Source organism: Aulostomus chinensis, chromosome 18 (genome assembly GCF_037954235.1).
Source record: "Aulostomus chinensis isolate RoL2024-O1b breed Wild chromosome 18, RoL_Achi_v1.0, whole genome shotgun sequence".
Taxonomy (NCBI): domain Eukaryota; kingdom Metazoa; phylum Chordata; class Actinopteri; order Syngnathiformes; family Aulostomidae; genus Aulostomus; species Aulostomus chinensis.
In genome coordinates this window covers 9,613,551-9,685,639 of record NC_141337.1, presented here as the reverse complement: position 1 = coordinate 9,685,639, position 72,089 = coordinate 9,613,551, and the positions used below count along the sequence as shown (strand labels likewise).

At 41.9% G+C, this 72,089-nt stretch overlaps 3 protein-coding genes across 6 annotated transcripts in view; 2 read left to right on the top strand and 1 right to left on the bottom strand.

The window, feature by feature from the left end:
• The window catches only part of cyth1a (cytohesin 1a), a 38,585-nt gene extending 33,022 nt beyond the window's left edge, over positions 1 to 5,563 (top strand). The window contains exons 10-13 of one of the 2 annotated variants that reach the window (XM_086186002.1): positions 2,436 to 2,512; positions 2,601 to 2,669; positions 3,379 to 3,533; positions 3,749 to 5,563. In XM_086186002.1, the coding sequence (XP_086042128.1) occupies positions 2,436 to 2,512; positions 2,601 to 2,669; positions 3,379 to 3,533; positions 3,749 to 3,827 (380 nt within the window). In that variant the 3' untranslated portion in view covers positions 3,828 to 5,563. Of the gene's footprint in view, positions 1 to 2,433; positions 2,513 to 2,600; positions 2,670 to 3,378; positions 3,534 to 3,748 lie in introns of both variants that reach the window. The other variant, XM_086186003.1, reaches the window with a different exon arrangement.
• A 12,872-nt stretch (positions 5,564 to 18,435) lies between these two features.
• socs3a (suppressor of cytokine signaling 3a) lies at positions 18,436 to 20,848 on the top strand. 2 transcript variants are annotated; one of them, XM_086185376.1, is made up of 2 exons: positions 18,436 to 18,598; positions 19,022 to 20,848. In XM_086185376.1, the coding sequence occupies exon 2, from the start codon at positions 19,134 to 19,136 to the stop codon at positions 19,749 to 19,751; it is 618 nt and encodes a 205-aa protein (XP_086041502.1). In that variant the 5' UTR covers positions 18,436 to 18,598; positions 19,022 to 19,133; the 3' UTR covers positions 19,752 to 20,848. The 2 variants fall into 2 exon arrangements, with proteins under 2 accessions (XP_086041502.1, XP_086041501.1); XM_086185375.1 differs by having other exon boundaries at positions 19,018 to 20,848.
• Positions 20,849 to 28,686: 7,838 nt separating this feature from the next.
• On the bottom strand, positions 28,687 to 41,626 carry LOC147245056 (uncharacterized). Of its 2 annotated transcripts, none has more exons than XM_086184673.1 (11): positions 41,060 to 41,626; positions 39,696 to 40,152; positions 39,484 to 39,587; positions 39,126 to 39,398; positions 38,915 to 39,008; positions 38,736 to 38,803; positions 38,407 to 38,622; positions 38,163 to 38,297; positions 38,010 to 38,078; positions 37,833 to 37,898; positions 28,687 to 37,721 (listed from the first exon to the last, which is right to left on the bottom strand). In XM_086184673.1, the coding sequence occupies exons 2-11, from the start codon at positions 39,796 to 39,798 to the stop codon at positions 29,769 to 29,771; spliced, it is 9,081 nt and encodes a 3,026-aa protein (XP_086040799.1). In that variant the 5' UTR covers positions 39,799 to 40,152; positions 41,060 to 41,626; the 3' UTR covers positions 28,687 to 29,768. The 2 variants fall into 2 exon arrangements, with proteins under 2 accessions (XP_086040799.1, XP_086040800.1); XM_086184674.1 differs by lacking the exon at positions 41,060 to 41,626 and adding an exon at positions 40,806 to 40,944.
• Positions 41,627 to 72,089: the final 30,463 nt, after the last annotated feature.

The window sequence follows — 72,089 nt, the reverse complement described above, 5'->3', positions numbered from 1 at the left end:
AACAGTAGTAATCTGTTGACTCATTGAATAAAGCTGTTTTTCTCAACTTAAAATCGGAACTGTAAAGCGGTGCATCAAATCCTCCTTGGAACCAAAATTAACAGGACTGTGGTGCAATAATTTCTTATTATTTAATTTGATTTTTTTTTGTTTTCTTTTCCTCTCTGTTGTTCGTTTGTTCCCATGATTTTGGCTGTTGTCTTTCCTCAGGAGGTATGTACACCTGCTCTTCCCAACTGCTAGTCCATTTTCCAGGCTTTTCCAGGTGCTTTTTGGTGGTCCGCCATTGCTTCTGTTCTCTTCCTCATTTATTTTTTCTTCATTTAAACAGGATTTTTTTTCATGTCTGCAGTTATTGGATTGTTTGTCTCTGCATTGACTCATTTAAAACTTCAGATGTTTGTTTGTCTGAGCTGGTGTTTCCCATTCTCTTTTATCTCTGTGGGTGGTTGCCGGGCAGTCCCTGGGTGCATTTTCCACTCCGTGGGCTCGGCTCGGGAGCTGATGCTTTGTGACCACTCTACCGAGCAGGTTTTTTCTCTGTTCGCTGTGGTGGTCACTCTCTTTGATCTCTGTGTTCTAGGAAGCTGCATTATACCCTCGTTTCCAGACAGTGAGCACAACAAGGGGCTTTGCCTGACTCGGCAAATTGATCATGAATCAATTCAACCATTGGTTAACTGTTGTTAGCTGTCTGTTTATGGAACGGGAATACTGCACCTTTTGACAATGTGGCTCTGCTCTATTATCTCATGCTGTACACGGATCTGAAGGGTAACGGGGCAGCTTTGGCCCGGTGTGGTACTACGAGACCGGACTGGACCAAATTATGGGAGAGAAGCGTGGGCAGCAGAGTGTGACAAGAGGGTATAGTTGAAACGATTCATATACATAAAACATAAAAAGATTGATAAAGAATTTGATTTTTTTTTGCACAAAAAACCTCCACACTATTTTATCTTAACCCATCATGTGGAGATTAATCAGTTTCAAAGCGGTCATGGACCCGTCAACAACCTGTCCCCCGCTCACCTCCACCTGCCCACCCTCCTACAGCCCCGTCTTGCATGGGTGGCTCCCTCCACTCAGCTCAACTGCAGCCCAGCACCCTCCGCACCCCTGCAACAATCTACTGGGACGCATCCCGACGTGTCCCAGTTGTTCTTGCACGGGGCAAGGTCATCTCTTTTTCTCAGAGTGACAGGAACCGACATCAAACCCAATCAACTCTCTGTTTGTCAGCTGTGTGCCATCTGTGTTTTCTGTTGTTTGCAAGGGGGCTCTTCATCTCTGCCTGTCCGGTGAGACGTGTCGATGGCGTCTGTATGATAATGATTGTAGACTGAAGTGTTGCACCTATCATGATGCTTGTGATATGATGGGATATCATATACAGTTTTTTAATGCTGTTATATGATAATACAAGTGTGTTCTACCTGTCTTTATGTGTTACAAAGCCACATATTTCTGCTCTATCATGGTAGATGTGTTTCATAGCTTTCTACTAACATTGGTGGTGGGATAGCCTAGTCGAGACAAGTTTCTTGTGTCCTGATTAGAAAGAAATCCCCCGCCCCCTTCCCCTCTGGTCACTGTTCCTATATCACTGAGAAGTTACTTAACAAAGCCAAAGCAGGAAAGTCAAGTCTGAGATGCCTGTCGAACACATGAACATAGCTCCAGGCTCTGGGCTTCCTGACCCGCTCTGTTTGTTGGCATCCCATCCTCTTAGAGTGAAGCGGCTGCCATCTGCTACCCTGATCAGGTTTCCCCTCACAGGAAGTCTGGGTGACAAAGGGGGTTAGAGGTCAGTTGCAGATCATCAAGTGTAGAGTTAACCAGAGAGTTCCCACAGGGCATGAACGAGGTGAGAACTTAATCCAGGGCTGTAAAGAAGACCTCTCAGTCACTCCTCAGTTTCAAGGTTCAGCCTTTGCATAACTGTGATTGTTTTCCACTTTTACAACTACCCTCTCTCAGCTGTAAGTGGTAGTTCATTTAGGTCAGTGAGTGCGCAGTGTATTGATCAGTATCATCGGCTTTGCGACATATTCTCTGCTTCAGCAACTAAGAGAAGTGACGCAGGGCCAAAGGAAGAGAATTGCCCTTTTCCTCAGGCATCATTTAGATATATTCCCTCACTGATCCTCCAAAATGAGCCTTGGTGTAAGGTTTATCAATTTAATTAGTACTTAAGAAGCCAGGAACAACTGTAGAAATACCCAACTAGCTTTTGCTAGTGAGTGCATGGTTGTGAGTGGTGGATCAGTGAAAGTGGTGGGATACTGTGGGAACAGGACTCGTCGAGAGCCGTCATCTATCTGTCTGCTCATACGTCTGTCTGCCTGTCTGTTGCTCGACCCGGTGCTTCGGTGCTCATTTCTCGCTTGCCTCCTCCCGCTGAGCCTCTCTGACGCTGGCTGTTTGCTCCACAGGAGGACGAGTAAAGACCTGGAAGAGGAGATGGTTCATCCTCACAGACAACTGTCTGTACTACTTTGAGTACACCACAGTGAGTACAGCTCAGTATCACAGTCGCAGCGTTGACTGTTAATTCTTTATGTGTCCCAACTGTCATTTTGTCCTTTTTTTTTGCGCAGGACAAAGAGCCCAGAGGAATCATCCCACTGGAGAACCTGAGCATCAGGGAGGTGGAGGATAAGAAGCCAGTAAGCACAGCTCCCTCTACTGGTTCAGTGTGTGATTGCACACAGTCTTATCTGTTTTTAGTGCAATGTCTTCATTAAAGGTTCAGTTGACAGCTGAATGTCCACAGTATTGATGTGTAATATGTTTAAGTGTATTACAAATTCAAAACACGTCCTTGCAAAATGTCATCATGATCAGATCAGTGGCGCTCCCCTGCAGTCATTGTCCGGTGAGCTTAGTTCATTTCACCTCAGCAGCAGGACTCAGACTCCTGCAGCGTGCTGTCAGAGTGACCTCCAGGATGCAGGGGGACAAACGCCGCCGCACCTCAGCACCATATGTCTTAAGCATCAGTTGACACAGAGCCCGAGATCTCTTAGCTGTTGGATAGATGTCTGCTGCCAGCCGTAGACGCGCTGATCAATATGGAATAGATAGTAATATAATGGAAATATTAATGGTGTCTTGCCTGAATATATTAAAACCAAAGAAAATTCAAACTCATATGGCGTAAGTTACGTCAGCTTTGTCTCGGTCGGTGTGATTAATGAGGCTGTGAGTGAACGCAGCGATGTACAGTCAGATGGTCGCTCAGGATCCAGGAACGGATTATTGATATGACAGCAGAGGTTAAAACACTCCTGGGTATTTACAAAATCAGTATTCCTTCATTCCCGTTTGGTTGTTTATGTTTAACTTGAGACATCACTCCCCTCTCTCTTCTTCTAGAACTGTTTTGAGCTTTTCATTCCTGACAACAAGGACCAGGTGATAAAGGCGTGCAAGACGGAGGCTGACGGACGCGTCGTGGAGGGAAATCACACCTTCTACCGCATCTCGGCCCCCACTGCTGAGGAGAAAGACGAGTGGATGAACAGCATCAAGTAAATCTTTTACCTCCTCTTCTGAAATGGTAGCCAACTGGAAATTGCACATTTTTGCAGGGGTTTTTTTTGTGTTCACCACAAAATATGCAAATTCTCAGTGGTCAGAGATTGCAACCCTCTTTTTGATGTTCAGACAGCACAGATAAATGATGTCTATAAAAGCAGAGCAACACGATGTACAAGTGCAGTAATTCACACCCTTTTGCTCACAGAGCTGCCATCAGCAGGGACCCCTTTTATGAGATGCTGGCAGCCCGGAAGAAGAAGGTGTCGTCCATGAAGAGGCACTAGAACTACTCATGTCTCTGGATGTTGCACTTGAAAGAGGTGGGGGAGGGGAAAGAAAGGGGTGGGGTGGATTGGGCCGTCTGCTGTCCCTGTCTGGGCCAGCACAGAGGCCATCGCTGGGATCTTCAGGGGATTTCTCACAAGCTAGGCCCGCTTTGGGACTCTTACTGGCCAGAAAAACAAGAGTCTTACTGGGGGTTTCTAGATAAGCATCATGGCCGAAACCTCCTCTCAACTCCTGTCTGAATGTCTCTGTGTCTCGCTCAGCTTTGTTGTCCTCCTCTCCGTCTACCAAAAGGAAATCTTTGTCACTCTGTCAAATCCCCTTCGAAGAGATGCAGTTTCTTCATGCTTTAAAAGAAAACACAGAAAAAAACAACAACAACGCAATTCCCATTTTACATTGCACAAACACACTCTTGCAGCCCCCACCCTCAGCGTTTCAATCTCAGCAGGTCTGACCGAGTGTGGCGCTCCAACCAAAACACGTCTCGCTCGACGAAAGAAAGGCAAAGACATTTTTTAGAAATGCTTTAATATGTTTGGGTATTACATGTCTCTTTTTACTGCTTTTACTGTCAGTTCCTCTTTTTGTTCGCTTTTGTAAAAAAATAAAAACAAAAATATCTTGCAACAGAATCTTCAGGGAGGTGGGAAAGAATGGGGGGGGGGTTTGTCAACATTTTTTATAGAAAAAAAATCATTAAAAAAAAAAAAGTTGCCTCTCAGGAGATTGTTGTGAAAACTGTCCATGTCTGAGCGGATATGGATTCTGCAGCTTCCCAGACTTTTGTAAATATGAAGCTGCAGTCTGGTGCACTGCAACAGTAGGGGGCGGGGGAGGGGTCTCTCGTCTGGACAGGGTCTCAGAGGTGGATTGGGTTCATTTCCCAAAGATCCTCGAGGTGCATCTTGGGGATAAACGTCTCTCTGAATGACAAGTGTCCATCACTCCCTGGCTGCTGCTGCTTTTTTTGTGGGGACTTAATTTGTCTGGAAAGCAGAACTTTTTCTTTTTTTTTGCCCCTCTTTAATTTTTCTTCCTCTGTTTTCTTTCCCCCTCATGTAGAACACTTCCTGTTACTGTATCACACAAAAGAGCAATTGAATTGTCTGATATCTTCCTGCTGCACGGTGCCTGGCGCTCTAGGGGAAATGTAATGCTGCTGGTTAGCAACGGTCTTTGTCGAGGGTTACCTTTCATCAAGGTAAAACCAATCACGTCCTTCTCTGCCCACAACCTCATACTTACAACTGTACTTACTACTTCTGTGCGCTCCAGGTTGTTTCAACTTACTATTACAAGTTATTGTAAAAAGCTGTTGCCTGGAATAGTTCTTAAACGCCATGTGAAATGATCTAATTATACCTGGAATATGCTGTTTTGAACCACATGACGGAGGCAGTGTCACGTGACTTGTCTTTTTTTTTCCCGTTCTTCCCTTGGTCTCTCATCGGTGCCTGCTGTCGTCACTCCTCTCCGCTCCTCCCAGCGTGCTAATCCTAGTGAAATAAGGAAGCAAAACAATCACAATTCTTGACAGTATTGGTTTTTATTTATCAAAAGTTGTACATACTTAAATGTATAGTAGGTTTTTTTTCTTTTTGTCTTCATCATGTTTCTCATTAGTTGTGCCATCGTTTAATTTTTTTGTTCTCGTTGTTACAAAAATGTTTGATTTGAGGTTTCTATTGTTGCCATTTAATCAAGCTGAAATAAAGACAGATCTGTCGCATCACTGCATGGTTGTTTTTCCAGGATTATTTTTGCAGTTTTTAAATATTCCAGCAGGTGGCAGTGTTGGCTAAGAACTGTTGAAGCGTTCCAGTCAAGCTGAATTCTGCCAAATCAATTACTAATCGAATACATGAAGCCAAATTACTGTGTGACCATGAATATTAAATATTACTTCCACTTGAGAGCAGCCTTGAAAATGAATCGAATTTGGACACAAATCGGAACATACTCCAATATTTAATCTCCTGTTTGAAAAAAAAAAAAATAGAATGTTGCTGTCTAAATCCGGCCTTTAATTACAGCTTCATATCGTTTTGCCAGCTTGCTTTTAAAGTATTTATGGCGCAAATGTTACAGCAGCAGGGAAATGCGAATATGTATCATATTAAATGATTCCTGGAAAGGCAATCAATAGAAAAGCCCTTTTCTCAATGGAAGAGTCACGCAGGGAACATCGGGCTAGAAATCCTATGATACACACGGATGCTGGATCAGTGTCCTCATCAACACCAGGAAGAGCGCAAGCGTCCTTGAGTTTCCGCTCAATGTCACGAGCTTCTCTCAGAGATCATATGGATTATGTTCGTTTAAGAAAAAAGTTCATTATTCTGGAAAAGACATGAGAGAAACAGAATCAACCTGAACACTTTTCTATCAATAAAAACTACTTTTGTCCAAACTCAACCCTCATAATTGCTGAAATGTTCTCCAGAGTTATAAACACTACTCAGTGGGGAGGTGTCCTAAAATAAAAGCTGCGGTCGATTCTGTGGTTTTTTTTAATACTCCTGAGTTCAAAAGATGATTCATGTACGGATGCATTTATCTGACAAAATAAGGAAAGTCATTTCAGAAAAATTTAACCTGCAAAAGATTAAAATCTTTTTTTTCTTTCTTTTTAACCTCAGCAAAACTAAAATCATATTTTACAACAATCAGATAATAAACAGCTTGTATTGTATTTTCCTCTGGGGCCGTGTCATGAGATGTTAAACAAATAGTTCCAGATGTGTGTTTAAAAAGTCATATGGACACGACGTGCAAATATGTGCAACCTGCTGTTAAATAAAACAAGATTTGATTTGTGATGTGGGAAAAAAAACAAAACAAAACAAAATGAGACCCGCCGAATTGTCTGTAATCATCTTTACACAATTCAAGTCAAATATTTTGCAGAACTGCTGTTAAACAGGATGATAACAAGGCTTTTTTTTTCTTTCTTTGAGAATTACAGAGCAGGGCCAAGGAGGTGACCATGACTGATGGGAAATGAGAGGCATGTTGCCACGGCAATAAAGAAAAAGACGAAAAAAAAAAAGTTTGAGGATGTGTGGTGTAGCAGCAGGGAAGTCTTTGTTTTTACCCTGTACGCTGTTTTGCGCGTCTCGTGTTTCTCTACTGCAGCTGAGTCGCCAGGAACATGAAAACACTGGTGTGATGTGAGGTTTGATGAGACGGAGAACAATAGGAGGAGGGTGTCCATCCTACACAGAAAGGGGGTCCTTGGAACACGCTGTACTGTATCGGGGTCAAGCATTGAGACTATTAAAAGTGCAGTGTAAAGTAACACACACACACCTGACCTCAGTGCAGTTCTGCTGTCATGTCAGGACTACGTGGTGAGCTGCCTCCTCTGTGGTTATGCTGATGGAGGGGAAAGGCCTGAGCTCCCATAGGCCAGCCAGTGGGATCCTCCGTCTCCCTCGGTAAGTGGAGACATGTGAGACCAGTCAGGCTCCAATTAGGCCCAGACTGTTTCCCAGAAGTGCTGGAAGGCCTCCCCCTGCCTCCCGGCCCACCGCGGCGCAGGAGAAGGTTGCACCCCACCGTGTCCGGACCTGACCTCAACTGGCATGAGAAGAACCTTTTCTCGCATGGAACGAGGTTCACGAAGAATGTTACACACAGACAGGCATGCTTACACAAATACTGTCACGCAAACATTAATGCAACACAGCCTGGTGGGTATTTTCACACAAACCAACTCACAGCTGCCTTCACTTTTACAGGTTTCTGGCTTCAATTTGAAGTGGGCATTTTTAGGTTTGAAGCTGTCAATAATGTGACTCAAAATTGTTCTTGGACGATAACTAAAAGACCAGCTGTCAAGGCTAATTTGGAAAAACCTGTATCCCAACAGATCTCCTAGCACTTTTGTGTCCTTGCAAATAATATGAATCATAACAAAGGCAGGTCCGACTGAAAAAAGATATCTAACACGCAAATACACTTCAGGTGTTGCAGCGTTTGACAGGTCTTTTGTTTTGTTTTGTTTTTGTTTTTTTTTTACTGGAAGAAGAAATCCTCCTAAAATCCCTCCAGGAATGAATCTTCTCATCTGGTGAGGGACACTTAAATTCATCCTCAAGGGAGGATTTCTGAGAAACAGTGTGCAAAAAAAAAAAAAAAAAACATTCACAAGAAGTCCCAACCCCTCCCCCCTCCCTTTCCTCCTCACTCTATCTCTTACTGTATATCTCTTTGCCTGTCACCATCATAAAAACAGGTAAAAGCTCCATTTCCAACATTCCACTGCATCTCAGCATGTGGGATAACAACAATAAGTTACGGCTGCATAGTGGCGTGTCACAAAATACCAGGATGTGGAATATATGATTTACTGATTTGTTTGTTGTTTAGTACAAATTTGTTGAAAAAAAAAAAATCCTCGCTGCAAAAATCGTGCCAAAGTAAAAAAAAAAAAAAAAAAATCAAACATCTGATTTAATCTTTCAGTTGCAGCTCACGGCGTCATTTTAACATGCGTGGCTTCACTTTTCATGTTTAAAAGGATGCCACATCACAAAAAGCAAAAAAAAAAAAAAAAACCCACCCAAAAACAGAGCTGCTCGAAAAAACATTTAGTTAACTAATAACTTCAAGGATATGTTTGAAATGATATTTTTTATGATGGATGCGATAAGTTTCCGCAAGTTTTTTTTTCCGGTAAAAATATAAGGACGTCCTGTTAACGGCTGACACAGTGACCCACATGTCAGAATGTCGAGGAAACAAAAGGTGAATGGTGACAAACAGGTTACACCACACCTTCTATGTAATTGACGCAACATGTCCTTTCACCTAAAAGGAAAAAAACAACAACTTGCCAGTAATTCCTGTAACATGAGTTTCCCGAGCTGATAATGCTACAATGTGGGGTTTTTTTTTTCTTTCTGAGATTAATTAATTTGCATTAAAGCGAGCCGAATGGAGTTGAGAGGTGAAAGACAGCCTGGATTCCAACATCAAATGTAGTTACTGGAAAGAAGAATGTTTTTTTTCTTTTGTGTATTCTAAGCAGAGGAACTGGCTGATGCAGAGCTGCAGAACCTGAACAAGGCAGAGGCTTGTTTGTCCCGGCGACAAAATAAATGTCAATGTGGGATTTTTTTGCGCATTCATTGAAACGTGGGTGGCTCTCATTCTGGGAAACACAGTTGTTGTTTTTTTTTCCTTTTTTTTTTTTTTTTTAAATGTGTTGTGAACAAAAGCACTGGGATTTTTTTTATTATTATTATTTCTTTATCTATCATTTTAATCCAGTATCTCTTGTTCATTGCAGCTTATTGTTTGGTTTGATGACGTCGGATGTGGAGAATCAGATGAGAACTGCTAAAAACTGCAGCGGTTCCTGAAAATGGCTGATTGTTTATTTGCAGGTCCTGTTTGGACACATTGTACCCTCTGCCAAAGATTTCTAGTAAAGAACAGGAATAGTTGGGGGGAAAAAAAGGCGGGGGGGGGGGGGGGGGCTTGGTTTGGAATGACTCCAGAAGAATTTCCTGTCTGCAGGGAGTGACCATTTAGAGGGGGACAGAAGGAAATGCCTTCAAGAGAAAGACAGAAGAAGGTCTTTGATCTACAGCCTGCTTATGTATTAAATCCTTTCAAAAAATTGTTTTTGGAAAATAATAGAAACCTCCTTCATAAAGTTTACAGCCTGCAATACATATCTGGACAAGTTTGGGAGGAAATGCCAAGCACTGAGGGGCCTTTGTCAGAGATCTTAAAGAGTAGGAGTTAAAGATTTACAAAGCAGAGCCCAGAGAGGAGATCTTGATGGCTGCAGCTGCAATTTCACAAAAAAAAAACAACCCAACAACCACACAATATAAAGAAAAGACACACTCATCGATGATGACTAGGATGATGAAAGCTTGGGCTTGGAGGCACCTGCACTGGCAACAATGGCTCCATTCAACACAGCCACTGGCTTGTAGTTAGTTTAAAGTTCCCCTGATGTTTCTTCATTGTGTCTCCTATAAACACTCCAATGCAAGGCGCTCAGTCCACACACCCATAAGGAAAACGTTTCCAGCCAGGATCAAAGATTTTGGAGGCTGCAAACATCTGTGACTGACTCATCCGCTTGAGATAATGTGCTGCATGAAGGGGAAGGTGTTTTATCGATGCTTCTGTCAGGTAGATCCTATCTGAGCTACAAGAATCTACCTAGCACGTATCACAAACACACACACACACACACACACACACACACACACACACACACACTGCTATCAGAAGTTTCAGAATGGTAGCCTCAAATCTGGTGTGTGAACTTTGATGCACACACTAAATCTCCCTGGAAGCGTCCGCTTACTGGCACAGCACAGGATCAGATGTCATAGAGGAAGTGTGTGTTTGCATAGCTTCACGAGCGCATGGATAACTATTATAACAATCAATTTGCATATGAATACTGCATGCATGCCTGTGTGTGTGTGTGTGTGAGTTTGTGCATGCTTCCGTGTGTTCTGGGTATTTTTGCATCCTGGCTTGAGTGCTTGAGGTGTTCTCAGTTACCAGCATCTTTCAGTCAACCTGCTATTACAGTGCAGACAGATTTATTACCATCGGCCCAATGACATCAGCCAGCTATTTCGAGGGTTTGTGGGAATCAAAGTCCATTTTGAAGATCCTGATTATGTCATTGGCTCCTTTGTCTCCAAGCAATTGATACTGATAAACGGACGGTGGCGGCAGTGGCGGTCGAGCCGAGATAGCCGGGCAGCGTCAGATCAATCATGTTATCTGCCGTGATGGAGTCTGATAGTTCGGGGCTGTAGTTCTGGAAATTGCTGTTTCTATTTTCTCTATTTTCCAGATGTACTGTGTGTATGGCGTGACCTCATGGGCAGTATTTCACTTCACATTTCACCGACATTAAAGAAAGGGATGACTGTAATCCTGAACATCACAGTTTGCTTTTTCTTTAATATTTTTCCTTTTACTTTGCTCGTGACTCAGTAGTTCTGGGAAATTTGCTGATAAGTTTCTTTCTGATATGGCTTTTATGCTACTAAATGTCATGCAGCCAGCAGGCTTAGAGGCAAAGGAAAACTGCATATCCTTATTTGCTGTTTAAACAGAAGCGAGGCAACTCATTACATAATATAGTGTTTTTACACTTAGATTGTTCTGGCTTTGTACCAGCCATACAGTAAGTACAGTAAAAATATAAGGGATATCAACTTTACCTTATCTTATCTTATCTTATATTGTCTTGTCTTATGTTGTCTTATCTTATCTTGTCTTATCTTATCTTATCTTGTCTTGTTTTATTTTGTCTTATCTTGTCTTGTCTTGTCTTATCTTGTCTTATCTTATCTTGTCTTGTTTTATCTTGTCTTGTTTTATCTTGTCTTATCTTGTTTTGTCTTATTTTGTCTTATCTTGCGTTATCTTATCTTATCTTATCTTGTCTTGTCTTATCTTGTCTTGTCTTATCTTACCTTGTCTTGTCTTATCTTATCTTGTCTTATCTTATCTTGTCTTGTTTTATCTTGTCTTATCTTACCTCGTCTTGTCTTATCTTATCTTATCTTGTCTTATCTTATCTTGTCTTATTTTATCTTGTCTTGTTTTATCTTGTCTTATCTTACTTCGTCTTGTCTTGTCTTATCTTATCTTGTCTTGTCTTATCTTATATTGTCTTATCTTATCTTGTCTTATCTTATCTTGTCTTATTTTGTCTTATCTTGTCATGTCTTATTTTATCTTATCTTGTCTTATCTTATCTTGTCTTATCTTGTCTTGTCTTATCTTAGCTTGTCTTGTCTTATCTTATCTTATCTTGTCTTGTTTTGTCTTGTCTTATCTTACCTTGTCTTATCTTGTCTTATCTTACCTTGTCTTGTCTTGTCTTATCTTATCTTGTCTTATCTTGTCTTATCTTATCTTGTCTTGTCTTGTCTTATCTTATCTTGTCTTATCTTGTCTTATCTTATCTTGTCTTATCTTGTCTTATCTTATCTTGTCTTATCTTGTCTTTTCATGTCTTGTCTTATTGTACATGAGCAAATAAATGTATTTTGTGCAAGCACCTTGATTTACATGTTGTACAATAACTTCTCAAAATTGGAATTAATTTCAAAAAGTCTTTTTTTTTTTTTTTTTGCATTTTGTGTTATTGCTCATGTTAAACTGTTCAAAAATCTATTCAGCCTTCAGTTGACTCCAGTGATGCTAATTCTGTAGACTGTTGCAGTTGGGTAAAAGTGTCACGGCAACAGGACGGAGTGAAAATCTTTGGACACAACTGAAACATTTTCAGCTGATTCATGAGAATATATATCTTGTGTCTGCAGTATAAATATGAGTCATACAATAATATAACTCTTTTATGGTGAAATGTAGTATTTTAGAGTAGGGACCTTGATAAAATTGTCCTTTTTTCAGAATCAGAAATCATCTAGAAACTATTAGATTGCAGTGTTCCGTTCAAAGTATAAAAAAAAAACACTACATAATAAAGAAAAAAAATATTTTTTGGTGTTCTAAGCAGGTTTAAAGTGTCTTAAACATGTTGTTATTAGGAAAAAGCGCATTCTATGTGATGATATAATATATATTACAGGTTTTAAATCCTATTTGTGCATGCAGGACATTGCATGTAATGACCCGTCTCTGAAAATGTCAGATAATTCCTGTAAAATGGTTTAAACTTTTGGGCCTCACTCAAGAAATGTGCAAATTTTTTCTAATGGAGTACAGAAGGACTTTAAAGCCGCCATTTTTGTTAAGACAGGAAGCCAGATGACTATTTCTGACCAGTTGCTCCAGACATCCATTGTCTACCTCCTGTCACATTAAAGTCTTAGCAGGGCAGGAAGAGTTCCAGCTACAAGAGGTACACAATAGATGTCAGGAGCAAGGGGTTAAAACGGGCCATCAGACTTTACTTCCTGTCTGTAAGACAAAAGGCAGGGCTAAAATAAAGTTCTAACGTGTCTAAGAACAAATTTGTGCATAGGAACATTTCATGAATGAGGCCGGCAGAACCCCTTTCTACTTTTCTCACATTATCAGGGCGTTTCTCATGTGCCCTGTGAATGAAGAATAGGATACGCTGCAACTATAATCTCAAATGTTTGAACTTCTACTTTCCAGTAAACGCTGAGGTGCCATGTGATTAGCAACCACATCTAACACAATATGGCTGGTGGTGGGAAATAATGACACACGGGAAGCCAGGCTCTGATGACGCTTGTGACATTAGCTTCTTTCTTTAACTTCTTCCTCAATTCGATTGACTGCGGACATTCCTGTATTCATTTTCACAAGTTGTAAGTGAGCAAGTAAATGTCAAAATAGTCCTTGCCACATTGGGTCAGCTTTGTCTGATTTGGCAAAAGAGAGTTTTGAAATTTGAGTCAAGGGGTTGGATCTATTCTCGGTTTCAGTGATAGCCAAGCGGAACACCCACCTGACAATCATGAGGTTACACTATAAGTGCTCACATGTTCTTCCATTTGCAGCAGATCTCAAAAGCACTGGATATTCCACTTATTGTCTCACTGGTGAATGCCAGAACATTAAAAAAAAAAAAAAAAAAAAAAAAAAAAGGTCTGGAAAATCACCTATGAAAGAGCATCTAAACTCTCTGGGGCGTCACATCAGAACAAGCGTTTCCCCCTCACACACTCCTCTTGTTAACCTTGGGGAGAGCAGAGTTGGCCCAGTTACAGCGCTGGTGTGATAAAACACTGGAACCGTGCCTAGAGTTGAAAAGCCTGCTGGTCAAATGCTTGCAAGGCCAAAGTCGAGTAAAATCAAGAAATGACGTCATAAAATGAGTGAGTGCAGAATCGCTACTGTTTATCCAGTTAAAAGTCACTGAACAGACATATTCTGAAGGTAGAATATTGCAAGCAGAGAGATTTTTACTTAAAGAGCTGCCCCTTTTGTCAAAAATCATGCAGTATAATGTGGTAGTGAAAGATGCAAGTTAATGGTCCTGTGTTCTGCTTTTAGCTCTTCCCAGAAGACAGCTGTGACAGTAATGATCCTCACTGCCATAAATAGACTTCATGTGATACGCAGTGAAGTGGAGCACACGCTTACGCTGAATCTCAACTACTGCCACCTATTTGAATCATTACGTGCCAGTCGTTCAAGGACAAGCAGCCGTCCGATTTTAAATAAGTCCCATCTGTTGTCTTTGCACTGAAGAAGAGTAGAGATGAATATAATCTGTGTCAAAACAGATGAACGCGCATCTGTGAAATAAGAGAAACTAGACCTCATTGTTTCTTGCAGATTGTAGAACTCAAACGTGTGTGTGTGTGTGTGTGTGTGTGTGTGTGTGTGTGTGTGTGTGTGTGTGTGAGTGTCAAAGGGCAGTTATTCTCTCTTCCCTGTCAATGTACACTCATCCAGTATGCTAGAGTTTCACAATCATGGACAAAATGTTCTGTGGAGAATTCCAGATTCCACATTCAATGAAAGACCCAGTCAACACAACACACCACGTGGCTCTATGTGTTATGTCAACTCTTGGAATTGCAGAGATGATTGATATTTTTTTAAGCTTGTTTTTATCTGTGGTGTTCATACATGAGGAACTTCTCATAATTCGCTCAAAGCACATTTGACAGCGTAAGTGCACGTGCGCACACGCACGAACGCAAGCACACACACACACACACACACACACACACACACACACACACACACACAGGCACGCATGAGTGAGTTACCAGGAAATGATCACTTGATGATTTGTAATCGCAAAGAAGCAGTCTGGCTTGAGCAACAGGGAAGTTTCAGTTGTACAGCTGTGAATGACAACGCTCTTTAGGTGACGTTGTAACATTCAAATGAGGAGGGATGTGCAGGTAGAGTAGGTGTCAAGGTTGAAGCGAATCCAGTGATACTGATACATGGTTAACAGGAAGAAGATCGTCTGAGGATTATCACTGATCCTCCCTCCCACATGTGCGATTTGAACCAGTTCAGTCCATTTTCTCACACACTTCTGCACGTAGCAACACTTCCTCTTCCTCTTACAAACCTTCACTTGAGCAGGATTATTTAAATAAATGTTACATGTTCTTTAGATGGAACCTCCAACAATAGAAGGGGACGTATTTGCTGACTTGCTACTGACTCACTAATTCAGGGTTCCCTGCATGTTGCTGTTCAAACAATATGCCCGACACTGCTTTTCATTTTTCACCAAACTGGCAAACGCAGAGCTTTCAAAATTCTCTTTCACCAACCAGCTCAAAAATATTTTGTCAAATAACATTTTTTCTGCTTCCCCTCCCCAATCTTTCCAGTAGAGAGTTTCCGCAATTTTCCCCCCTCAAACCCAGCGGGATTACGGGAACCATGAGCTAGAGTAAATTTCTGAGTCAGTGTGGGAAAAACTAAACAGATGCTTTCGCAGCTAAACAGTGGTCAACAGCGACAAGTTGTCACAGCCACTAAACTCAGAGAGGAATTTGTTGACTTTGCATGTGAAAGGAGCAGCAGGTTTAATACGGGTCACTTTTTAGATGTCATATCGGGGTTAAAGTGTGTATAACTCATCTTGTAAAGCCCGGACAGTAGATTCTGCGACCAAAATTCAACACACACTCACACACAACCAAATTATGTTTGGCCACCGACTGTGGCAGCATCAGAGTCCGAGTCTGTCTCGGCTCCAGGTCACTTCAACCTTGACTGACCTGCCGTTTAAAGGTCAACTTCCCGTTAAATAAACGCTTTTATTAATGGACCAACTGCTTTAATTAAGGATTCAAACCCAGTGCCGGTGTTGGGCGTGTTCGTTTAATAAGAGCACAAATGTCACTGAGAATAAAAAAACAAACAGGAATGAAAATAAAAACACAAGGAATAAGAGGACAATGACCAATCGAAAAAGATTTTGAATAATAAGTAGAGTCCAAAGAGCATGAAGAGTAAGAACATGAAAGAATATGAAGAGTACAGGAAATAAAAAGGATTTAAAGAATTAGAAGAATACGTAGAATATGAGGAACACAAAGGAAGATATGGAGAGTACAAAAGTATCCGATTATGAAGACGATGACAAAGATGCGAAGAATACGCAGAATGAAAATCGAATGATACTGGGAATGCAATGAGGACCACAAAGAACTCATGGCAGTTAGAATCTGAGCACAAAGAAAGAATTCAAAGAATGTGAATAATCTGACGAAAAGGAATACAAAGAGCACAAAGACGAAGGATTGATGAGTTACTGTATTTTGCAATCTTCTCTTTTCTCCTTCCTCTGTCTATCTTTCTCAACACATCTTTTCGAGGCAGATGGCCGCCCACACTGAGCCCAGTTCAGCGGCAAAGTTTTTGTTTTTTTAAATTTATTCTTCCTCATCATTAAGCGCTTCCTCATTGTAAATTTTTGAATTCATAAAGTTCTCTACCCTGCTGAGGTAGCTTCTGTAAAAACACCCGCCCCACCTCCCTGTTCTACATAAAGGTCATTCAATCATATGAAAGAGATGAAATTGTGAAATTGCAGTTTGCAGAACATCCTGCAATGATGTGCGTTGTGGTTTCCATGGAGATGTGTTGAGTTGAAACAAGCTCGGGGGTGGCGAGTATCTCCTTCCCAGCTTGACCCAATTTGCTGCTCTTTTCCTCCCATTGACTCCATCATGGCCCCGGGGGAGACTCTGGATGCTAAATACATGCCTCACAATGATGACACAATGGATTTTCTGGAAACATGCGAAGTGTTACGAGGCTATCCTTGCCGATTCCCTCCCCCCCTTCTTATCCTGCTGGTGGTCTGAATCAGACAACACCTGACTCCTCAGTGGACACAGCTGGCATTTACCAAAACCCATCAGGCTCTATGGCGTCAATCTGTTACTCACAAGCCCCTCCCTTTGGTGCCAGCAGAGCTTTGGTAAAAACAGACACCAAAATAGGCGCCTTTGTATCTTTCTTAGCATCAGAGGAAGTCAAAAGGATAGTTTCTTTTTTCAAGACTTCCAGTCTTAAGTGTAATAAAATAATAAAATACAGTTTTGTGCTGATGAGTCAAAGAGTCAGTTAGTTAGAAGGAAGGCTCAGCCTAACATGACACCACAATAACTACCTGAGGCTAACAGTGGTCATCGCTGAGTCAGCAGGGACGGAAAGGATTAGTACAGCGTGAGCACGCCATCAGTCACACTCATGTTACTAAAGATTAGAATGTCTTGGCGTGGATCTGAAGTCACCATCCTTCTTGAAATTGATGATATACAAATTTTATAAAGCTCTGATAAAGAGTATTGGGACGGGGACGGGGGGGGGAGGGGGTGAATTATGAGGCCACCAGAGTAACAGTAAATATACTTAGTGTAAAATCCCAAAACAGGATTAGGCCTACCCAAATTAAAAACCCTTTCGGAATGATGGGGCAACTGGGATTAGCATGTACACAAACATTTATTTAGTAGTTTATCAGACAAAATCGAAGTGAAAAGATCACGTTTACATCTATACTCATATTTTTTGTCTAATTTACGCAGATATGTTTTACATTAGCCAGTATAAACAGTATCATTAATCCTGCAGTATCATTAATCACACATTTGTACTCCAAACAATCGGTCAACCTCTACTACTACGACAAAATTCAAATCAAATAAATTGCAATTCAGAGTATTTTGACAAAAGGTAGGGTGGTCATAAAAAAGATGTCAACATACCCTATCTAAAGAAAGACAGCAAAGAAAAAAGAATGGAATATGACAAAAAAAATAAGAGACATTGTTAAGAATTAAGATAGAAACTTAAAAGACATTAACGCTGTAAAATAATAATAAAGAGTAAAAATTATTAGATTACTGCAATGCGGAAATAATGATAAAATGATATCAACTTAATAGAATGAATCAAAAATGATAACAGAGTATCTGCAAACAGTGACATGATGAACTAAGAAATACTTTTTGTACTGATCATCAATACTAACATGCTGTTAAAGTGAAGGAAACTTTGTGGCAGTGGCGTTTGAACCAGATGTCATATAAAAGAGAAATATTTCTCATCTGCAAAAGGTTTCACCACAGCAATTAGCATGTTGTTGTGGGTGCATGATGCGGCCATTTTTGTATGATAGTAAATCCTAAAATATGACTGTGCAACCCTGGCAAGTTTTCTTGTGCGCCCCAAGTCTGGCGCCCTCTATGGGCCGACTTCTGCTCAGCAGGAGCGCTTCTTCACTCACCGAGGCTTTCTCAGAAACTGGTTTCACAAACAGGTTCAGCAAAAACTGAATGATTACCTCACACTTAACGAGAAATTCTACAAGATAAAACTAAACCAAACAAACTCTTACAATCTACAAGTGTTTTATGTAGTTCTTAAAAAAAAACAGATTTAAATAATTACTTTTTCTTTGAAGAAAGAGAGAGGGAGAGAGAGGGAGAGAGAGACAGTTGTCAGTGAGAACTGTGGAAGAACAGGAGAGGGAAGGGGGCTTTTCATAGCAGGAATCCTTGAAAAAAAAAAAAGAAAACAAAATAGAGGCTTCCTGTCAATCTGCCAGGAGAGAGGCTTTACTGGAAGGAGGCGGAGCTTCCTCTCCCCGCCCACCTACTGCCCGGTTTATAACTCACCGAGGCTGCACACAGGCTGCAACACGGTGAGACAATTACTTTATAAGTCTGAACTTTGCCGACTGAGAACTTATAGGACATTTCAGCCATCCGGACAGACGCTGGACAACTGTGAACTGCCTTTTATATCCAGCGCAACATTTAGGATTTTATGTAACAGAGCGAGTTGGAAGGTGAGGATCTTTTATTTCTTTCTTTTTTCATTTTCCAAAGAAATTAATAGACGAGGTACTGGTTTATTTATGCGAGGTAGTTTGAGGTTGAATTACGCAAACGGGATTACGCTTTCTTTACTGGAACTGACCGTGGTGCCCGACTCCCCAGGGCAGAAAACACACACTGAAAACATATAAATAAATTAATAAAAAGTTGAACAGATATTTAAATGTTAGTTAAACATGAAGTCAGACTTATTTATACAATAGAACATTTCACTTATAAAAAGTTAGGGAACTTTTGATTAATGATGCACATCTGGAAAAATAATGTTTCCAAAAAGGTTGCTGTAGTGTTTTTGTTGGTTGTGAATCTGAATACTGCAGTAAAACAGATATTTCTAGTATTGTGATCTAATCATCTCTCTCATTTCCAGACAGACTGACCTCCTTCTCAACCCTGAGAACCTCTGTCTTCTTACCCCACCTCTTCTCCTTTTGCGTGTGTGGTGCCCAGTGCTCCCAGTACTGCCTAGAGAGTGGGCACAGCGCCATGGTAACTCACAGCAAGTTTGACTCCGCAATGAGCAGCAGTCTCTTGGACTCCAACATGCGGCTGCCTCACCGTTACAAGACGTTCACCTCCAAAACTCAGTACCAGATGGTTCTCACCACGCTCCACAAACTCCAGGAGAGTGGTTTCTACTGGGGCGCCATCACCGGGAAAGAGGCGAACGCAATGTTGGTGTCCGAGACCACCGGCACCTTCCTCATAAGGGACAGCTCAGACAACCGACACCTGTTCACCCTCAGTGTCAAGACGGCGTCGGGCACCAAAAACCTGCGTATCCAATGTGATACAGCATCTTTTTACCTGCAAACAGACCCCAAGAACATTCAGTCTGTCCCTCACTTTGACTGCATCCTCAAGCTGGTCCAGTACTACATGCCTCAAAGCAAAGGGAACACCCGGAGTGGGAATATTTACTACATTTACTCCGGAGGAGAGAAAATCCCTCTGGAGCTCATCAAACCTCTCTCCTGTAGCCTGTCCACTTTGCAGCACCTTTGCAGGAAAACAGTTAACGGACATTTGGACATTTCTTCTAAAAGAGACCAACTTCCTCATCCTCTTAAGGAGTTCCTCCAGGAGTATGATGCTCCTATATAGCGTCATGGACCTAAGGGATTGTTTTAACTATGTACCAGACGAGGGGTGAAGCCTCCGTCTGAGGATGAGTCAAGGCCCCCGGGACTGAGATGGTCAAATGAAGCTGTGGTGGTTCTCAAAGCCAAAAAGAAAAAAAAGAAAAAAGAAAAAAAAAAGATCCACATTCCAGAAAGAGACACTGGATAGATGATCCACAAATAGGGCCAAGACAGAGAGATGGAGAGAGGGAGATAGAGAAAAGAGAGCACTGCTGTAATCTGGCATGAAAGACCGCTAACACCACAAATGACTGAAAACTGAAGGGAAGTCATCTGTCTGATGACGCACAGGTTCCCTCCGCTGCTGCTGCTGCTGCTGCTGCTAACCGATGTGCTGTGAGGCCGGCAGCTTCACACACATCAGCCACAGAAAACGATCCATCCATTAAAGCTGGACTGGCATTCATGAACAGACAGGCTTTTTTTTTTTTCTCTTTTTTTTTTGTGTGTGCTGATGATGATGATCTTGGATGTCAGTCCAGCATCCTGGGATCTCTGACCAAGTGTACGCAGGAAATGTAAATGGAAACTTAAATGAGTGGACACATTTGCACATCTGTACCAGCCATAATGGAAAAGGGCTGTGTTGTTAAGGAGGGAGGTTTATGCCAAACTTACCTTAATTTTGACAACAGTTAGTTGGAAGACCAACACGACTGAATCTTTTACCATATTACTTGAGTTAACAAGTACCACCCTTAAAAAAAGTCACACTCTGTGTGGCTTCAGTGGTGAAACGAACCAAAACATGTGGTAGTGTTTGTGGCGCAGACAGTCGCCACAGCTCGCAAATGAATGTATTCAAAAGAAAATTGGCTTTTTCCAATAATAAGACGATGAGTTTGATTGCAACAGTGTTTACATGAAGACAAAAAAAACAAACGGTAGATCTGTTTTTGTGATGTCTTTTATAAAGATGTACTTAATGCCAGCAAAAAGCCCTGGCTAACGGATGCTTGAAGTTTGATGAAGCAAGCAGGTCGATACAACTTTGCACTTATTTATATTTGTATAAACATTTCAGTAATTTATAATAAAGAGTGCTATTTTTCTATGAAATGACTTCTTCTTCTTTGATGTGTGTTTCGCAGGAGGTGGAAAATACTGATACAGTTTAAAGTTTATTGGGATGGAGGACTCAGTCATAGCCAAGATCACTTTACATTTGGGTCACACTTGAATCAGCATTTCCTCACCAGTTTATTGTTGCCCTGCTTCAGGAAACATGCAAACATTAAGGATTTATTTATCGAACCAGGTACATCAATAAACATGCAGAATCAAATGTAAACATGCTAGGTTTCACCGCCATGCTCATTTTTAGTTGTTATTCCAAGGCAGGTTGATGTCAAAAACAACAAAAATAGTTAAAAAAAAAATTATTATTACAACTTTACAAGTTAAGGAAGTTACTTTTTGTAGTGATAGCTTCCATGTACTACAGTGTGTTAAATGTATTAGAGGGAAATCTTCAGACTCTGTTAGTAACTCCCAACAATTAGTATGGAAATAATTAAACACTAATCTTCCTACATAATCTTTCACCGGTATGACGGTGATAGAAGTCCTCAATGTTACTCAGAGTGGCTTTTTTAAAGGTATTTATTGATCCTGTTGAATCCTGTAAGAACCTTGAACTGAAAAAAACCAGCCAATATTATCAGCCCATATAGTACTACCTAAAGTACTGTCCCTTTCTGATAAAATACATTTATCACCACCAAAAGTTTTAAATACAGGCTGGTTTTCCAGAGCAGACCTGATTATCCAGTAACCAAATATTTGGTTCGGTAAGTGAAGCAAAAGCCCCGCGATACTGTGTCCCAGTTCTGCGAAAACACCAACAAGGCGGTTTGTTTTTTTGTTTTTTTTTACAAAAGGAAATGAATATGAATAATAGTATATCATCTCCAGAGCAACAAGTTGTGCCCATGTTTCTTCTTAGGAAAGAGTTTGAGCAACTGCTTTGGACAAAATACCACAGAACTGCAAAATAACAGCAGGCTTGGCCGGCCTTTGAGAAGTGCGGCCTGGTGTGACTCATGGAGTGTCTGTGCTAGCCTGACCTGACGTGCCCTGGCATGCACATGCATAGTGATGCAGCTGCCTGTGTAACATGAAAGGCTATTAAAGGCATGTACATTCTCAGAATTGTCATCTGTTCTATACACAGACACAAATGAAGGGGAACTATGTCAACAAATTCAGTTTTACATCCTATCCACTAATTCAGCAGGGTTGCAACATTTTCTGGAACGTGTCCTTAAGATCGATCACAAGGACGGGCCGTCTCCTCCTTGTAGCTGCACACATTGGCTCCAATCAGCATTGACAAAAAAAGAATAAAAAAACTCATACAAATTTTTAACACTGATATCAGTATCTCTTCAAGCACGTGCACGGCTGATTTCATCTACGCCGCCAAACGTGAAGAGTATTTTGAGAGGAACACATCCTGTGCTCTGTGGCCCCCTTTTCCTTGAAAAAGCTGTCTGGTTTCTGTCTTGTACGTGACAGCGTTCAGCTTTCTATGCAAACCAAACAAACCTTCCAAACCTTTGTTAAATTTTTCCAACATGAAATGATTTAATTTGGCTATTTTGAGTTCAAACGTTATGTTTGGGGTCCTGGTTTCTTTCACGGCTCTTAACCGAGTCTGTTTGGATTAACTGGAATTTTAGCTGATTGGAGAATCGGTCTTCTGTTACGTTGTGCAGAGGGTTACCCCTAAGTTACTTTTCTGCATATTTGATTCTAATAAGGTGTAATTAAAGGACAAAATTGGCAATATTTTGCAATTATTGATTATTCACTTCTTTGTTACTTTAAGAATGCAGAAAGAGCCGGCCATGAACTATTGCAAACAAGTGTTTGAAAATTTCTGTTTACAAACTCCAAAGCGAATCATTGGCTATAATCCACATCTTCTTTATACAGTGTCATGCTCAGTTATCCACAACAATTTGATTCGAGCTAAAAACAAACTATAACACGAATGGTTTTTGCTAGCATAGACGAGCACGAGTGAAAGTCACCATAGCTTCAGGCTAAATAGACGTGGCTGGCCCCTTCTGCATTCTGGAGTCACAAAAAAGTGATGCAGAGGGAAAAAATATCCTTCTGAGCTGGAGATCCAGGGTGGGTACTACCTTAAGGCCCTTGCAACTGACATATTTACTTTGTTGAAGCTTTGTTATTATGACCCTTGCAAAGGCTCTTATTTTGGCGGCTATGGCTAAGTGGTCTGTTAGTCCGAGGGTTCGTCTGACCCACCACTCCTCCACAGGGAGAGTCAAATTGTTTTTCAGAAAAACTGAAGCTTTAAGAGCTCTTGATGGTGTTAAGAGTCTTGCCAAATGTAAGTTTGTAGTAAAGCACTTTGGGGGGTGCTAAACAAGAATAGCGATACATAAACTGCACTCCATTTTTCACTCTTCATATACAATCACACTGAGAGAGACAGCAGCTAGGAAAACACACACACACACACACACACACACACACACACACACACAGACACACATGCATTTACTGCAAACTACTAAAATGATGGATGAACGGGAATCTGCAATATCCTTCATAATTACAGGAAGGAGATCCTGCTCTACCTGCTTCCACAGCACTTTCCTCAAAGCCAGTAGAGGTTTCAGTCAGATAAAGGCTCTCTGAGGTGATGTGCGCTCTATGAGTGACCCAGAACAATGTTTTTTTCCCCTCCTCTAAGTTTTCCCTGGATAAATGTAATTTCTTTGACAGCTGTGCTGCTTTTTTTTTTTTTGGAACTTTTCAACATTTTTCCATAAAGAATAGAATACCCCCCCCCCCAAAAAAAAATGCTTTTGTTTCTCAGAACACTTTATTTTCAAGGAATGTGTGCAGGATGGGAGTATTGAAAACTCACGTCATGTGCAAAACTAAAAACAAAAAAGATATTTCTTGTAAACCATTACTGCCTGTATGCACAACAATACAAAATGAAAGGCAGCCCAAATAAATGAGGAAGAACATAAAAACACATGTGACATGTGGTGCACGTGTTGTGTGATTGTCAATAACAGGGGAAGCAGGCACATGCCTGACCTAAACAGTCCGGCCAACAGACGAGGATTATTTGGTGCACACCCGCATGATAATTTGTAAGAAGTTGTATGGTGACTGAGCCAAGAATATGGCATCGAAGCTCCACACACAACCAGTGATCCGAGGCAGCAAACTGAAGTTTTGTAGAGCACTTTTAAAATATGAATTGAAGTACTTTTAATGCTCACTCATTTCATACAGTAGTTAAGAGCAATTAAACATCGTATCACGCCACGTCTTTTAATTCATGCAGACCAGCAAGCTTGTTTCTGGAAGTGATTGGGATTTATTAGCATTTTTTTCTGACACATTTAAAGTTTCCCTCCGGAGTAAAAACATGTTTTTCTTCTTGTGGCTGTTGAATGCTTGAGCTTCACTGTGTCAAATGCTCTATGAGCAGAGTTTGACACCAAAAGACTGTTTCCTCATGAAATGATGAAAGAGTCATTTCTTTCTGTGCTCACTGAAAATCTGATTTCAAGAGACGTGCTTTTTGACATCATTAACGCTTTGGACGAGGATACAGAGCCAGAAATTCAATATACGCAAGTGAAATGCATTGACAATGAACATTGTCGGGGACGGAGGACACATCTTATGTAGGGCGGTTCAGATTGAGAAATAAACAATTATGCAAATTCATGTGTCCTATTTTTTTTTGAATGAAGACGAGGGTGTGTTAAAGGTCATTTTAACAGTGCTCAACATAGCTTTGAGGAGCTTAATGTGGTGGTTATTACTATTCATTTATTTTTGTCCAACTAAAAGAAAAAGTCAGACAGTGCACAACTGATTTTTTTTGTTTGCTCGAATGGTTGTGTGGAGCGGATCTTTAAATATAATCTCAATATTAACTATAGCAACTCGAAGTTTTTTTGTCTTTAATATAATTTCAACAACTTGTCCCTGAGTGCAATGACCCTGAATTGAGGCTATGACACAAAGAAGTGCCTATTGCATATTTATGCCTGCTGTTTATAATTTACCATTTAATGTCAAGGAGGTCAATGATATGCACCAAACAGAATTTTTCAGGAATTGTACATTCGCAATGGTGGTACTATGGGCACTTTAGTAAATACTTCGTGCAGTATATTTATTGCCCACATGCCTGTTGAAAAAGAAGGTCACAAAAAAAACCCTACTAAAACAAACCATAATATTGGAAAAATGATGAGGCAGCTCGTGCTCTGTAAAGGAGGCGGTCCGATATTATATGCGTGGTATTTTCACCTCAGCTGCTCCATGTGACCTCACTGCGCTCATATACAGACAGCTGACTGCTCAGCTGGAGCCTCCGAGCGTGTGGCGGAGAAACAGCCAAAGCCTGGTTCCCGCTCATCTATCCAGTGGCTCAGTCTGTTTACAATTCCACAACTGCTGGTTTCCATGGAGCCCTCGTCAATGAGCTCCAGATGCCAGATATGAGAGCCAAGCAGAGGCAATGAGTCACCACGGCCCGCAAGTCCCACCCTCCTAGTCTGTTCTACGGGCACGCTCCTCCTGTTCCTCCTCTGTGCCTCCAGATTTACTGTTAGTACTCCACTCCCCTGTGCTCTGCTCCACCAGCTGGCTGCATTACTCTCAATCTGCACCTCCATCATTTTTTATACACGTGAACCCTTAGATGGTTATTCCCCTCCGAGATGAGCCAAGAAAAATTAGGGAATGCAACAGAACTAAAACTGTGATTATAAACATTACCATTAATGGAATTGTGCATGAGTCCTTCTGGCACTCAAGTCGGCTATTATAGTCATATTTCACAAGAAACTGCGTATCATCGCCTTTTTAAAATGACCATCTAAGTCATTTTTTGTCAAGTTTTTTTCTTTGTTTAAAACAACTCTCAATGTTTTTGCGTTTTCTAAAAAAAAACTTGAAAAAAATGACGATTATTTTAGGAAGGCGACGATATTAGTTCTTGCAATGTTTTAAAAAAGAAAGCCTCTTTTAGGAACTTTGCCAGCTGCTTTGTTCATGATGTATTTTCTTTTTTTACTTTCCCATATTTTTCAGTTGAGGAGGGAATCGTGTAAAAATGCTTTGAGTCATCAAAGTGTTCCTCCTCTTCTGGGTTGTATTGTGAACCGTTTTACTGGAGACCAGCCATGTGTGTACCAACAGGCCAATCTGAGACATTTAGATTTCCCTGGGACTTGTACCGAATCACATGTAACACATTTAGTCACTCAGTCAGAACTATTGTAAGTGGCTGAGAAGTGGCTTGGTTATGACAAAACTCACCGGTTCGCTCTCACTTCCTAAAACTCGTCATTTGTAAACCTGCTCTTCAGTCAGCTGATGTGCTATTTCAGATAAATCATCATTCTTCTCCTTTCGCTAATTTCAGATGTAGAAATGTAGTGTTCTTTATCCATCGCTAATATCAGCTGAGGAAAAATTCATAGTTCCCCCCCTACATCTCCCCATGCTGACGGGAAACACCTTCTGAGTCACAGCTGCAAACCAAAGAATGACAGAAAGAATGAGAGGCTGGTGTAGCGGTTTGTACCCCGCTGAAATGACGTACTGTACACAACACTAGAGCACACTGTACAAACAGAACCGTCAATAGTTATGCAACATGAACACACATGGCACTTACAGTGTGTGCGGTGGTGTATTACACGCTGGGTGAAAATGTTATCAGTTAGGCGGGAACACGGAGCAGATAGTGGAAGATGGAAACAATGTGGCGAGGTTTTCACCGGGTTGTTGCCATGATACCCTGATTCACTTCCTGATCATCTCATGGGGCGCGCTTTAAACTGATTACTGTTATACATCCTAATGACTGTCTGACGTGTCTCTCCAGTTGCCAGCTACTTGTGTTTGCAAAAGAACTCTTTGCTCTAGAAACTGTGTCAGGGTAGACCTTCCTGTTACACACGACATGTCATTATCTATCAACCCTGCATTTTCACATGTATGAACCTTTGTTTGGAAAGGTTCTTTGCGTCAGGACGACCAGGAATTTGCTCTGATGTAACCGATGAATGTGGAACACATGCGCTATTGCTATACTCATTGTGCCGCACTGTCATCCTCATGTCATCACCATGGAAACCAAACAATGGAGTATTTGCATGTTATTAGTACATCGAGTACAGAGATCTATCACTGCATGCACAAGGAATTCAGAATCAGATAAAAATAAAATAAAACAATCAGTAGTAGTTAAAAGGTTGGGATAAGGTGCACAAAAAAGCTGTGTTTAATTTAATTTAAGTTTCTAAAATAAAATTATGTATTGTCCGGGTTTATGTTGTTTTATATTAAAAAAAGTGATAAAAAACTATAAAACTTAATAATTAAATAAATAAGAGCACATGCATGTCAAATAAATCACATTACTTGAGTAAACCTAACTTCTTCTCCTGTTTAGTTAGCAACAACAATACGCGGGGCCATTTTATTGTCTTTGCAAAGGCAGAACCATAAAGATCCAAATGTAGTTCTGCAATATAATTATAGCGGTTTCCTCCTTCTCGTGAAGTTTCATTGTTATTTCAGAGTGCAAAAACATTTTCCCCAGAATGTCTCAAGTCCTCTTCCACCGACACTCAAGAGAGTTCCTCTAGTATTTGCTTTGTATGAGAGCGTGTGACTCTTAGATCTGATGAGCATTTCTCTCAGTGCAACACCTCCCACATCACTCTGAAAGAGAATCTACACCTACGGCTGTCTGGCAAGGCATAGTGAACTGTATCAAACAGAAAGTGACAGCTGGTGAACACACAATCATTCGTAGGAGGTGCTCAGTAGTTCCTAAGAACTGCTTTATAACTTGTGTCACATAACAGATACAATTAAAGCTGCAAGCAGCGTTGTTAGGGCCTGAGCCCCCGCCTAACCGCGGCCGGATCGCCGGCCCCAATCCAACGGTGTAATCGGCAAATCCCTAGGCCTTGTAGTTTAGGAGATACGAGCCTCAGTTCGCTGCACAGTGTGAGTGCAGAGTTGAGAGCTGGCCCTTTAAGAGCCCCTCCCTTCTCTGCTCGCTCTCTGCCATCTGTGTCAGAGTGGAGAGCAGAGGAGGATTTGGCAGTTTAACTGTGAAACACAGTCATAACTCAGCATATGTGGGTCAAAAGTTGAATGTTACCAGATGTTTTTATAGTTTTTTTGTCAGGAATTCAATAATATGGTTTTTGAAGGTGTGGGTCTTTTAATTTAGAAGCTAGAAGTGTTTGAGAATATTTACCATGAGAGCAGAGATGCTCCCCTTTCTGTTTCCATGACAACAGATAACAAATCTCTACCATCTGTATTAGACTGAAGGGCAGAGGAGGATTCTGCCAGTTTTACTGTTAAAAACAGTCATTAACTCTCCATATGTTGGCCAATAGTAATATTTTAGACCATCTTTTTCAGTTGTGACTGCAAGTGCTGAGCTGACAGCATTGATCCGTCTGCCTGTCATCTTCTGTCCTACCTTTGTCTAAGTTTGATGTGCTTCTCCTAGTGAAGGTGTTGAATGACATCATCAATCCCAGGGTGATGGAGAAGTGCTCCTCCATCCATGTTGGTATCAAAGTGGTGAGAGTTGAAGTTGAGGAGGTAGAAGCTCCAGTTGGACCCAAAGTGTGACTGCAGATGTGACAGCTTCATATTGACCCTTGTGTTCATCATTGTCTGTGCTACCTGTTGGCTGTCACTTTACTGTGGTTCTTCCAGTTAAGTTGCTGAATATCATCAAGCATGAATGTGGCAAAATACAGCATTGAAAACAGGACATTTGACTGTGGATTAGAAAGTTCAACATTCATTGTCCATGTACACAGTTATTGTGACAATAAAAGACAGACATCAGCTGTGGTGAACATGGGAATTTATTAACTGATTAATTTGAACAAAAGGTCAATTAGAGACAGTCACTGCATGTGTAACAAAATGTAAATTATAAATCTGAAGTCAAATAAAAATGCATTTAGAACATACAGTGAACATAATTAATGAAAGTAATTTAGAACTTAAATGAAATTTCTCCCCGTTGGGGTTCAATAAACCAACTATTTACAAGTTTAGTGAAAGAAACCCAACATTCCCACATGAGCAAGCACTTGGCGACGGTGGTGAGGAAAAACTCCCTTTTACAGGAAGAAACCTCAGGCAGAACCAGGCTCAAAGTGGGCGGCCACCTGCCTGGACCGGTTGGGGTTGAGAGGGAGAGGGAGAGAGATGGGGCTGGGGTGGAGAGGGGAGATAGACTTGGGGGTGAGGGGCGGGGGCAGTGGGAGAAGAGGAGAGAGATACAGAGAGAGAGAGAGACAAAGAGGGAGGGGGCTGAGAGGAGAGACAACAGGCAAAAATACACACAGAATACATTTATAAAACATTCATAAGAGACCAACAGCAATAATGTGACAGACAGTGACTCACAACAACTATAAATGACCAACAACAACTATAAATATCAACTACAACAACTATAAATAACAACAACAACTATAAATATCAACTACAACAACTATAAATAACAACAACAACTATAAATATCAACAACGTGTGACCCATGATTGTCACGCAGCACGAGTGGAACCATGATTCGTGGAGCTAAACTACCAACTCATAGTCACTACAAAACTGCAGTAAGTGCAGTGCGTGACAGTGGAATAAGTTAATAATAAATACATGAATAAATACCTTAAAAACCGTGCATGTCAAGACATGCACAGAATAAATAGCCAAAGTTAAAAAGGTTTAAAAAGTTAAAAAGATTAAAAAGGGCACAGAGAGGTGGAGTGGGACTTTCTACATTAACAAATGCCAACAATCATGCCAGGCTTCCTATCAACAACAGGTCCGAGTCAACTTGTCCTACCAGCACACACAGAGCCAACTGAGCTGACATGAGGCTAGTATTTGACCTGGGACAGCCATGTAGCTTTGACACTCAGTCATCCTGGTGGTCAGAATCGCCCTGGAAATCCTCAAAGTCATCCAAGCTAAACAAACTGGCGAGGTCATCTAACTCCCCCTGATCATCTGAAACAGAAAACCTACACAGGATCCCTTCGTGATCGCTGAAGTAGGCTGGCCAGACTGCACATTCCACGTCGTACTGTGACGTTTTAACGTAAACGTGGTCAATTAGCGTCCCCTTTTCTGTGGTCTCTTGTGTCACGTGTTGGGTGAACCCTTTTTCTTCCATAAATTTACAAATTGATGACCCTTTCAAAATGTTCTCATTAAAGTCTCCCATGACTACAACAGTGTTACTTGTCGGAGTTAACCAGTCAAGCAACCTCCCCACATTGCCTTTGAACAGCAAATTTGGATACGCTGGTGGACGGTAAATGACGGCCAGGGAAATGCTCAATTTTTTGTGCAGGCACACCAAGCACTCCAGATTGAAATCGGGTACCTGCAGAATGTCGACGTCCGAATGGGCTAAACTATACAGGCCGACGCCACCGCGTTCTAACTGCTGGAATTTGGAGAATGTGGGGTCAGCGGCGCTGTAACACAGAGACCGAGGACGACTGTGGAAATCGTAGCCGGAAATTTGCACACAGTCCAATGAGGACTGTGCAGTGAGCCATGTTTCTGTGACAGCAATGCAGTTAAGCTGCAAATGCTGCGTGCAGGACACCAAGTCTAGCAGGTGGCGACTTAAACTTTGTACGTTCATCAAATACACCGCGAACTGTGTATTTGATGAAGGCTGCTCAATCAAAAATGGAGGCATGCTAGCTATGGCCTCCTTAATGGTGTCCTTGCAGTAAATGGCCTTTTCTTCAAAGTCCTTGATGATCAGTCCCGACAAGGCCCTAACACGACTGAGAGCTACATACGCCTGCCCAGGTGCAAATACCTTCTTTAAACTGACAACAGCCTGGTCTACAGTCAACCCCTGCACTTTGTGGACTGTACAAGCCCACGCTAGCCTGAGGGGAAACTGCACCCGCACACAACCGCGCTTCCTGGTCTTCTCCCTGTCTGGTTCAATAGCAGTAGAATGCCTGTATTCTACTGCTGCGTGTGGACGCTCTGTCCTCCTCTGTCTGCCAATGTTTTCGTCATCGAACTTGACGTAAATTCTCAGAGGAAATGTGGGGTCGGGGCCAAATTCAATGTAGCTGACAGTGCCACACGCGCCATTGACCAGACCGTCCTGGACGTCGACGTTACGACAGAGCATAACCCTGGCGTTTTTGGCCAAACACAATTTAGATTCCAAACACGTGCCCTGCCCCTTGCTAATGATTCCAGGTTCCAATTTGCCGGTTTTGCGGTTCGGCGTAAAGTCTTTAGCGTCAATTTCAACATAATCTGGGCACGTGCGGAACAACTGGTTCAAATTAAATTCTTCCACTTGCACATTTGTGGTGAAAATATGCAAGGCCGAACTATCTTCCCCTGTCTCTCGCGATTTCAAAATTTGGACGTCGCCGTCTAACATGGGGGTTTTCTTTGAACGCACCCGAAGCCTGTTCAACATCTCAGCAAAGGAGCTGTCCTTCTGTCTGACGACAGTGGTCAGCTCCACCACGCTAAAGTGGCACCACAGGTCCACACCAACCTGACCAGCGTACAGCGGCTTCCCTTTAACGGGAGGCAACTGGTAGAAGTCACCGACGGCTATGACGCTAACATTACCGAATGGGGAAAAGTCACCGGTCTGTTTAAGCTGCCTCAACCTGCCGTGAACGTATGCCAACAGATTGTGATCAACCATGCTAATCTCATCAATGATGACAATTTGGAGGTCTCTAAATGTGGCCCTTAGAGAGTTCAGTTTGTCTTCTCCCAAGGGTGTGTAGGGCAAGCTGGAGTGTGTGCCAATACTCAGCGAGCGATGAATTGTTGCTGCATTTAAAGTGTATGCAGCTATGCCCGTGGAGGCCATTAACAGAACCGAAATGCTATCTGGTTGATGACAAAGTGTTGCCAGCAGTCTCCCGGCCTCGTACTGAATAGCCCTAATTAAGTGACTTTTCCCCGTCCCTGCACCGCCTGTCAAAAACACATGCAGAGGCTCTGGGTTCTTACCCATGGCCTTCTGCAGACACCACTGTCTAACTTTGTTGAAGACAGCCATTTGCGTCTCGTTCAGAGACCTAACTAAGGCCAAGCCGTCACTTCTGGGCAAAATGCTCCTGTTCCTCTCCAAAAACACATCTGTTTTTGGTTTGGCAGCCGCCAAATCGGGAACATTTTGTAAGGCGTCGGCCAAATGCTCATCAGCATTTTCGCCTTGCCGTTGCTCCTTCATTTCCTCTAAACACTCGAGGCGTTCCGCTTCCAGCTCAGGACAGAGCTCCCCCCAAACATCCTCATCGACCTGACCTTGCTGAGCAATCTCCTCAGCGTGATCCAACTCAGGACAATCGACCTCAAACCTGGCCCTGTTCTCATCGACGACGCTTTGAACCGGCTTCAACGAACCGTCCCTGAACCTAACCTCTCCATCCTTATAGAACTGACTGAACAGATGAAACCCATCAGGTTTCAGATCTGCGTCAATTCTGTAATGGAGATACATCTGAAGCAGACTCTGATAGTGTGCTTCCTCCTGTTTTTCTAAGTCGAAGCGCATGTAGCGCACAACAGCGAACTGAGACCGCGTTCTCCTCGAGATGAAGCCAAGTCCATTCTTCAGTTGAATCATGTTCTTGGACTTTTCATTCTTGCTGAGAAGACGATACTCAGACGCAAACGTAGCCATACACATGTCGTCAAAAACCTGGTCATCTGGCCTGCTCCTATACCTATCGACTATATTTGGCATCCACATATCCTCTGACCTCATGTCACCACAAGCAGCTTTCTGCCTCAACACACTGAGGGGTAAACTCATCCTAACTACATTTGCCCCCGTCGGCACAAAAACAACCTTCCTGGAACACTCCCTCAGATGCATGTTCGTTAGCCTGTACACCGACTCCTGGGCACAAACGTCCCTATTGTGCAAATACACACTTCCTAGTTTTTTCAAAGCCTCTCTAGCAGAGAGATTTGATTGTTTGGATGCTTCTTTTTGTGCGTTGGCCAATAAAAGCCCAATTTCTCTCTCGGCTTTGGTTATATACGAAATGATATAAATGATTACTGCATAGGCATCGGTGACAAAGCTAATGTCCATGTTAGCATTCCAGCACTTCAACAATTTCTTATTATACTGGTTCACCCAGACGTCCTTTACCCCTCTTTTATAGACTACCCTAGTCTTTGTGTGCAGGCGCTTATAAGCCAGCTCAAAAATGTCCTGATTAATGCCCAGAGTCTGGAACAAGTGGTCCACGCTAGCGTAGGCCACTTCTCCTGCGTCCGCTTTTTTAACAGCCTTCTTCACGGCTTTCAAAATGGCGTGTGCTGTTTCCTTATTAATGGGATTCGTGTCTTGGAAACAATTACAGACCGGCACGCTTGTTGACTGAGGATTCTCTCTGGCCTTCGGATCACAGGTACAGGTTTTAATTTCCGTTTTACAAACAAAAGTCCGGGCCGAAACAACTTTTGGGAAATGGAAGCGACACGTTCCGTGTTTCAGACAGGATTTGGTGTGTCGCCTGGAGTGGGCTTGAACCGATGCCACGATAGCCGATAACGTGTCATCGTCAGGGTTTAAGTCGCAGGTGACATATTGGTCAATAAATGCCACCACTTCCTCATCTGTGTTCTTATCAATTTGGGGAGCCCCCTCAATCCAAAACAGACAGTGGACATGAGGGGAGCCGCGCTGCTGAAATTCTACCCTATAAAAGTAATCTGTGATTTTGCCAATCGGTTGTGAAGGAGACTTGAGAACCTCATTCAAGAAGCAATGCCACCTGTAGTCAAACATCCTCGCGGCTGTCACGGGGTTCCTCCGCAACAGCTCGCACCTGTCTGCCCACTCCAAATCCTCTACCGTCTGCGTTCTGCCCTCCTGCTTCAGGATACTGGTCAGGAGATTCTGCCAGCGCAGATCAGCAGACGAAAACGAACAGAACCACGTCGGAATCCCCAGCTGACGGACGCATGCTAACAGGTCCTTTTGAACAGACTGCCAAAAGGCAGGCGTTCCTCGAATGGGCTTCAGAAATCTGAAGCCCTCGTCGACCTGCAACATCTGCTTCAAAGTGTCCTCGTTCATCAGCATCGCTGCGCTAACCTTCTGGGACTTGTGACCTGCCCTACCCTTACGCCCTGCCACGGAAACTTTAGAGGACACTTGCTCAGTCTCAGACATGTACTGACTGAAGAAAATGTACTCAACGTTGCCGGAATAGCGGCCATCCGCATGCATAATCCGGTTGTTGAAGTACCGCGTCAAAGTCAACGCTTGCGAGCGCCCGTCGTGAAATGTTTTCCTACCCAGAGGAAACAAGACGGGGAAACACTTGGCCTCGTTCGTCTGGTCAGAAAGCAGCCTAACTGGACTATTCCCTTCCGCAGGCGCCACGTTGATGATGTCCTCGAAATACTGGTCTAATGCTTCCTGACCAATATCAACAGGCATAAGGCAAGTGTCCTGAAACATGCAGTGCTGCTGTCTGTCATGCAACAGTTCATCTTGTATTATTTCTGTTGAATCATCTATCACGTCGTCTTGACCACCTGACGGAGCTGTCACCGCACCCTCTGAAATGACCTGCTTCACCTCATCAGACTTGGCCTCATCTACGACAGCTCCGTCCTCACCGTCAGACTGAACCTCCTCAGTCTCGCCATCGTCCTGGCGACAAAAGTCATTGACCCAATCCTCATTGAAGTCAATGTCCTTGTAGAAAGGATTATTCCTTTTTAAAAAGTGCAGCGCCTGTCTTACTCGTGTACTGTCGACAAACTGATATCGATAATGGCCTTTGTAGGTCAACTTGCGTTTAAGTTTGACCTGCATCATGGACCCTTCCACGCTAGTCCTAGGCAACACATTGGTTGTCTGCACGACATTAGCCGGAACGCATGTTACCGGCCCATGTACTCCGTTCTGCCCCCCTTTTGGCAATGCCAACAATTTCATGAACGGAATATGCAGCGCAATCAAGTGTTGCTCCAAGCTATTTAAGCATCCCAGTTCCGGCGGAATGGGATCAGGTGTCAGGTTGTTGACCCAACACTCAGCTGGAATCTGCCCTTTGGAAATCTTACTGTGACACGTATGGCAGATCCAAAGTTCCCCTCTACAAGCTGCCAACCCACAAGGCACAACACAATCACTACCACACCTATGCAAATACGTGTCACTAATGCATCGGTTAGCAACCGCAACTCTAGCAGAATTTCCAGCATACATTTCATAGCTACAACCCAGCACCTGAGTTCTGAACAACAACCGATGACATACACAACAGATGAACTCAGGGCCGTCTCGAACCTTATCCAAGAATTGTTCCATGACAAAGTTGAAGTCTTGACATTTTACAGCTGTGCTTTTCCTACTTAATTTAACTCTAGCAATGAGTTTTTGCTTAAAGTCTGAACTTTCGCGATACTTTCTTTGGACAGTTTTGGTACTTCTGGCTGTAACAGTCTGTCTATGGTGGATATTTTCTCTATATTTAATGAAACTCCGGTCTTTAAGTTTTTGTCTATGCAGAGAGTTTTTTTTGTATTTGTCCACACTATTTGCTCTCACTTTTTGTCGATGCTGTATATTACCTTTATATTTGATAACACTCCTTGATTTAACGTGGTGTCTGTGCTGCATGTCAAGTCTGTATTTCAGCATACTAGTAGCTTTACTTTTTTCCTTAACCGTCTGTCTATGCTTGATGTTTTGGTGGTAGAGTTTTTGACTGCGTGCTTTACTCTTTGCTTGTACATTCTGTTTATGTTCCAAGAGCATGTGATACTTAATTCGATTCATTAAATTTTTCCTTTCTCTATAGAGAACGTTTTGAGAATACTTTATGGTGTAAGTCAAGTTTATTTTGTCCCTAAGGATGTATTTTTGTCTCTTTCTCTTTTGTGTCAAATATTTTGATATTTGAGAGGTAGTCTTAACATTTATCTGACTATCATCTGGCACAACCTTGTCAGTGTCAAGACATTTGTCTGAAACTACAAAAGGAAAGGTACATCCTATGGATTCGGACACAACAACATTCTGCATTCTAGTCCTCAAGGTGTAAGTGGTCACATCCACAACTTTACAATAACCATAACATGTCTGTTGTCCCAGCTTAGAAACACAGACCACATTCTCAAAATGCCTGTCCAGGATGTTTTCCACATAAATGCATTGTGGGGAGAAATTGTCACCAGCACTGCTATACTTAATCCAACGACCATCCAGAAACGTACAAACACTAACTCCTAAGAAATCTGCTGTTACCTGTATCTCCACCTCTGTGGCCCAAGAGTTAACATATTTCATCCTGGACTGCTGGAGGTACTGTGACACAGACGAATATTGTCTTCTCAAAAGAGAGACATATTTCTGAGCATTTCTCTCCAGCTCTTCACAAACAGCTGATCTAATCTTGCGATGGTGCTTCTGAGAGCCACTCACTGCCTTAGAGATTGCCCTGAAGAAGCAGTTCCCATCAGCAACAATCCTCTCATTCTTACATGGAGGACCGATCAATCCAACCTCTGTGGAGAGTGGAGGATTGAACTTGTATAAATCAACATGTAAGTTTTGACATAATGATTTACAAGTATCAACACCAAGAGGACAAAAAAGTAGCGCACCATTTGTGGCAACGCTAATAATTTCTATGTCTGTACTGAGTGTATTATCATCAAGCAACTTAAATTTCTTTGACACATGGGTGTCAGGAGAAATTTTGTGCTTTATGCCATGGCTACTATGTGGTTCTTTCTGTAACGCAGTGTTGATATCAGAGGATGAAGTCTGGTCTGTAATGTTAAACATTGGCAGACTTTCACCTACACTAAGAAAACCCTTGGATATGTCGGTAGAGACATTTAGTTTTTGCTCATTACAAGTGGGTTGTGTCACTGTACTGGTCTCCATGATACAATTGTCTGCAGACACACCAGATGGAACTGGATTTACATCCGGAATCACAAGAACGCCACACAGTTCAAAAACTTTCTGGTTAGAACTGAGCGTGTCAGCCAAGCAGCAGATGTAGTGATGGAGGTCATCAAGACATCCAAAATGCAGAACCACACTTGTACCATGGCAATGTGACAAGCCACTATAATTACGTGAGTGACTGTCAACAACAGCAAACTGTCCATCCTGATGGATGATCGAAGTGGTGTTGCCACACAGTGTCATAAGACATGTGCTGTACTGACTGAAGATACTCGCCAGTCCGTCACGCAGACTGATGAAGACACCAAAGTCCACCAGCTCCCCTTCAGTCACACCAACTTCACCCAACAGTACATCCCCAAAATGGAAACTGCATATCTGTCCATCAACTTCCAAGTGCTGTGGCAGATCAGGAACAGATAGCAGATGTGAGGGATGTGTAAAGGATCCACTGTCACGTAAACAAGTGTATAATTCATCGCCCTCAATTAAGACGTGATCAAGCTCACATCTTTTCCAGGAGAAGACACTGTACAGAGTGTGTTTGGCTAAGCTGACCAAAGCAATAGCCATACACTGCAGTCCTCCATACTTAAACCGCTCATGTCCCTGGTGAAATGAGCCCTTCACAAGCTTGCCTATCTTAATACCTCTGCTATTAGGAGCCACCACTGCCACATCATTGCCATTGGAATCTGCTTTAGCTGCTCTTCCATCATGCGCAGAGAACATAGAAAAGTCAAACTTAGCTTTGCCGAGCGTGTGCGTCATCTGCGTTGGCTCCTGGACAGTCGCTTCCGTCAGCAAGGCCGGGCAAGCTGCGGCAACCTCTCTCCTCCGACCCTCTGGCACCACGGCAGCAGTCAGTGGCACCGCAGACTCCTCCACGCACGCCTTGGCTGTCGCCTCCACCTGATAGAAAGATGAGAAGAGAATGTTAAATGTGAATGAAGTAGGAGAGGAAATGTTGGGGATTTAATGAGCCACAAGAAGTAAACTGTATGCAATTAAAGCAAGGCCAACCTGCTGCGCTGCTGGACGGGGCTTGGAGGCGGACACGGTCAGACGGGCAGGTGGTGTTGCCAGCACCTAAATAAAGAAGAGGAGAGAAAGTACAAAAGAATTAGATTTATATGTATAAGTCAAAATGGAGGTATAAGTTATATTGCAGTTGTTGGAAGAAAAGATAAAAACACCAACCTGTCGCTTTCCTCCTTTGGGCTTTGAGGCAACACGTTGGCGCTGGCGCTTCCCGTACCCAGGGGAAGGCTGAAGGAAAGAGAGAATTTTTGTTTACAACATCTGATATGCATGTTGGCTTGAAACAGTACATGTAATGGGTGGTATAGTTACCTGGCCAGCTGGTGGAGCAGCAGTGCAGCCAGAGCCAGAAGAAGGTGAAACCTTCTCCATGGCATCCAGCATGTCACTGCTGAACCACACCGGGTTGGACGGGATGGGAGACTGTCGGGCCGGAGGTGTACCAGTCTTTCAAACAGAAAGCAAAGAGGGGAAGGAGCACAAATATTAGTTGTTGTTCATAACAAGAAGATTTAAGAAATGTGCATTTAGATAATATAGTAGTGAAATACATTACCGCGCATGCCCGTCCAACGACGGTCCACTCCCGGGGGTCACGACGACGAGGCACAGGAACGTGTCCCGTCACGATCACCCTGGGAGACACCCTCACACGCGGCGATGTGCGGGGTGACACGGTGGGCTGTGGTGGAGGGGGGGCGAGCTGATGGACCGCGGCGTTCCACAGCAGGTCCACCACAACCGGCATGCCATCGGAGTCGCTGAGGTGAACCTGAAAGACAGCAAAACAAAGGAGACTTTAATGGCGTAGGGTCAAGTAGCATGGAACAAGAGGGAAAGTAAAGCATGTCACATGTGAAATTAACAACACTGTGCTGTACTTACACCGTCGTGGCACCACAGCTCCAACCGATGGACTGGGAGGTGCTCCGCCATAGACACGTATGGGATACCTGGAAGATGTAGACGGCATAAATATCTATGGTAATGGTGTAATGTGCATAAAATAATAGAACGTCAAAGTATGAATGTGATGTAACAAGGAGACGTGAAGAGTGACATACCCATGCGCGCTGTGACACGGCGGTATTCCTGACGTAGCAGGTCCTGCAAGGCCGGATCGATGGTTAAGCGTGGAGGGAAATCCATCACTAACACCTTGAAGGGCGAAATGAAACAAATGTCATATGATTGTAAATAATGACATAACTAAAAAGTGTGACTGTGTAGGAGGGAATACATAGTAGTAACAGTATATAACAAACAGAAGCTCACCGTCGGCCAGAGGCTGCTGACTGTGGTCAGGAGAGCACGGAAGTCCAACGCCGCCTCACCAACAGTCCTGCTGGCTGTGAGGTTGTTGCTGGGGGCCCCCACGCACACCAAGTCCGGAGTCCAGGGGAGGGTAGCATGCATGACCTCGGTCCTGAGGTCAGAGGCGGCTCCACCTGGAACGGATAAGAAGCCAAAAGTGAGAGAACCTTGCGGCATACTCACGAACCCGTCGACGATGGCACGCAGGTGGGAGTCTCCGAGGACGAACACCATCTGTCACAGAAGCACATGTTTAGAACAGACAGCAAGGATGAGTGCGTAGATGCATGCAATAATGTAGAATGAGAAAGATCAGTACCTTCTGGCCAGGGGACTGAGCAGGAGTGACAAGCTTCACGGAGTGGTTGGTGTAGAGTGAAGTTTGCCATCTCCGCACGCGATGGCGGTGTCCGGTACCGCGCCCTGTTAGGATGGAGATGTACAAGAATGTGAGGTCATGGCTGACATGTTTTTTTGTGGCAAGTGTTTAAGTGGGAGCGGCAAGGTATTTAAAGAATAGGTAATACATACGAGCAACAAACTCGGGGATAGGTGGCCCAGGGATCCAAGGCTGCCTCTCCGCCATCCTCCGCTTGGTCGCCTGGGCACGCCGGTGGGCCTTCGCACGGGGCATCTATGAAAGAGAATGTATATTGATTGATGGTTCACAATGAAAGCATGAGACTATATTATGCTATTTGTACTCACAAACAGGAGAGATGTTCACTTCTTAAGTGAGGTAATTAAAAAGAAGTGCAACTTACCTTGGCAGTAGGAGATGGGCGATATGTAAAAGTAGTGTGTGTGTGTGTGTGTGTGTGTGTGTGTGTGTGAACGAATGTAGAGTTGTTAAAGTATGCAAAAGTTATGCGTTTGAGTAAATGAAGTGAGTATGTAAGTATGTGTTGAGTTTGCAGATGAGAGTAGTCTGGAAGAATAGTGGTTGATATACAAGATGGAGCAGACCAGCAAGTCACAAGCAGGTAATCTGTAAGGTAGACATGAAGGTGTTAAAAAGTATTGTTTTATATACACACATATAGACATACAAGATATACAGATAAACACACACCTATAAACATAGATACACACCTTCAGACATAATCTATATAAAGCTATTATTCATGTGAAATAATGGCATTAATGAACGTGTGTAATAATTATTTGTAGCGATTGACAGTGTGAAACGATATAAGTATGTATAATATAATTTACTGTTATACAATATAGAGAGAAAATCATTAAACAACTCAAATACATCAGAAGTATGATATCAATTTTAAAAAATGGTTAAATGGATACACTAACATACAAAGCTGTTAGTCATGTGAAATGATTAAGTAAAAGGGACTAGGTAGCAGTTCCTGGCGGTGAGGCGAAATGGCGGAGGCGAGGGGCCTAGTCGGGGCGAAGTGAAATGGCGGAGCTCGCGGCCTCGTGTGGAGACGCGAAATGGCGGAGCTAGCGGCCTCCTGTGGAGACGCGAAATGGCGGAGCTAGCGGCCTCCTGTGGAGACGCGAAATGGCGGAGCTAGCGGCCTCCTGTCCGTGACGCGAAATGGCGGCGGTAGAAGTGTAGTTGCGTGTAGGCGAAGAGATAGCGGCTTTGTAGTGGTGAGTTTAAAGGGCAGACATCCGAACCTGGCGACTTCGTAGTGGTAAGGCAAGTCGGCAGAGGTGTGAAGGTAGTGGTGGAGAAGAGGCGAAATAGACCCGAGGAGCAAGCAAGTTTGTCAAGGTGAGGCGGACTGGCTGAGGTGCGGATGTAGCGGCGTTTACTGAGTACATGGTAGTAGGGGAAATACGGTGTCGCGTTACAGAATGAAGTAAAAATGAGCATTTGAAACATAGCTGTAAGTAACAAGAATTCATGCAAATGAGACAGCAGCACTCACCTCCGGTCGGACGAGCAGGAGAAAATGGCGACGCAGCAGTCAGGTTTTATGAGCTCGTATGAGGAGACGTCACGGAGTACAGAGTGGCACAGCAACTGATTGGCAGAGAGGTGGCATGACGACACGTCATGAAGTGCATTGCAGCACAGCAACTGATTGGTTGAGAGCTGTCAGATCTGACCATTGAGGAGAGAGCTGAGACTTCACAGAGCCTTGTTGCTAGGGTTTGAGAGCCCCTCCCTTCTCTGCTCTCTCTGCCATCTGTGTCAGAGTGGAGAGCAGAGGAGGATTTAGGCAGTTTTACTGTGAAACACAGTCATAACTCAGTGTATGTTGGTGAAAAGTGGAATTTAAAGACATCAGTTTGTAGAGTTTTTTGTCAGGAATTAAACATTGCGTTTTTTGAAGGTGTGAGTGTTTTAGTTAAGAAGCTAGTGTGAGAGTGAAGAGGTGCAGAGTGGTGTTATCCATGGGAGTTTTGGACTCGGAGTGGAGAGCAGAAGAGGATTATTGTTGAAGTTGTACTGTGAAACAGTCATAACTCAGCATATGTTGGTCAAAAGTGTAATGTAAAGACATCAGTGCGGAGAGTTTTTTCTCAGGAATTCAATGGTGTGTTTTTTGAAGGTGTGAGTGTTTTAGTTTAGAAGCTACAAGTGTTTGTTTGAGAGTATGTACATGAGGGCACAGAAGCTCCAATTGTGGTTTCCATGACTACAGTAAACAAATCTCTGCCATCTGTGCCTGAGTGGAGAGCAGCTGAAAAGTGTACATTTTTAGTGTGTGAAAAGCAAATAACTCTGCATTTGTTGCTTGGAAGTGGAATATAATTCAATATTTTTGTAGAGATTTTTCTGAGGAATCCAGTGGTGTGTTTTGTGAAGCTGTGAGAGTTTTAGTGTAGACGTGACAAGCGTTTGTTCGAGAGTATGTACCATGAGAGGACACGGCCTCCCCATTGACTTCCATTGTAACGTAAAACGTGTCTCCCCGACTTTGACGGCTTATAAAATCCAAACCGAGCGCGTAGTATATTATTCTTACTGAACTTTTAATCAGCACAGTTGGGAGAGTAATGTGTGAAAGTTTGGAAGCGATGCCATTTACGGTTTAGGAGGAGATAGATTTTGTTCGGGGAGGAGCAAAAGTCCTCATTTTGACAGTTTTGTCCAATTTGTGGACATTGTGTTGTAGATAGGTGAGAGGTCAGAGCATATGAAATTTTCGTCTTGATGAGACGAGTGCAACGGTGTTGGTCCCATGTCTGTGGGACATTCATGCAAGCAGTTATAGCGCTCCAAAGTTTTTGCGAGTTTTTTGGCTCTCTAGGTGGCGCTATTGAGTTTTTGCGATTTTTTTTTTTTAAATATCAAATTTTTCGCCGGACCGGACGTGTGTGCAAAATTTCAGCGAATTTCATGCATGTTCAGGGGGTCAAATTACGCTTAAAAGATTCCCGGATGAAAGAAAGAATAATAAGAAAAAAACGGAGCAATTTCAGATATAATTTTTGCCACCATAGGTTTCAATGGGAGACCTCACCCCCCTGTCCCCCCCCGGACCCCCCTGTGATGTTTTTAGAGGCCTGTGATGCTCCTAAGTGTGTGTTTTTACTGCTTTTAGCGCTGACTTCGTGTCTCTCTGACTTCGAAACATAATAGGGTCTTCGCCCAGAAGTACCTTCTGGCTCAGGCCCTAATTAAAGCTGCAGGCAGCGTTGTTAGGGCCTGAGCCCCCGCGCGGACACCGGCCCCAATCCAACGGTGTAATCGGCAAATCCCGAGGCCTTGTAGTTTAGGAGATAGAAGCCTCAGTGCGCTGCTCAGTGTGAGAGCAGAGCTGAGGGCAGAGCTGAGAGCAGAGCTGCCAGCTGGCCCTTTAAGAGCCCCTCCCCCGCTGCACTGTCTCTGATCTGTGCTAGAGTGGAGAGCAGAGGAGGATTAATAGAATTGTAGTGTGTAAAAGCTGAATAAGTCGGCATACGTTGGTCAAAAGTGACACATAATACCATATTTTTGTAGGGATTTTTGTCAGGATTACAGTGGTGTGTTTGTAAAAGCTGTGGGATGTATGGTGTAGACGTGAGAAGCATTTGTTTGAGAGTATGTACCCTGAGAGGACACGCTCTCCCCATAGGCTTCCATCGTAAAGTGAAAAGTGTCTCCCCCACATTGACGGCTTATAAAATCCAAACCGAGCGCGTAGTATATTAACCTTTAACAACTTTTAATCAGCACAGTTGGGAGAGTAATGTGTGAAAGTTTGGAAGCCATACCATGAACGCCCTCGGAGGGGATAGCGTTTGTTTGGGGCGCAAAATTGTCCAAAATTAGACATTCGTGTCCAAATTGTGGACATCCTGTTTGAGTTAGGTCAGGGGTGCGAGTGTATGATTTGTCCGTGTTGCTGAGACGAATAAAACGGTGTTGGTCCCATGTCTGTAGGACATTCCTACAGGCTGTGGCGTGTTTTTTTGTGTATGTAGGTGGCGCTATTGAGTAGAGCGCCTCTTTTTTTTTTAATTATCGAATTTTTCGCCACACCCGATGTGAGTACCAAATTTGGTGAGTTTTCCAGCATGTTTAGGGGGTCAAATTAACTTTTGAAGTAGGGAGTGTGCCGAGCAAACATAATAGTATGTTTGCTCGGCAGAGCAACACATTAGCAGCACGAATTATTTGCCTATGGGTGCTGTCAGCTTCCGTGTACACGCAGACTCAGGTTGTTCAATTTTAATATCATGCCCAGTGTAAATACAAGACTGAAAATAAACTGTTCAAAAGGAAATGAGAATGAGAAACTTTGTTATTTGCCAGCTGTGGCTTTAGTGGCTTTCAACAGCGGACACAGTCATGTTCCAAGGAAAAGCCAGAGAGCTGCAGTTCCTTGTAAATCAAGATTTGGAAACCATGTGACTGTAGATAAGTTGGGCCTGCACCTGCATATTCCTGGTATCCAGTGCTACACTGAAGTGTATCTCACTGTATGGCCGTTGTAAAACCACAAACTTGAATGAGTTTGCTGGTTTAAATTTACCATCGAGTGACTACTCCAGATCTAATTCCTTACTGTGAATGGAAGACTTTGCAATAATATGAAGGTCAATGTTTTTTTTTTTTTTTTCATGCTTCTGGTTTCAGGTTTTCCTTCTGTAAGTGTGTTCAATTCTTGCTAATACACCAAAAGTGCCTTGAGGGAATTGTTCAACTTCAATATGAGCTAAAAAGATTTTCATGGTCAAAGGTTGAAGTCACTGTGAATGAGGCTTATTCACTGTATAATACAAAAGGATTGCATGCCAAGGGTCGTGACAAGGCCCCCCCTTTTTTTCTCCATTTTTCACCCATTACCCTATTTCAGAGCTGTCATGGCCATCGCTCCACCCTCTCTGTCTATCAGGGAAGGGCTGTGGACAGCCACATGCTTCCTCTGAAGATGTGGAGCTGCATCTTTTCAACCAACAGGGAGGAGAGTGCAAGAGCAGGATCAGAACAGGAACAGACCACTGCAGTCGTAGGGTTTTCTATTTGACAACCTGGACTGAGAATTTCAGTGTGAACAATGCTGGATTACAATATTCATGTAAACAACATATTTTTGAATCGGTTTTGTAGATCTGTAGAAAAGGGTTAAATGAACTATCTTGACTTTTACCAAACACAGATGGGGATTCAAAGATGCAAAGCCACAGTTTTGGATCATTTGTGGATCATAAGCCAGCAGCAGAAGCTTTACTGGAAGAGCTCTGATCATTTGACAAACAGTTGAGCTATTCAATACATCAAACCACATTCTTGGTATACAATGACAGCTGTGTGTGAGTGTGTGTGCATGTGAAGGAAAGAGTGAGATAAGATGGATTAAAGGAGAATTTGGGTTTATCTGCTGGTGAGTGTGCAGTCGTATATGATTTCAACATATTCCTGCGAATTTGTGAAAGAGTTCATGTCAATAGATTAGGCTGCTCTTTTAAGATAAGAGAAAAAGGATGAAACTAGAGATTAGCCAGGTAGACTGATGAGGACCTTCCTGTAACAGAGATCATCAGGTGACCAGAGATGACCTTCAGTGACCTCTTGTGTGCCGGAATGGTTTGTCAGCAGGGAGTGGAGCCTCTTACTGGATGAGGGGAGGACAAACAATGCATATGCACACGCTCACTTGCCTGCACGCACACACACACACACACACACACACACACACACACACACACACACATGCATGCAACCACACACGAACCAAAACCCGCAACACAAACAGGCCGTATTAAGTGAAAACTGATACAGTGAATGAATGTATATTCTTCGCCACGTTAACTCACTGCATCGCTCTATTTGATCTAAACCAGACATTTTGAAGCTTTTTGAAGCAAAGTATGTTTAATATCCCAAGTGTCCGTGTGGGATTACTGTGATGGGTGCAGTTCCTTGCCTAAGGAACCCCAACTGAATCCTGGCTGGAATTATTTTAAACTCGATCATTTTTGTAGAGGAATCAGTCGTGCAATCATTCATGGCTCTTAATTTTGTTGTTTTTTGTTGTTGTTGGATAACTCTGGAGTTTAGTTTTGGAATTCTGTGTTTTAGCATTCAAAAATTCTGTTCTTTATCCAGGCGTATGCTCCGCAAACATTTTTAATTACTGTTTACTGCTCGCCCACCGTGCTGAGCTTGACCAGCTGGTGCGTTCACTTGGACTAACTCACTCAGACTCATCTGCGGCGCTTGTTGCTGCCGAGGTTATGGTTAGTTTTGATCCCAAAGCTTCTGGATATCTGAGAATACAGCTGAATAAAAGTGACATGGATTACCAAAAGTAACACTTGGTGATTTGTATCCAGGGCTTTTTAAAAAAAATTTTTTTTGGGGGGTCTTTTTTTTTAGCAGTTGAAAGCAATCAGCTGCAATTAGCTTCGAGCTAAACATATGGTTGGCTTGTTCTATGTTTCGCAGTTGCAAAGAAGTGATGCAGGAGAGAAAAAAAAACATCATCGTGAACTCAAGACACCTATTTGTGGAAATACTAAATACACTTTTTGAGTGAAGTTTTTCTGGAGAAGAAGGGCTGTCAACAGACTATTTCTTCTTGCGAGTGCATCTCTGATGTCATGGCTGTGAGTTACAGTCCAGCACGGGATGTTGTTCGTTGACACAATACAAAGTATACCTGAAACCTGGGTAGGTTTTTAAAAAAAAAAAAAAAAAATCATGTTTTATTGCTTGAACAGCAATTTTTGCCACGTGATCTTCGACGGCAGTTAACAGGCTCAAGAAAACAACATGGAGCTACAGATGGCGTCATGTTCCATTCAAGGAACAGCCTGGCCTGGCCTGGCCTGGCCTGTATCGAGCACTCCACAGTTGCTATTGCCTGTTCAAATAAGAATCTAAAGTCAACTAAAGTCCCAGTGTTATTGTTTCCTGATGTAGGGTTGAAGGAGTAGCTATTCACTGGACCGGCCGTGTGTGGGCTTCATGGGCTTGCTTCCATTTGGATTCTCCACAGATTTTTTTTTTTTAATCTTAGTTGGAGTATGTAGGTGTTAAATTGTGCCTACGAGTTCAATTGATGTGTCTAAAACAGTAATGGCAAGACTTCACTTGTACTTTTTGAAAACGTATCCAACGGGGTTTGAGAGACACAATTACAACCATATTTAGAAACCTTTTTTCTTTCGCATACAGTATCTGGGAATCATTATGAAAATTACTCATGGTAATTTTCCTAAAGACGGAAAAAACATAAATAGAGCACTAATTTTTGACAAATCATTATAATTGATCCCTTGCCTTGCTTCAGCATAGTAAGTTCCGAAAGTCGCAGCTGCAGATAAATCCCCCAGGTTTTACATCAAAAGTGTAAAAAAAAAAAAAAAAAAAAAAGAGTACAGGTCTTGTATTTCTAATCCGTTTTGGAAAATCTGATATGAGACTAAAGAGAGAAAAGACAGACTTTTGTACTCCATTGAAATTCCTGTGTGGACACGAAAGGTGTCCCAGGAAAAACAAGCTCGCTGCCATGGAGATGCACACTAAGACACTCTGATCTCTCACGTCACAGAAAAACCACATGGATAGGAGAATGCTCCAGAAACAGTGCTGCTTCCATGGAAATGCAGCACAGCAAGCAGGAAACAATCTGATACTGTACACTGTGTACTGCGTCTCAGAAGGCTTAACATATCCAACACACGGATTCCAAAGCACATACCACTGCAGGCTGAGACTTACAACACAGCAAATCTCAACCTCAAAGATCAGTGGCAAGTTATTAAAGGTACTATTAAAGTCTCAGTGGCCCAAGGAAGAACCCCTCCTCCCTCTACCCTGATGGGAGAAACCTTCTGTACCTTCAGGTGCTTTCCAGTGCTCTAACAAGTTTGTACATGAATTTTCAGACTTGAAAACTTCACAGCACTTTAGAACTGTTTTACTCCTACGCTACTCAGAACGAGCTGTGTGTATTTTTATGCCTATGATATATTCATAAAACAGTGGGAAGAGAGTGTATAAAAAGAAGTAGGTACTATATTTCCAGTCAGGACTAATACTGATTTGGAATCCTTAGCTTGACATGCAGGCTATTAAAAGAAAAAAGACAGAAGACTGAATTTTGCAGTGTTTGGAGAACAATGAATTTGGGCTCAGACATATTCATATAAAATGTATGAGACCATAAAATGCAATAAAAAAAAGACATTTCTTATATTTCCAGTTGAGATCTAATGATGGAACTGGTAAAAAGAAATGTATGTCCTAGAACCAATAGGTTACCAGGAAGTCATGTTTCCATGGCTCTCTGTTAGTCTTGTTTTCACAATCAGTTGTTTCAATCTAACCATGCTACGATGGCGAGGTACTCTGCCAATCCTCAAATGTGTTGCTCGTTTTTACCACACGCACACAGGTTCTGTCACTCCCAAAGCATCTCATACAGTTTTTTTTATATACTGTATAACCAGAGGGACAAAACAACAACTGGTTCGGTTTAGGGAAACAGGATGGTTTGGGTTACACTTCTGTCAAGAGTATTTTAGGAACAAAACAAATAATCAGAATAAGCAAGCGAGGAAATGCCTAATGAGAGCGAGCTGAGGGCTAACAAATTCAACTTGTCCTCGGGGACCCACATTCTCAGTTACGGTCATACCTTATATTGATTTGTTGTGTGCTGTCCTATTGGGTTTGGCATTAGCCCAGATATGTTATGCGTAATAAAGTAAAATAAGGTTGGATGGGGGCAGAACGGTGGTGCAGTGGTCAGCACTGTTGCCTCACAGTAGGAAGGTTATGGGTTCGAATCCCGGCTCCATCACAGGATCTTTCTGTGTGGAGTCTGCATGTTCTCCCTGTTCCTGTGTGGGTTCTCTCTGGTACTCCAGCTTCCTCCCACAGTCCAAAGACATCAAGAGGGGACGAGGCTGATTGATACTCTAAATTGACCGTAGGTGTGACTGTGAGTGTGAATGGTTGTCTGTCTCTATGTGTTGGCCCTGTGATGGACTGGTGACCTGTCCAGGGTGAACCCTGCCTCTCGCCCAAAAGCTGCTGGGATAGACTCCAGCCCCCCCCCCCCCCCCCCCCCGCTACCCTTAACAGGATAAGCAGAAGAAAATGAATGGATGGATGGAAGATTGGATGGCATATATTCTGTGAGACATTTACAGTGAGAAAATAAATCCACGGATATAAGGGTTTCATTTGCTAACTTATTCCTTTGAGTGCAAGTGCTCAGAGACAACATCAATACATCATTCTACTTCATTATTTAAGACTTTCCTTGCACAGAGCTTATTATTTAAATGTCTTTATTCTAGCTTGAAACAAACTGGATGTGTGAAGACGCTCTGTTCCTAATTAAGTTTAACACAGAGATGCTTAATTGAACTCTGGTGCCTGATCTGCCGCATGGCAAATGAGGTTATTTTTTTCCCACCCTAATGTGACAAGGGTTCATAAAAAAGTAGGTTAACAGTGGAGATGAAAGAACTTTGCGACAAGCGAGATGATAAATGCGCACAAGAGCGTCTCGAAGCTCGTTCAAGTTTGAGTGGGATCAAAAGGGCGACCACAGCAAAAGAAATTTTGTTGTGAATGGGAAAAGAAAGTCTTATTACAATTTAGTTGGCTTGCAAAACCACAGTGTGAAAAAAATATGACAAAACTGAATTCAAAGTAATGTAAGTATACCTATTAAAAAAAAGTTTTGCTGGTATTTCTGCAACAGGGATATTTTCCCTTGTGCATTCAGGTGGACAGATAACTGTAATATTACTGGAATGGTACTAGTGATGCGTTATACTACTATGTGACTGCTAAAAGCAACATATCACTTTGTAATGTTTTACCCCCAATACTGACAATCGCAACCACAGCTGAAGTGGACTGACTCACAGTTTAGGAAAAAGTAAAAGCCTTGATTGTGGAAAGTTTAAACCTGTTGCTTAGTAACGGTTCGACCTTCAGCAGTATGGTGAATATCTACACTTTGAGGCCATTTCCAAGCAGTAATTACAAGCATACATAGAGTTAAGTGACAATTACTCAAGAGAGGACAGAAATCTTGCCATCAGACTCATTTGAGTATGTTGACTCAGAGAAAATTTGGATTTACAGGAACACATCTTTGCTCTCTGCGTGTGTTGTGGTCATTAATGGCTAATTTCCAATGAAAGGATACATTTTTGTCATCATTACATGCAGTCGTTGTAAATTGTGTACATTATTTGTTGAATTTACAGTAAGTGTTCCTGTTGGCTGGCCATCATGTAGCAAGAAATAAGTTTGATCTCCCTTTTTCTTGAAACAAACATAGCCAATTGTCAGTGCATATTTACCAGAATGACATCTATGAAGTAGGGAATGAAGAACACCAGTATGGATTTACTGTCAGGATTCATTACGGAACGCTGTAATTACAGTAACGACTAATGAGTCTGATTCTTCATCACAGGCTAAGGAGGAGCTCCAAAACTCAGCTCAGGACCCCAAACAGGAGACTCGCAACCCCCACTATCCTGGTTGAAGTGTGTAAATATTGCACGTGCGCACGCACGCACGCACACACACACACACACACACACACACACACACACACACACACAAAACCCATTCATTCATTCATTCATTCATTCATCGTCTTCCACTTATTCCTTTCTAATAAGGGTCGCGGGGGGGGGGGGGGGGGGGGCTGGAGCCTATCCCAGCGTCTACGGGCGAGAGGCAGGGTTCACCCTGGACAGGTCACCAGTCCATCACAGCACCAACACATAGAGACAGACAACCATTCACACTCACAGTCACACCTACGGTCAATTTAGAGTATCAATCAGCCTCGTCCCCTCTTGATGTCTTTGGACTGTGGGAGGAAGCTGGAGTACCAGAGAGAACCCACACAGGAACAGGGAGAACATGAAGACTCCACACAGAAAGATCCTGTGATGGAGCCAGGACTGGAACCCGGAACCTTCTTGCTGTGAGGCGACAGTGCTGACCACTGCACCACCGTGCAGCCCCAAACAAAATCCAAACACTGCAAAATTATCTGCTATTGATGTAGTAGCTATATTTCTTTTTATCTTTGAAAACAATAGAGTTCCAGTTTTCAAGCGTAAATTCAGTCATTGGAAGTAAACGAGTCAATTTATTTGTATAGAATAGCTGCGACCCCTCGTTTGGAAAACCCTGGTCCACAGTTAAGTCTCAAGTAAGATAATTCATGAAACCTTTCAATGAATGAAGGTGGTTATTAGACACTTCTCTTCCTGCAGGTTGACTCATAAAGCACACAGTGACTGTAAGGCTGAATGGATCATATTCCCATCATCAGGGGGGCACGCACACACTCACACACATTCACACATAAAAGTGACACACATCCTTCCAGGATAAAACTTATGTGTCATGTTACTCAGTTCCATCCAAGTGAATTTATGGTTCTTTGTTTCTCACCATTGCAAAATGTTCTGCCATGGTATCATATCTCATTCGGAGACGATCAATATCTTTGCTGGAAGTGAAACTACAGAACGCTAATGTAGTAATTGCAACAACAACAAAAAAACAAGAAAAAAAATTGCAACATATTAGCCATATATGCTGGCACAAAGATGTCAATATACAGTACACTCTTACAAAATACCTCTGACTAGAAGCTGACTTGCTCAATTTGCATGGCAGGAAGTGCTGAAATGGTTCTGTTTATTAAGTATGAAATAGTGAGTGTGACTGATGACTTAAAAGCAGTTTTTAAGAGGATGATTGAGAACTGCGGCTGTAAGGTTGACAGTATCATCCATGAAGCACGCACAATGTGCGTGTTGTGTCAAAAAAATTTTTTTTGACACAATATGGAAAGAGGGGAAGTGCATCATTTTTCAAGTTAATGTGATGAAACACTTGCTTGCACACAGTGGTCACACAGTCTCTCTCCCGTAGGGGCTGTAATTAACTGGAAATGTGCTCTAATGAACCTGCTGTGCATGATTTCCATCGTGATGCAATTAAGTAATCTGCTCAAAATGAATGTGGGCTCAAGAAATCTTCTGAATTCTTATACGCTTGAGGGCTTTTCCAACTAAACCTTAAGTGATAAGATTTGTTTCACATATTGATGCAGTTTATCAGGGCTAATAACTTGATTTCTTATCAGCTCATGGGAAGAAGACGGGAGAATATATTCCATATTTTGGGATATTTTCTAACTGTAGGCCAACCTGGAATTTAGCACCATCATAGATTCTCCTTAACCTGAAGTTTTGAGAAGCTTATGAAGATAGTCTTTACAAATGAACACTCTTTTTGTGATTTGGATTATACTACAGATACAAAGCTTACATGCAGTATGTCATAGAAAAACGTGAGCTTTTATTAAGAGTAGTTCGTATTAAAACGCCATGGACTGTGTTCCTGTGTCTGTGAATTGTGAAGACCCGATTTTGGGCAGTTGGGAAGAAAACGTATGAACAGATGTTTCTCACAATAGACGTCACAATCAACTGTAAACTGTAACTGTAAATGTAAGTAGAAGGAAATTATGTCTTTATTTGACATAGTTTTATTTCGAAATGATGGGGAAAATGACTTAAGTCACATAATCACACAATGTGCAAGTGTTGAATTGGAAAAAACAACAACAAAAAAACCTGTAACATGAAACCCCTGTGGCTGTCAGAGCAGCTTGTCTGACACACACCATATGAATGAGAAAACTACCATAGATAGAAGAATGGGAGACGAGGAGGGTGAGTTGTACTCTTAGTAACAATTCAAGGAATTGATTGCAGCCTCTGAGAAGTGTGACTCATAACGTGGCGTAGCAGGAAACCCTTCAGATGTTGGTCACAGCCTGTTGCCTTGAGCAAATGCAGCCTCATTCTATGCAAAACTACTCATCCTATTCTCTCGCTCCCTCTTCTTTTTTTTTTTTAAAAAAAAGACTCATTCACTTTCTTAACGACATATAAGTGTGGGCACGGCAGGTTCTATTTTCTCAGTCTTGTAGTTTTGCTTTACCCTAAAACACATGCAGGGCATTGACACATGACTGGAACTGGAAACAGATCTTTTCAAACCACTTTTATTTGTTCAAAAGACTTATCACAAATTCCCATCACAGAGACAAAATGCCTGACCTTCTTGTTTAAAAGCAATGAATAAACTTTTTTTTTTTTTTTTTTTTAAAGGTTAAAAGGACAAATTTCTCAACGAGAGAACACAAAATCAAGGGTTTGGGCAAGACCACATCTGAATCATTTATCAGGAATCTCTGTAAAACCCTCAATGGTCTCCTTATTCTACCAGTTTATCACATTACTCGCTATTTCTCAGTAATCACTGGTGCTGTAAAGCTGATGAACTTCCCCTGGCTCTCTCTCTCTCTCTCTCTTTCTCTCTTTCTGTGTGTGTGAGACATCAGGCAAAGGTTGCCGAAAGCCAACCCCCTCCTCCTAGCTGTGATAGGAAGTGACACTGACGAGACCCCTCAGTTTCAACTGCCGTGATGAAAACAGTCCTCCCAGACTATTCGTTTCCTCTAAACATGATGCTTCTGAAAAATGTCATGTTTAGTCAGATAAGGGTAAAGACCAGTCAGATCGAATTATTCCATTGCTTTGTTGTTGGGTGGGCAAATGTGAAAAAAATAAATTAAAAAAAATCACAGTTTCACCGTCAGGAAGTTTGACACGATACACCGAGAGTCAGTGTCAGTTATCGGCAGCTTGTGAGAATTTGCCTTAAAGAGCAGATAAGTGACTGAATAAATAATTAAAGCGATACTTCACCTAAAATATTTTGCTGGTTTCAGAGCATCTTGATCTTCTCAGGACTACAGCTGAAAATTAGCTAGCTGACTAACCCTGGCACATCTACAGAAATGGTGATTAATATGTGTTGTCCTTTTAAACAAATGAAAAATAGTACACGTGAACAGGTGTCTTTCGCTCATCAGATGTTTTTTTTTTAATGAAGTGCCCCCCAAGTACATTTAGCTTGAAGCAAAACGTGATTGATAGCTTACAAGCTAAACTGGCAAAACGACATCTGTTTACTAACTCTCAATCACTTCCTCTGGTATAACCCATGACTTCTGTATCCAGCTGGAATTCCCAAACACTTAAATTTGAGTGAAACCAAAGTGACCAACTATAACCCCCTCAGTTTGGCGCTGGCACGAATGATCATAGCTTCGTAAATGTGTCTGTGTTTTTAGCTCAAACAAAAGTGTTTGTGGATTACTCAGCATACAACTAGATAAAGAGTGTAGTTTATACTGGACAATGTGCTCGAGAGTTTGAAACCGGACATTATTGTGCATATCTACTGTTATTGTGTTGCTGTAGATGTTGTTAGCTGGCAGGCACCATTAGCTTCAAGCTAAGTATACATGGCTGGCTCTTCCTGCACAAAAATGTAACACTTACTTGTGAGTACTTCACAAATAACTGTTTTGTAAAGTAATACTTTAAATATACAATGATACATATAATGACATTACAGCCTGTTTTTAAATTTCTATTTCGTTCCCACCTACTTTTAACACTATTACTAAAGCATTTCTTCTCTCTTTTACTAACTGGTATGTGTTCTTGTGTTCTATCTCCCTTCCTTCCTGACCAGCTAAGATGACACGTGCCACTGATGACAAAAGAAGTGCACCCAGCTGGTAAAATGTAGATTTTCAGGTCAGTTGTTAAGGTCTAGGTAATCCTGTTGCAAATTAAGTAGAGCATGTGTTTGTGTGTGTGGTGTGTGTGCCTGTATGTGTGGAGGAGGTAGAGAAAGTAAAGACACACACATACACACACACACACACACACACACACACACACACACACACACAAAGTGTCGTGTTCGCATTGTGGGAGTGAGAGTGAAACGTTTAAGGTTTTCAAAGACGAAAACCTCATTATTTGCTAATCTGACTCAGGTGAGCTGTGTAAGAGAGGCCCTCTCCTCCCTGATTCCTGGAAAAGTTGTGCAAAACCATTTTTCTCAAGACATCAGATAAGCAGAAAGTATGAATTTCCCATAAATTACAAGCTTGCAATATCACAGACTCTCAGAAAAGGGAAAAAAAGGAAAGAATATGTGACATGCTTCATCTGAAAAGGTTCCTGAAACTTTTTCATTTGAATTACTGACAGACATATTCGGATAATTCCTTCTTTGATTAGACTTCAATGGAAATCAGTTATTCGGAAAACAAATAACTCAAGCATCAACTTGCAATGTCCAGTGATTCCAGTAATGCAGACTTGATACATGGAAATTTTTCATCAATCCCCAAGAGCAAAGTATCTCTAAGCCCCTATTCACTATTTCCTGTCATTCATTCATTTAAGAAATAAACCTACTGTCATATGTGGACTATACTTCATATCTGTTTTATTTTTGCGTTTATACATAATGAAGAGCTGCGTAATGCTACAACTTCTGAAAGGGGTTTACTGCAGAGCTGCAAAATCAAGCGTAGAAATGGGACGTATAGCAAATTAAAAGTGTAACACAGCCAGAAAATCTCGTGTCTTCATAAGCAAATTTATACTTAAAAAAAATGAATACATTTACAGAAGCCACAGACTGCCTGCGCTCGTACTCAGAATGACTCATTCACACAAGTCCGTTTGAACTTGAATTCTAAGTCTTTAGTAATGGATTTTTTTTTTTTAAATCATATGCTTGCTGCTTGCCTGCTGCTTTTATTTCAGCCTAAATGATGTTTGGAATGTCGTAGTTGATGCAGCTTCGAGGGAGTGTTGTAGCAATAATTTAACTTAAACTACTGCTGAATCATATTCATCATGTTTGACATACCGGAAGCGGTAAATCAGTAGATAGTGTAGGGAGCCCTTTTCACAAAACGCTCCTCTCACATATTAACATTTAAATCAGTAAAGTAGTGTTTTTGATATTTTTTCGCTCTCTAATACCGGTAGAATTCCACATTGGATGTGTTCCAACACATGCGTCCAATGATACGAGCTGCCAAACTGCTTGCACAATCAGGGAAACCACTAAAATAAAGATCAAGCACACAGCAAACAAAGTTCTTTGGTCCAGGGATTTGACATAACTACCGTTTGGATGTTACCCTGACACAGAAAAGAACCTGAACGTGGAATCAGAATAAGATCCTTCCAATAGAACAAACTCCACGGAGGCAGCTGTGTCTGATTTGAAGTTTATAATGAGATGGGCAAACAATTTATTGTTATTTTTTTCCTTACAAACCATTTGGCAGTCTACTACAATGCGGTTGGTGTCAGGTTATTATTATTATTTTTATTATTTATTGAATATGATTCCATTTGATAGAACACAGCAGGCAGCGGGTTATGTACTTTAACAGCTCAGAGCTTCTCCCACTTATAATAATGAATGCGGTTCACTTCAAATTTCTGAAGAAAGAGGGAGCCATTTACGACTTAAGATAAAGTATTTTATCACTTCCCTTGAACTTCATTTGCTTTAGATGACTAATACTACGTTGCACAGTCCATGGCAATGATACAATATAACAACTCAATATGTGATAAGGAACAACCTTCTTTGCAAGGCGTGCAGAGGAATTTGACTGTTGTATGAAAGCTTTCTTGAGTGTAACTTAATCAAAAGCTTATCTTAAGTCTTGAACTAAGCTATCTCTTCAACTTTAAGGTATGAGGCAAAAAGAAAACAAAGAAAAAAGGGGGTAGGAGAAAAGCTTTTAAGCTTTTAATTCCCTGTACCTCTTTCTCATATTATCACAAAGTATAAATCTATCCATCCATCCATTTTCTACCATTTATCGGGGGTGGAGCCTATCCCTGGACAGGTCACCCACCATTGCAGGACCAACACATAGAGACAGACAACCATTCACACTCACTGTCAATTTACAGTATCAATCAGCCTCGTCCTCTCTTGATGTCTTTGGACTGTGGGAGGAAGCTGGAGTACCAGAGAGAACCCACACAGGAACAGGGAGAACATAGAGATTCACACAGAAAGATCCAGTAGTGGAGCTGGGACTCCAACCCGGAACCTTCTTGCAGTGAGGCGACAGTGCAAACCACTGCACCACCGTGCCGCCCCGAAGTAAAAATACACGTTGTTGTTGTTTTTTAGTTGTTTTTTTTTAACCAGTTATCTGTAATTTATATGACTAATTTTGGAAAACATTTCGACATACAGTATACTCCATATATTTGAACACAAATATCCATAATTTATATTTATAAAACAGTCCTTTTTACATCTGAGTAGAAGCATTGAAAAACTTTCAATACTTTTTACTTATACATTGTACTTTAGAGCCTGCTCTTCTTTATTTTGTCTTGAGTAACTGGAGTAAGTCAAGTTCTATGTTCCGTATTTACAGTTTCTGCTTGAGTCATGCATGTTCGTACTGTTGCCCCCTTTTTTTGCAATGCAACTATAACCGTATCAAGAACTATCCCAATGTTTGCAACCCAAATGTTAAGATTTAAGCGATTATCTATGACATATTCACCATCCAATGGTAATATATTTCCAAATAATCCATATTTATCTTTAACCCCAGCATCTCATTAAAACACCTTTGTATATCATTGTTTTGTATATTTATATCTTGTTTGGGTTTGTAACAGATAATTAGGGGTATATTGTTGAGGAGTTGGTCATCACACCGGACATATATCCACTCTCAGGGCAGCAAAAAATGAGGATATTTGTGGCTGAAGATGGATAAAATGCAAAGGTAGCAAACAAAAAGGGAACATTAGAGACACACAGGCGGTGAAAGAAAACCAATAAAGGAGAAAAACAGGCCCCTCACATGCTTCCAGTCCAAACTCACCGGGTCTCTGTTGATTCAGGGCAAAGATCTGTTATTCCACTCTTTGCAAGAAAGCCTGTCATCACCGCAATGTTACTATGACAACCAGGTGCCCACACTTTGTGCGCATACAAACCCAGTGGTCAGGAAGCTTGACAGGGTACGGAGACCACAGGGCCTGACCCTGACCAGAGCATTATCAGCGCTGAGGTCAAGCCAAAGCCCTTCACTCACGGAGCCTCGATAATGATTCATTCTGGCATTTCCAGTCAAGTAAGCACAAACACAAGTAGACACACTCTTGAACAAAAAGAAAAAAACACAAAAAAAACGCTTGCTGACTAAATTGTTAGGTAGGAGTAGAAACTTGTCACAGGGAAGCCAAAAACTCCAGCTCCTGAATAAAGATTCCTTTCTTGGTAAGATTAACTCTGTCACTGGCTCCAAGAACCATGAAGTCATACTTGTGTCAACAGTAAATCAATTGTCCAATTTATTAAATCATGGAGCACAACATCAGAAAAAGTTCCCCCTGAGCTGGAAAAATAGACTTTTACTTTAGCGTGTGAATGGTGTTGCATCGGTTACACTTTTATTATAACTTCTACTGCAAATTTATAGTGTTTATTAGTTATTCTGTTACCAAACCATGTTAATTATTATCAAAGCTTTAATCCAGTGACGCCCAAAGTAAGGCCCACGGCCCTCTGGTGGGTCTTGAAGGTAAAGTAGGTGCTGTTGCCGCTTTCGATTTTTCCTGTTCTTTCAAATGAAGTTTGAAATTACTATTTTATATCCCGCTGATATCAGTTTGGATATTGTGACTTTTTAATACGTACATTTTTATTATTCATTAATAAACAGCCACAGACAGACTCGATGGAGCTATTAAAGACTTGCTCTTAATTTCTTACATTTGTTGCATTTCATCGTCTTGGGTTGCACATTCACACAGAACTGTCCTGATAATGATATTTAACAACAACAACAACAACAAAACACCAAATATAAAAGGAAATACTTTAACTATATTCAAATTTGGACATCACCCATCTTAAGTTTGGGAATGGGTATTTAGATTATTTACTCTTTAACTTGAAATGACTGGTTCGTTAATTCTATTTTGGAAGTTCAATATTAACAGTTTCTGGATGCACACACAACTAATATGTTTTATACTGCAAGTTTTTGTTCAACCTTTTAGAAATCATCTTACTGATAGAATAACACAGATAGATGGATTCGATGGCTGTGACACTTTACGAATGTTTGGAAAGAGTATTGACATCATTAGGATGCTACTATGAAGTTGCAGTAGTAGTTACAGTACATAGTGAGATGGTTAATCAATACTTGGTTTAGTGTCTAGTACTGTAACAGGTACAGTAGTTGTCTGGTAATCAAAGGGTGACTGGTTCAAGCCAATGTGGTTAGGGGAAGGGTAGGTATGTGTGTGTGTGTGTGTGTGTGTGTGTGTTTGTGAGTGTGTGCTTGTGTGTGTGTGAGTGTGTGTGTTTGTGTGTGTGTGAGTGTGTGTGTGTGTTTTGAGCAAGATTCTGAAAACTAACTGATCCTGTTGTGTGGGTGGGCTCCTTGCATCCTGGCCTCTTCTACCAGTGTGTGTGTGCATGTGTATACACGGGTGTGCGTGTGTGTATATGTGTGTGTGTGTGTGTGTGTGTGTGTGTGTGTGTGTGTGTATGAATGCAATAAACACACTCTAATTGAGTCAGTTTAGCATCAAACCATGAATTACTGGAATGGAATGAACAACTGAGTAAAAAAAACAAAACACCATAATTGTTCATTAGGACTCATTTCAAAGATTAACAATAAAATAACTATTAAATACATTTTAATCAGATTACCAATTAGTCATGCTTGTTATGTACAACCCTAACAATACTGTGCTTTTCAACTCTTGGATGGAAGCCTGATTTTCCCACTGGAATGTGTTTCCACCACTTAACACAAAAAAACAGATATAGAAGGATAACAATTCTCACTGTCTGAGGAGAACCATGTCAAAAGAGGACTGTCAGACTGCACTATGCTAAGATCAAGTAAAGCAGCATTGCAGGTAAAATAAGTGACATCATCTCAGTGCTGCAGGAGTCGTTTTAAACAACACTGCATAACTTGCTGCAAGATTAAATTACTGTGATAGGACAGATAATCTGTGGGTGCATCTGTGAATTATTGGCTGTACGTGCTGGGGAGGTGGAAAAAGGCCTGCTGTTGTGGCCAGACTCAATTTGTCCTGTACTTGCCGGGTGTCCATTCTGAGAAACCCAAGCTCCTCCGGTCTGAGGTAATGCCAGAGTGTGTGCAGACGGCAGCACGAGTGGATCGGATGACAGCAGGGAGACCGGGCAGAGACACTTCCATTTTTAATCAACTCACTGACACAAACACACACACACACACACACACACACACACACACACACACACACACACACACACACACACACACACACACACACACACACATCCTTGTACTTATATATTTGTGAGGACTTTCATTGACGCACCCTAAACCTAACATGATTGCCTGACCCAAACCTTGACCCTAAACCTCACCAGAATCAAATTCTAACCTTGACCCTGAAACCAAGTCTTGACCTTTGAAGAGGTGAAGACTGGCTAAAATGTGCTCACTTTCCAAAAATGTCCTCACTCTGTTGGTTCAATACGTATTCTAGTCCTCAATATGTAGCAGAAAATGGTCTCCATTTGATCACACTACATCTCTGTACTTCTACTTTTTGTGAGGACCTTCTGAGGACCTTCACTGACATAATGCACTCCTATGCCCCTCACCCTGACCTTAACCTTAACCTTAACCCTCACCACTAAAAGTTTGACCCTGACCCTTAACCTAACCATAACCTAACCTCAACCGTCAAACAGCCCTTTGAAAGGAGCTGCCAAAATTTCCTCGCTTTCTAAAAATGTCGTCAGTCCAGTTCACACACACACACACACACACACACACACACACATACACACGCATGCAAACACACATACGCACAAATTCTTTGATGACAAATTAAAGAATGAGTGCAGAGGGGAAAAGCAAAAAAAAAAACCCTCAAAGGTAAAATGCAGTCTCCTGCTAGTTTTAAAGTTGCAGGAACTTCATAGATGCAGAAATGCAACAGCTATTAGCAAATGTGAGGCATTACTCAATGTTACACTTTGTTTCTCAGAAGAGAAAACTGCCTGCTAATTTGTTCAAGGTACACCATAGCCTTTTACCTCAAGTGAGGTGCAGCGTAAATATTACCAGTTCATCGTGTTCCTCTGAATGTTCGGTAACCTGCACAACATAGAAGAAAAAAAAAACAGCCCTGAGGGGACTGAGTTTAATTACAGATCTTTACCGTCTGTCTTCCAGTAAATGCTCGACTGCATACCTCGTCTGATAGAGATAAATACTCTTCTGGTATGTATGAAATTCAACTGAGAAAAGAGTAAGGGGACGTTAGACTGTATTGGAAGGTTAACATTTTATCACATCCTGTGGGTTTGAACTAACAGAAAATTTAAGAGGAATCCACATGTGTTCCCGTGCTCAGTTGTTTCAATCTATTTGCCTTTACGGTGCAGGATTTTAAGTTTATACAGTTTTGGTCCATAAACCCTCTTTGAGCTTCAAAATTCTTTGTACTCTGACAGAATTCAAAAGGTCAGGATGTCATTCTGAAAACGTGACTCACAAACAAAGTGCATTCTAGAGAAAACATGAAGTTTTTCTGGTCAAGCTGAATAATTATTTTGATACCAAAAAGTGGTAATACTGTTGTGCAATGCTCACTGCAAATTGCTTTCTTTTGAACACATGAATTAACTAATTTTAACTTTTACATGGTAGAGGGTAATTTTTGACACTTCTTTGCAAGAACTGATGAACTATTCAATCTGAAACGACCATGAGTAGATGTGTTCAGTCGCCAGCTGCTATCAGCTGACTGCAGCACTCCCATCCTCACTGCATGGTTTCAAATCCTGCACTGTAGTTTTTCTGTGACATACATCATGAACTGTTAACTTTCTTAACCCCCAAGTGGACCCTCTCCACCCTTTCCTTTTCCTCAAACTCAAAACAAATGGACGCAAACAATTTACTTTTTCCCCCCTCAGTCCCGTCTTAACTAAGACCGTAACTTTACAAAACAAGTGAGCAAGGAGTTGCGACATCTGCTGCTTTCTGTCTGTAAAACTAAATTCAGGGCTATAAACTTTCATGAATGAGGTCCAATATTTTTCATCCTCAACGGTACTGAGGTATGGAGTAGCAGCAAACTGAGACACTACAAAATACCAAGGAAACAGTCCTTTGTACAGTGCTTATGTGACCTGCTTACATAAGTCAGCCACTTCACTGGAACTCTTCCTCTGAATAAAGTCCTTTCTTGTGTAAACTCTTTAGTTTAAGACACAACTGTTTCTGTTGCTCTGAAGATTCGTTGGAATCATGACCGCTTGCCTTTAAAGGGCATTTAACATAGAATTTTGCCATGAATTAGTGGATCAGCTCTTTCCACTTTCCAAGTAGCCACACTGAAGAGACCAGCGTAGTCTTTGACCTAAATTATAGTAACGAGGTACTTAAAAAAAAAAAAAAAACTAGATCGGTGATTAATCATAAACTTTTAAGATGTTATGAAATTTGTTAAAGGACGGATCTGTCACTGTAAATTTATGGGAGAGTGAGTCAGTCAGCAGATGATTTAAAACAAAACTGCCATGTCAGTCCTTTTTTGCCCGACACCAAAAAAAACAGCCCTGATTCTTCTCCTTGTTGTGGAACCCCCCTAAAAAAAACATCCTTTTCTATCATTCTTGTTATTAACAATGCAACTTTAGCGGCAGGGCGTCGTAACGCAGAAAAAAAAAAAAATCGCACAACACTCCCATCCCATTGTTGTTAATTTGATGTAACATTTGGTCTGAAAAATTCCAGTCAGGCTTGTCTGAGAGAGCAGAATTGTTGACATATGTTAGAAAACAGCATTCATTGTTTCTTCAGCAGAATAGAACATTTATGCAACCAACTTATTTAAATCAAATTCAAGCTCCTATGTGTTTTCATTGGAAGAAACGTGTGTGTGTGTGTGTGTTGGGGGGGGTGCATGCTGTGAAGCTGTGTGGCAGGCGGGCGGGAAGGTTGGCAGGAAAAACAAAATGACCTCATGTTGGCTCTTCCCGTCTCGGCACTGACTTTTGCTTCACTTCCCCGGGGCAGCCAGCCAGTACAAGCTTTATGGTGAGAGGTTTGGTTCCTATTGTTTCATCACTATGGGGAAGACAGGAGTCGGGGGGGTAGTTAAAATGGTTATGGGCACAGAGTGTGAACAGTGTTTGTTTTGGAAGCAGAACTAAATGTACGGGAATGACCACATACACGTCAGCTGATCCAACTACTGGATATGGAGTGAGACGCAGCAGCAGTTTGAGTCAGTTGTGCACATGTCAGTGTGCCCTCAAGAGGGCCACTGGTTCAATCCCCCCGGCCTCCTAGGAACTGTGTTGAAGTGTTCTTGAGCAGGACACTGAGCCCCTGGTTGTTCAAGATGAGCTGTAGAACACATTGAGGAGATATGATTGTTTGTTTACCCTATGAATATAGGAGCACAAGAGCATTTTTGACTTGGAGTTTTGTATCCTGCATCCACATGAAATGCTAAAAATGGTCAAAAAGGCATTGTGAACACTGAACAAACAAATACGCTTTTGGTCTCGGTCGTCTAGCTCTTCCACATGAAAGCCCCCCTCCCGTCATTGTCTTGCCGCAAAACTCTGTAGGCCAACCTGAACCTTCTAGACAATACATCCCTGTTGAAAAGCCACAGATGTTATGGTAATTATCTTTAAAAAGAAAAAAAAAGGGTAAAAATAACTGCAGGGCCATTTGAGTGCAAGGCTTTCAAATGACGACAGAAGACTCAGATCATAGACACTTTCATTATTTCTGCATCTGTTTGGGAGACATGCACATCTATGAGGAATGTTTTTCACTCATGCAAATAATCCAAAGGCGCAGTGCATTTGTATGAATTCTACCAGACGGAAATTCACACCAAACTGCAGCCTCCACAAAGGAACAGAATTTTACTGTAATTGAACAGGACAGGAGGAAACACTGCTAAGACACACACCCTGCTGGGCCTTACTGGAAACACACTACCCGCTGGATTACCTAACGTGTGTCACCCAATGCCAGGCAAGGCGTAATTTAGAGACTGGCACACAGACAACAGCGGACAATGGCGTGTGGTAGATGCCGAAGAATAGTGAATGGACTGAACTTGAGCAGAAGACAAAACAAATGTGCAACTTGACCCTTTTCCTGTAAGGTTCAGTTAAGGATCTTGACTGAACCTATGACTTGACTACGCTTCCATTCTGTATATTAAATACGATAATCTGCTTTGACATTTGTTTTAAATTCACTGGAATGAACGGTGACTTTTTTTTATTTATTTATTTTTTACAACCCGAGTGTGTGACAGCATGATGAATGCTGAACATATCATAGCCAAGCTGGATGTAAGCGTGTGCAGGTTCATGTGTGGAGAATGGTGAGATGCTGACACCTAGCGGATCATGGAGAACCACCATCACAGTGAGAGAGTAGGGTTGGATCAATGGGACCCTCCCTTAAATGTGTGATGCTCAGGATGATTAATTAGAGGCCCAGAGGCTCGTCGTATCTCAAATGGCCTTGTGATAAAGCTGTTTATCATGCAGAAATCATTTACGCCATCCTGACCCCTGTGTTGACTGTTAATGTGGTTGTTCATGGGCCACCGCTGTCATGTTACAGTTAAAGGTAGAGTCCGTCAGAAAATATAGGCAAGGCAAGGCAAATTGATTTGTATTGCGCATTTCACACACAGGGCAATTCAATGTGCTTCACATGAATAGATTAAAATACAGGAAGGAAAAAGACAGACATTAGCGTAAAATCAAATGAAATGAAGAGAAAAGAAAAGAGAGAAAGTCAGTGCCGACGATGAATAGGCACCTGAGAAGAGGAAAGTTTTCAACCTGGTTTTGAAGATATCCACGCTTGGTGAAAGTTTTACCTCCATTGGTAGCTTGTTCCACTGATTTGCAGCATCGTAGCTAAATGCAGCTTCTCCGTGTTTATTTGTCACTCTGCTAAGCACCAGTTGTCCTGAGTTCACAGTTTAGTTTATATGTTCTAAACATGTCACATAGGTAATCGAGAGCTAACTCCTTTAGCGATTTATATAGTAACAGTAATGCTTTGAAGTCTATTCTCTGGCTCACTGGAAGCCAGTGTAAAGTCTTCAAAACTGGTGTGATGCGTTCTGTTCTTTTGGTACGAGCTAGAACCCTAGCAGCAGCATTTTGAATCAATTGGAGCTGCTTAATGCTCTTTTTAGGAAGGCCTGTTAGCAGACCATTACAATAGTCCAATCTGCTGGATATAAACGGACGGATGAGCATCTCTTGGTGTTTTTAGGTGATAATATAGAAGTACATAACATTATCCAGGCTCAACCATCACCCACAGCCCTCTAGAAGTGCTGCCCTCTGCCTGTATTTCAGTGTTTTTGTTTTGTCGTGTCTTGGCGGGTCGTGGGTGCGTTGCATAGTCACAGTAATGGGTGCTGCAGCCAATCTGTTCAATGCATCAACATACACCAGTGAAGAAGACTACCTCATCAGAAACTATATAACAGGGCTGGTGTCTTAACTTTTTCGGAGCATCCATGAGGAATTTAGTCATGTGAAATGTTGTTTTTTTTTTTTTCCACTGGTATATATTGATGCATTTGAGCTGATTGGCTGCAGCACCCAGTTCTGTGATCAATGAGCTTGATCTAGAAATCACCAGCAGGTGTGCAGCGAGAGCCTGTGTGGGGCCAAGTGACTCGGCCATGCAGCCAAAACGTCACTCATGAAAAATGATACTTAAAGCCTGAAGTGTGGGACGTTTTCTTTGTTACATGTAAGTATGCAGTGTTCAGCACCTCAGGGAATATTTTGGTGTCTGTTACCCTTTTTTTTTTTTTTCTTGCTTTACAAGCCAACATGAACCATGTTACACTCTGTACCTTTAAAACCTGCCTGTCTGTTGGTCCACCATTTTGTTCCTGAGTGGAATATTGCAATTCCTACAGAACTGATTGGAAATCTGTTCGCAGTCTTTGGCCTCCTTGAGTTTGTCCGATCATCAGGTGCAATGCTTTCTACCTCCTACCATGTACCATGTACACTACCCCCCACAGGTGGGGGCATTGCTATGATTATTACTAGTACTATGCTGTCAGTTAACACTCTCTTCAGCTGATGTTTTGCGTTCAATGACATCATTGTAGGGGGCTGTGGGGCGGAACATTTATCCATATCCCAGCAAGTAAGGTAACATACTAAGTAGGATGAAATGGACAAAGGCTTACTTGGTGCCTAACCTCAAAATACCCACCTGCAGGGCTGCCCTGCCCCTGATTGGCTAATGCTTGGTGCCTTTGAGAGTGTGAAGTGAGAAGGATCATGATTTGAGCCAATCACAGGTAGAAAAAAGGTCTTTGCAAAATATGGGTGGTGAAAAGCACCACAATGGAAAACACTAAATCTCCACCCACCTGAGAATGTAAAGAGGATATTACAGATTTTTTTGGTGTAACTCTGCTCACCCTGGGGTGCACGCACCACCGCTTTGGCAATCTCAGCTATAGTGCCACCGACGGGCCAATGTTCCTCCTCAATTTGCATTTCATTTTGACATTGAAGGTGCTATTTTTCTAAATTTGTGCCAAAATGAATCAAGCTGTGATGTGTGGAAACTATGTGATTATTATCAGCCAAGCATTAAGTATCCCCCAGTTCTGTGGACTTTAATTGGTTTGATTTCATATGATTGTCCTCCCAAGAAAAAAAGCAATATCCGTGAATCCCCTGAAACACAGACTTCAGTTAATTTCCTGTTTGGTACTAATGACAGTTGCATTGTTTCCGTCGATCAGTCACCATACTGTAGGTCCCCACACTGTTAACTTTAGTTTACTCAGTGGTTTTTGTGCTTAACTTTAACTTAACTGTATCCATGGTATTGCTGGATTCATGGTTTTATGATTTATAATGGCTTGGATATCTTCAGTTTGAAGTGCATGGACAATCTGGACTTTAGTCAGTGAATTTGAAGAGTATTAACAGGATTTTATGGTCTGCAACAATATTGTTTTGGTTCAGGCTCACTGCTCTCACCACTGAAATCTGTGCAACAAACCAAGCAGGAGACAAAAATAGCAGCTAGCAAATAAAATTTATGGACATTTAGGGCCTGAAGCGCTAGATATTTCCCTCAAGAGTCTGTAGAGAGTGAAAATATAACCTGAAAAGAAAGCAAATATTGAACTGGGAATTCCACATGACAACCACTACTGATCCAAGTCCACTGGACATGACAATCAACTGTCTGCAGATAAGCTGTGCATGTCAGTAAAAAAGGGATTATCAATTTTACATGTTTCCAATCTTAAACCAAGTGCAAAGTGTTAATTCAGGCAGTTTCATCAGCCAGTAACATCCTAACAGCTGTTATCCAGCACTGTAGCTACAATCTGTCTACCTGGCATTCAGTCTAAATCCCCCTCTTCCTCCCCAACCCCTCCTTTAATTAATGTGCCCCCCCCCCCCCCCCCCCGCATCCAACAAATCCTCCAAGCAGTTGTTCGTTCCGCTTCTCATATATGTGACACAGTTCCCATGTCATACAATAATGATGTTTTATGGTTTGGTTTTAAATGAGCCCTTTGGCAAAGGGAGAGGTACAATTGTGGGTTTTTAAAGCAGTGTTTTGACTTGAGTTGTGGCTGAAAATGGTAAGATAATGACCCACTGCAGTGACTGTGAAAATGATATCCACTCACCATTGGCTACAGGAAATGAAAGACTGTCTCCTGCTGCAGTATGGGTCAAATCATCGTTCTCCACTGTGTCCTGCACCAAAGTCTGATGCTGGTATCACCCAACCATCACCTAGTTCTATTTTCCCACTTTCCCGCAGTCTTAACTGCTACAGCCACTAGAGGGCATCTCTCACTTCATTATAGGTCATTTATTTGCATTTACTTATAGATGTGTGGCTTGGTGCTGCAGTGGTCAGCACTGTCCCCTCACAGCAAGAAGGTTCCGGGTTCAAGCCCTGGCTTGAGCACAGGATCTTCCTGTGTGGAGTCTCCATGTTCTCCCTGTGCCTGTGTGGGTTCTCTCTGGTACTCCAGCTTCCTCCCACAGTCCAAAGACATCAAGAGGGGACGAGGCTGATTGATACTCTAAATTGACCGTAGGTGTGACTGTGAGTGTGAATGGTTGTTCGTCTCTGTATGTTGGCCCTGCAATGGACTGGCGACCTGTCCAGGGTGAACCCCACCTCTCACCCGAAGGCTGCTGGGATAGGCTCCAGAGAAGCAGAAGAATATGGATGGATGGATGTAGATGTCAATGGTTCTCATTTTTTCTAAACCTTGTAGCTCTTGAAATATTCCACGTCTTGCTTGTACCAACCATAATCTGAACCTTGTGCATGAAGACAAAACAGTGTTTATAACAGTTTTTGCCCTTTAATCAGCCTCATAATTCATCTAATATTTCAATAAAAAAACCCAACAACATCATCATCATCATGTTCTTCAAGCACAACTGTATTTGTGGTCTGGACTGTCAGTTTTGACACTTGCTGCGCTAATGCAAGCAGTGTTTAAGCTAGCACAACTAATGCTAGCTCTGTCAGACATGGTAGTGGAAGTATTGCCAGTACTTCCCCGGATCAGGTGGTATTGATGTTCGGTAACTGGACTTAAGCACATGTCTTGCGTCCACTGCCTGTTTCTGTTGCTCTCATGGCCGTTGGCAAGGTTGTCTCAAACATTTATTCATATTTGTACAATTTTGGCAAAATACTTGAGGCAAGAGATTATTTGTTCTGAACAATGGGGGAACTTGTCTGGACCAGCCCTTCTCTGCCTCAGATTGCCAAGTATTTGGTGTCTGGTATATTTACAGTCCGATCCAATTTGGGGAGGGCTGGTTTTCACAAAATACACATGGGGACATTATAAAATACTGGTTTATAGTTGATAAAGGATTCTGAGAAAATGCAACAATTTTTGGATGGCGTACTCCCAGAAGTAATTGTGTGTAACCTCATGGGATGCCGCAGTTTGGAAATCTTGGACCTATTGGGGGTAATTTTTTGAGTGGGTTAGGGTCAGGGTTAGGTTGGTGTCTCGTGTCTGCTGATGGCTTTGTCCCCCCAAATGAAAACATTTGGCCAAGTTACCTGTTAACTAGTCTGCTTATATTCTATAAGACTGGCCTGCCAAGAAAAAAAGGGTCAAGCATGTGATCGGTGATCCTAGGGTAGTTTGTTCTGCAAAATCCCCAAATCCTGCTCATTTTGTACAATCAGGTCGAGTTTTTGAGATATGGGGTTGTAAAATAATTGTTATTAACTCCCTTTATTACTATTTACGACCTTTTATTTTGGATAATGTGCTTCACAAAAAGCAAGCATTTTATCTAACAAACTTCAGAAAATAATGATTATACATTACCCAAAAGCTAATCATGGTTGAAGGCTTGTTTTTCTTGAATTAGTACAGTACTTCGGGGGTCAAAACGTGCACTTATCATATCTTAAAAACTTGACCTGATCAAAGAAAATGGGTGTTTTTTTTGGATTCAGCGCACCAAAATATACACAAATCAGGTGAAAAACCTTTGACCTTTTTAAAAAAGCTTTTAAATGCAGGCCAGGGATTAAGTTAATCAGCATTTGTGGTTAAACGCCTGAAATGCAGTGTGTCTCCAGCTAACACAAGCTTAAGATATTTTGCGGTTTAACGGTGTTGAAACAATCTTTTTATATGTTTAAAATGTTAGCTGCCATCAAGTAGCTCAAGTACAGGTTATTTTACTCTAGAATGAAATGTGCTTTGCTTCATAGTCTTTCCTAGCACTAGCTTGCAGTACAATGGTACCTCTCTGCAGTATGCTTGTCTGTAGTCTGTGCAATGCTGTGTATTTCAAGGATTTCTAAAAAGTTTTCACTTGGTACCCAGAGATAAACCCGACCCTCTAGATTTAGAGACAGAAACAACACTTGCGGCTAAACTCAGGCGTGAACAGACATTACAATTCAGGCGGTGTCATGAACCCTTCGGTGAGTGTCACTTCTAAGTTTCTATTTTTTTAAGACTTCTTTTAGTTTTAATGCTGTGAAGCTTTGTGCCTGATCTGTCTCTACTCAGCTCTCTTGTCAGTTCATTAGGTACACCTTGATAAAATCAAAGCAATGTGATACAAAAGCTCTCCAGCAAACCCAAGCTTTGCGAGGATTATGATGACCTACAGGTTTTTGAATGCGTCCATTTCAGGGGCTATAATTTGTGTTGTTGCTGAACGGTACCATTTTATATGTTGGTCTCGTTGCAACTCCTTGTTTTTCAGCCTTTCTTGCTGCAACTTCTGTTTTCCACTGAAGGATCGGTTGCTATGTTTAAGAAAGCTTCAGTGAGGAATTTCCACTCTCCTCCTTTCTGTGCCTCCAAGTGTGCATCTGGATCCACCACCTACAGTACCTGTATCTTGAATCAAATTAGAGCCCATGCGTATCATGGTATATTGGGTTACACGTCTCTGGAAGGCATGACGGCAGTGCAACCTCTGCAGGCACCCTGCATGATATTTTTCAGACAGGAGAGGATGAGGGTGGCTCCTTCTCACCCACAATTTATTTCATAGAATTCCTAATTTGCTGGCCTCATTTAACCTTATTAGCCACATGTGGACGGTGGTTGCCAGCCGTTCAGTTGGGTTATGAAGGAAGCTGCAGTGGGGAGATAAGAATGCATTTGGCTTTGAAAGGGACAATATGTCCCTTGAAATTAACTCAGGAAGATAGAGAAAGTGAAGGAGACAGAGAGGTTGGGTTAAAGGTGCTGGAAAAATAAAACTGTTTGTGTGGTGGTGTCTCTGCACCTTCATTTCTCTCGGGCTGTGGGCATTGTGTAGCTTTCATTAATAGTACATGGGACATTACTATTCAGACAGGGTAATGTGTGATCCATTCTACTATTCATTATGGTCTTTGCACTTCTTTCTTGATTATTCTATCTACAGTCATTGGTGTCCAATATTTTTCAAGCCCCAAATTAAGACATTTTTCAACCGGTTGTCTTCAAATAATTGGGTCCACAATGTCACGTCTTTACCAGCGTTGAAGAGCGTGATACAAGTCATTCAGGTCTCACGTCATACAGCGTTTAAATCAAGCTGCTAGTCGTTTTTACATATTTATGAAACTTAAAATGGAAATTGCGCCATTACAACAGGTGTTCAGAGCTGGTCATCGGAAGCTTCCTCACAACCTTTGCTCTCCCAGAAAAATGTTCAGTAAAACAAGTGCATGTAAAATCTTGTTGTTGTTGTCGGCCCAACAGTAACTACCGAGCAGTCAAGTTATTCAGTCTCAATAATCAATTTAATGCATGACAGATGAGATATTTACATAATAACAAGCTTATTGGAATTGGAGGTTCACTTGTGAGCTGCAAAGCATCAATATTCACTCTTCATAATTTAAAGTAAACAATTTATCGACAATTCAATTGTGAGAATTACAGTTAATGAAATATTATTGATTTTATTAATTAGCAAATCAATAATAAACGGAACGACGGGACAGGAATCTGCAATGCTGCAGAAGGGGTATTGTGTTTTCAGGTTGGCTGTATGTTCTGACCCGTTCTTTCTCTGGAAAGTCTTAAGGGATTTGTAGAGTACTGCTACAAATTTGGTCCACTGGGACTCAAGAATGAACTGAAAAGATTCTGGTGGTCAAAGGCCAAAGTTCACCGTTACCTCTCGAAGACCTTTAGGGAATTTCTCCAAATTTCAAGTAAATGGCCACTAGGACTCAAGGATGATCTGAAAAATGAGTTGTGGTCATAGGTCAAAGGTCAAAGGTCAACAGGCACATATCAGAGAGCATTACAACCTTGGTGCAGTATTTCTAGTTATCATATAATTTTGTTTTCAGCTCTCGGATCCACAGCTTCTTCTCTTGGTTTGCTTTTCTCAGCGTTTCCTCTTGTATTGATGTACTCTGGTGCTGCTACATGATTTATGCATCCATCTTTCTTTGATCTGTCTGTCTCTCTCTCTCTCTCTCTCTCAGCACTTACCTGAACAGCCCATATTTCCATCTGAAGGAACAAATGAAAATGGCATCCATGGCATCTTCAATTTCTAGAATGATCCCATTACTATTGGCACTCACTGAACAAGGGACAGCTCTAATTAACTTTTCAAGTGTTTCCAAGTAGAAGAAAACACATTTATTCACGTTCCTCCAGGGACTGAGTCCCTCCTTGGTTTATGAGACCACTCAATCCTGAGACCATCTGCCTGGGTGAAGCAATGCGATGCAGTGAGGTGTCAGAACTAGTCAGAGGTTTGAGTAGATGCCACAACAGGAAAAAAGATAGCCTGAATCAGGGTGCGGAGATGAAATTTTTTTTTTTTTTTGGTTGAATTAATCATCAATTTCCTTGTAGCCTAGCTGCCCTGGAGGGAGACTGAGAGAGAGAGAGAGAGAGAGAGACTTGACCACATCGCTGTCTCCGTCTACCAATGAGGATCTATTATTTATATCACACATATTCTACGGGTAATACTGGATTCCTATA

Bases quoted from the DNA above. Each gene is read 5' to 3' on its own strand.
- socs3a (XM_086185376.1), top strand. From the start codon at position 19,134: ATGGTAACTCACAGCAAGTTTGACTCCGCAATGAGCAGCAGTCTCTTG.
- LOC147245056 (XM_086184673.1), bottom strand. From the start codon at position 39,798: ATGCCCCGTGCGAAGGCCCACCGGCGTGCCCAGGCGACCAAGCGGAGG. The intron at 39,588-39,695 runs GTATGTATTACC...CCATCCTAACAG, and splicing joins TATCCCCGAGTTTGTTGCTC to GGCGCGGTACCGGACACCGC. The intron at 38,623-38,735 runs GTAAGTACAGCA...GCTGTCTTTCAG, and splicing joins AGCTGTGGTGCCACGACGGT to GTTCACCTCAGCGACTCCGA.